Source organism: Delphinus delphis, chromosome 8 (assembly GCF_949987515.2).
Source record: "Delphinus delphis chromosome 8, mDelDel1.2, whole genome shotgun sequence".
Taxonomy (NCBI): Eukaryota; Metazoa; Chordata; class Mammalia; order Artiodactyla; family Delphinidae; genus Delphinus; species Delphinus delphis.
In genome coordinates this window covers 32022666-32094754 of record NC_082690.1, presented here as the reverse complement: position 1 = coordinate 32094754, position 72089 = coordinate 32022666, and the positions used below count along the sequence as shown (strand labels likewise).

At 38.9% G+C, this 72089-nt stretch overlaps 1 protein-coding gene and 2 pseudogenes across 1 annotated transcript; all 3 read right to left on the bottom strand.

The window, feature by feature from the left end:
- Nucleotides 1-8458: 8458 nt before the first annotated feature.
- On the bottom strand, nucleotides 8459-9478 carry LOC132428998 (palmitoyltransferase ZDHHC4 pseudogene; annotated as a pseudogene).
- A 10903-nt stretch (nucleotides 9479-20381) lies between these two features.
- MMP20 (matrix metallopeptidase 20) lies at nucleotides 20382-70909 on the bottom strand. Its single transcript, XM_060018040.1, has 10 exons — nucleotides 70784-70909; nucleotides 64224-64471; nucleotides 60440-60588; nucleotides 58159-58284; nucleotides 57206-57367; nucleotides 54768-54909; nucleotides 35639-35775; nucleotides 34502-34658; nucleotides 21491-21594; nucleotides 20382-20482 (listed from the first exon to the last, which is right to left on the bottom strand). Exons 1-10 carry the CDS (start codon nucleotides 70907-70909, stop codon nucleotides 20382-20384), a joined length of 1452 nt encoding a protein of 483 aa, XP_059874023.1.
- Nucleotides 38153-39600, bottom strand: LOC132429574 (heterogeneous nuclear ribonucleoprotein K pseudogene; annotated as a pseudogene).
- Nucleotides 70910-72089: the final 1180 nt, after the last annotated feature.

The following is a 72089-nucleotide window of genomic DNA, read 5'->3' as shown; positions in this document are numbered from 1 at the left end:
ATGAACAGACCAATCACAAGCACTGAAATTGAAACTGTGATTAAAAGTCTTCCAACAAACAAAAGCCCAGGACCAGATGGCTCCACAGGCGAATTCTATCAAACATTTAGAGAAGAGCTAACACCTATCCTTCTCAAACTCTTACGGAATATAGCAGAGGGAGGAACACTCACAAACTCATTCTATGAGGCCACAATAACCTTGATAGCAAAACCAGACAAGGATGTCACAAAGAAAGAAAACTACAGGCCAATATCACTGATGAACATAGATGCAAAAATCCTCAACAAAATACTAGCAAACAGAATCCAACAGCACATTAAAAGGATCATCCATCATGATCAAGTGGGGTTTATTCCAGGAATGCAAGGATTCTTCAATATATGCAAATCAATCAAAGTGATACACCATATTAAAAAATTGATGGAAAAAAACCATATGATGATCTCAATAGATGCAGAGAAAGCTTTTGACAAAATTCAACACCGATTTATGATAAAAACCCTGCAGAAAGTAGGCATAGAGGGAACTTTCCTCAACATAATAAAGGCCATATATGACAAACCCACAGCCAACACCTTCCTGAATGGTGAAAAACTGAAAGCATTTCCACTAAGATCAGGAACAAGACAAGGTTGCCCACTCTCACCACTCTTATTCAACATTGTTTTGGAAGTTATAGCCACAGCAATCAGAGAAGAAAAGGAAATAAAAGGAATCCAAATCAGAAAAGAAGAAGTAAAGCTGTCACTGTTTGCAGATGATATGATACTATACATAGAGAATCCTAAAGATGCTACCAGTAAACTACTAGAGCTAATCAATGAATTTGGTAAAGTAGCAGGATACAAAATTAATGCATAGAAATCTCTGGCATTTCTATGCACTAATGATGAAAAATCTGAAAGTGAAATCAAGAAAACACTCCCATTTACCAGTACAACAAAAAGAATAAAATATCTAGGAATAAACCTACCTAAGGAGACAAAAGACCTGTATGCAGAAAATTATAAGACACTGATGAAAGAAATTAAAGATGATACAAATAGATGGAGATATATACCATATTCTTGGATTGGAAGAATCAACATTGTGAAAATGACTATATTACCCAAAGCAATCTACAGATTCAATGCAATCCCTATCAAATTGCCACTGGCATTTTTCACAAAACTAGAACAAAATATTTCACAATTTTTATGGAAACACAGAAGACCCCGAATAGCCAAAGCATTCTTGAGAATGAAAAACGGAGCTGGAGGAATCAGGCTTCCTGACTTCAGACTATACTACAAAGCTACAGTAATCAAGACAGTATGGTACTGACACAAAAACAGAAAGATAGATCAATGGAATAGGATAGAAAGCCCAGAGATAAACCCACACACATATGATCACCTTATCTTTGATAAAGGAGGCAGGAATATGCAGTGGAGAAATGACAGCCTCTTCAGTAAATGGTGCTGGGAAAACTGGACAGGTACATATAAAATTATGAGATTAAATCACTCCGTAACACCATACACAAAAATAAGCTGAAAATGGATTAAAGACCTAAACGTAAGGCCAGAAACTATCAAACTCCTAGAGGAAAACATAGGCAGAACACTCTATGACATAAATCACAGCAAGATCCTTTTTGACCCACCTCCTAGAGAAATGGAAATAAAAACAAAAATAAACAAATGGGACCTAATGAAGCTTCAAAGCTTTTGCACAGCAAAGGAAACCATAAACAAGACCAAAAGACAACCCTCAGAATAGGAGCAAATATTTGCAAATGAAGCAACTGACAAAGGATTAATCTCCAAAATTTATAAGCAGCTCATGCAGCTCAATAACAAAAAAACAAACAACCCAATCCAAAAATGGACAGAAAACTAAATAGACATTTCTCCAAAGTAGATATACAGACTGCCAACCAACACATTAAAGAATACTCAACATCATTCACCATTAGAGAAATGCAAATCAAAACTACAATGAGATATCATCTCACACCAGTCAGAATGGCCATCATCAAAAAATCTAGAAACAATAAATGCTGGAGAGGATGTGGAGAAAAGGGAACACTCTTGCACTGCTGGTGGGAATGTGAATTGGTTCAGCCACTATGGAGAACAGTATGGAGGTTCCTTAAAAAACTACAAATAGAACTACCATATGACCCAGCAATCCCACTACTGGGCATATACCCTGAGAAAACCATAATTCAGAAAGAGTCATGTACCAAAATGTTCATTGCAGCTCTATTTACAATAGCCCAGACATGGAAAGAACTTAAGTGTCCATTATTGGCTGAATGGATAAAGAAGATGTGGCACATATATACAATGGAATATTACTCAGCCATAAAAGGAAACAAAATTGAGCTATTTGTAATGAGGTGGATGGACCTAAAGTCTGTCATACAGAGTGAAGTAAGTCAGAAAGAGAAAGACAAATACCGTATGCTAACACATATATATGGAATTTAAGAAAAAAATGTCATGAAGAACTTAGGGGTAAGACAGGAATAAAAACGCAGATCTACTAGTGAATGGACTTGAGGATATGGGGAGGGGGAAGTGTAAGCTGTGACAAAGTGAGAGAGTGGCATGTGTATATATACACTCCCAAATGTAAAATAGATGGCTTCTGGGAAGCAGCCACATAGCACAGGGAGATCAGGTTGGTGCTTTGTGACCACCTAGACGGGTGGGATAGGGAGGGTGGGAGGGAGGGAGATGCAAGAGGGAAGAGATATGGGAACATATGTATATGTATAGCTTATTCACTTTGTTATAAGCAGAAACCAACACACCAGTGTAAAGCAATTATACTCCAATAAAGATGTAAAAAAGTCACCTTAGGGGATAAAAAAAAAAAAAAAAAGACAAGAAAGGACACTACATAATGTTAAGGGAACATTCCTAGAAAGAGATATAACAATTATAAACATTTGTGTACCCAACATAGGAGCACCTCAGTACATAAGGCAACTGCTAACAGCTATAAAAGAGGAAATCGACAGTAACACAATAATAGTGGGGGATTTTAACACCTCACTTACACGAATGGACAGATCATCCAAACAGAAAATTATTAAGGAAACACAAGCTTTAAATGTCATAATCGACCAGATAGATTTAATTGATATTTATAGGATGTTACATCCAAAAACAGCAGATTACACTTTCTTCTCAAGGGCATATGTAACATTCTCCAGGATAGATCACATATGGGGTCACAAAGCAGGCCTCAGTAAAATGAATAAAATTGAAATCATATCAAGCATCTTTTCTGACCACATCGCTATGAGACTAGAAATCAATTACAGGGGAAAGAAACGTAAAACACACAAACACATGGAGGCTAAACAATACGTTACTAAATAACCAAGAGATCACTGAAGAAATCAAAGAGGAAATCAAAAAATGCCTAGAGACAAATTACAACAAAAACAAAATGATGCAAGACCTATGGGATGCAGCAAAAACAATTCTAAGAGGGAAGCTTATAGCAATACAAGCCTACCTCAAGAAACAAGAAAAATCTCAAATAAACAATCTAACCTTACACATAAAGGAACTAGAGAAAGAAGAACAAACAAAACGCAAAGTTAGTAGAAGGAAAGAAATCATAAAGATCAGAGCAGAAATAAGTGAAATAGAAATAAAGAAAACAATAGCAAAATCAGTAAAACTAAAAGCTGGTTCTTTGAGAAGATGATAAATAAAATTGATAAACCATTAAACAGACTCATCAAGAAAAAGAGGGAGAGAACTCAAGTCAATAAAATTAGACATGGGGCTTCCCTGGTGGCACAGTGGTTGAGAGTCCGCCTGCCGATGCAGGGGACACAGGTTCGTGCCCCGGTCCGGGAAGATCCCACATGCCATGGAGCGGCTGGGCCCGTGAGCCATGGCTGCTGAGCCTGCGCGTCTGGAGCCTGTGCTCTGCAACGGTAAAGGCCACAAGAGTGAGAGGCCCGCGTACCGCAAAACATAAAAAATAAAAAAATTTAATAAAATTAAATAAAAATAAAATTAGACATGAGAAAGGAGAAGTTACAACAGACACCACAGAAATACAAAGCATCCTAAGAGACTACTACAAGCAATTCTATGCCAATAGAATGGACAACCTGGAAGAAATGGACTAATTCTTAGGTATATCCTTCCAAGACTAAACCAGGAAGAAATAGAATATAAGAACAGACCAATCACAAGTAGTGAAATTGAAACTGTGATTAAAAATCTTGCAACAAACAAAAGTCCAGGACCAGATGGATTCACAGGTGAATTCTATCAAACATTTAGAGAAGAGCTAACACCCATCCTTCTCAAATCCTTCCAAAAAATTGCAGAGGAAGGCAAACTCCCAAATTCATTCTATGAGGTCACCATCACCCTGATACTAAAAAAAAAAAAAAAATTACAGGCCAATATCACTGATGAATATAGATGCGAAAATCCTCAACAAAATACTAGCAATCAGAATCCAACAACACATTAAAAGGATCATACACCATGATCAAGTGGGATTTATCCCAGGGATGCAAGGATTCTTCAATACATGCATGTCAATCAATGTGGTACACCATATTAAGAAATTAAAAATAAAAACCATATGATCATCTTAATTGATACAGAAAAAGGTTTGACAAAATTCAACACCCATTTATGATAAAAACTCTCCAGAATGTGGGCATTGAGGGAACCTACCTCAACATAATAAAGGCCATATATGACCAATCCACAGCAAATACCACTCTCAATGGTGGAAAACTGAAACCATTTCCTCTAAGATTAGGAACAAGGCAAGGATGTCCACTTTAGCCACTATTATTCAGAACAGTTTTGGAAGTCCTAGCCATAGCAATCAGAGAAGAAAAAAAATAAAGGGAATTCAAATTGGAAAAGAAGAAGTAAAACTGTCACTGTTTGTAGATGACATGATACTATACATAAAGAATCCTAAAGATGCCACCAGGAATCTGGTGCCACCAGGAATTCATAGAGCTAATTAATGAATTTGGTAAAGTTGCAGGATACAAAATTAATGCACAGAAACCTCTTGCATTCCTATATTTTAAGGATGAAAAATCTGAAAAGAAATTAAGGAAACACTCCCATTTACCATTGCTATACAAAGAATAAAATACATAGGAAGAAAGCTACCTAGGGAGACAAAGAACCTTTATACAGAAAACTATAAGACACTGATGAAAGAAATTAAAGATGATACCCATAGATTGAGAGATATACCATGTTCTTGGATTGGAAGAATCAATATTGTGAAAATGACTATCCTACCCAAAGCAATCTACAGATTCAATTCAATCCCTATCAAATTACCAATGGCATTTTTTACAGAACTAGAACAAAAATTTTCACAGTTTGTATGGAAACACAAAAGACCCCAATGGCCAAAGTAATCTTGAGAAAGAAAAACGGAGCTGGAGGAATCAGGTTCCCGGACTTCAGACTATACTACAAAGCTACAGTAATCCGGACTATATGGTACTGACACAAAAACAGAAATATAGATTAGTGGAACAGGGTAGATAACCCAGAGATAAACCCAAGCACATATGTTCACCTTATCTTTTATAAAAGAGGCAAGAATATACAATGGAGAAAAAACAGTCTCTTCAATAAGTGATGCTGCAAAAACTGGACAGCTACATGTAAAAGAATGAAATTAGAACACTCCCTAACAGCATACACAAAAATAAACTCAAAATGGATTAAAGATCTAAATGCAAGTCCAGACACTATAAAACTCTTAGAGGAAAACATAGGCAGGACATTGTGACATAAATCACAGCAAGATTCTTTTGATCCACCTCCTAGAGAAATGGAAATAAAACCAAAAATATACAAATGGGACCTAATGAAGCTTAAAAGCTTTTGCACAACAAAGGAAACTATAAACAAGATGAAAGACAACCCTCAGAATAGGAGAAAATATTTGCAAATGAATCAATGGACAAAGGATTAATCTCCAAAATATTTAAACAGGTCATGCAGCTCAATATCAAAAAAACAAACAACCCAATCCAAAAATGGGCAGAAGACGTAAATGTACATTTCTCCAAAGAAGACTTAGAGGTGGCCAAGAAGCACATGAAAAGCTGCTCAACATCACTAATTATTAGAGAAATACAAATCAAAACTACAGTGAGGTATCACCTCACACCAGTTAGAATGGGCATCATCAGAAATCTACAAACAACAAATGCTGGTGAGGGTGTGGAGAAAAGGGAACCCTCTTGCACTGTTGGTGGGAATGTAAATTGATACAGCCACTATGGAGAACAGTATGGAGGTTCTTTAAAAAACTTAAAATAGAATTACCATATGACCCAGCAATCCCACTACTGGACATATACCTAGAGAAAACTGTAATTCAGAAAGACACATGCACCCCAATGTTCATTGCAGCACTATTTACAATAGCCAGGAAGCAACCTAAATGCCCAATGACAGACGAATGAATAAAGAAGGTGTGGTACACATATACAGTGGAATATTACTCAGCCATAAAAAGGAATGAAATTGGGTTATTTGTAGAGACGTGGATGGATCTAGAGATTGTCATACGGAGTGAAATAAGTCAGAAAGAGAAAAACAAGTATCATATATTAACGCATATATGTGGATCCTAGAAAAATGGTACAGATTAACCGGTTTGCTGTTCAGAAATAGAGACACAGATGTAGAGAACAAACTTATGGACCCCAAGGGGGGGAAGTGGCAGGGGGTGGGGGGTTGTGGTGTGAAAAAAAAAGAATTAATTATATAGGCCTTAATAAATTGATATTGGAAACTTTTTTTCATTATTTATTTTAAATTTCAAGAACAATTATGAGACTTGAAAAATCGAGAAAAAAGAGAGCACTAACTGTTCTTTCAGTGGAGTAGTCCTTAGTGTTATCTAGCTGATCCTCCAGAGATTATTTGGTTGTATTTGATTATTTCACTGTCTGGTTGACTAATCTATTTCATAGCTGTTTAGGGATAGAAACTAAGTTGTAGAAAACCAATAACAATCTAAGTTTTTCCAGTCCACAGTAATGCAAACAGTCTTGTCCATAGAAATGCAAAGACTCTAAAAAACAAAACAAATGAAGAGGGAGGGACTTCCCTGGTGGCACAGTGGTTGAGAGTCCGCCTGCCGATGCAGGGGACATGGGTTCGTGCCCCGGTCCGGGAAGATCCCACATGCCACGGAGCGGCTAAGCCCGTGAGCCATGGCCGCTGAGCCTGCGCGTCCGGAGCCTGTGCTCTGCAACAGGAGAGGCCACAACAGTGAGAGGCCCGCGTACCGCAAAAAAAAAAAAAAAAAAAAAAAAATGAAGAAAGAGTCTCATAGAAACAGTGAATAAACTGGTGGTTGCCAGAGAGGAGGGGGAGGGGCTTTGGACCAAATAGGTGCAGGGGATTAAGAGGTACAAAACTTCCAGATAGAAAATAAATGTCAAGGGGATACAATGTACAGCATATGAATTATAGCCAATAATATTTTAATAACTTTGTATGGTGACAGATGGTTACTAGACTTATCATGGTGATCAATTCATAGTGTATATAAATGTCAAATCATTATGTTATACACCTGAAACTAATATAATATTATATGTCAACCATACTTCAATTAAAAAAATTTAAAAAAGGAATGCAATGGCATATTGTCTCATAGAGATAAAACTTTTAAATGTAAAATTTATATTTAATTGACCTATAAAATTTTAACCAGTTTTGCGTTTATTAGCAAAATCACTTCAATGTTCCTATTTGCACATATATATTCTCCAAAATCTCTTACTAGTACACTCATTAATTAATTGAATAAACAAATTCTTTGACATATGTTTATTTTATGTTTGTTTGAGAGTCATAATTTTACCTTTTAGAAAATTATAGTTTGGCAGTTTGGGAGGTTACACTGAGAAGCCCAAGTGGGCTGTCTTGGCAAAGTATCAAGTAAACCGCATTTCTGGAGAAGTTCACTAATGTTTATATAACCTGGACACATCCTTTCTTGGCCTCCAGAGTGAATTCCAAGTAACGATAGAATTTTAGCTTTGCTTACTCTGTTTCTCTAGTTTTTCTTCTCTGTCTACTGATTTTTTTTTTCTGACTTTCCCATAGTCAACAATATATTCCCAAGTGGTTGCATCAGTGACTGGAAATTTGGTTTTATAGCATAACCATTTGATGATGTTTCTAGATGATGCAGATGAATTCTCTGTTGTGTGAGAACCAACAGAGAAACTGATTGGTTAGTCTTTTTTGTTTGTTTTTCTGTTCATCTATATTTTCATGAGCTCACATCAATTCAGAATTTTGTGCCCCCTGGGAAAGAGGATAACTCTTTAAGATCGAGACCAGTTTGTCTTTGTATTTCTGTGTTTATCCTCGACTGGGCTGAGGTGTGAGACTGAAGCCATAAGTTCACATTCTTCCCATCCTTATTTCTTCTTTCTTTCATAATGTGCAGCAGCAGGTAGAGAGATCTCTTGAAGGTTACTCCAAAGCCCATGGAAGTGAATGTTGTGGTAAACCTCGGGCTCTGCTGATGGGGGCCAGGCCATCTAGGAGCAATGTTGGCACCAGGCTCGGTCACCTCTCTACCACTTGTGGCGGCTAAGTACAGACAGAACATGGGTAGCTCCCCAGAGGAAGCTCAGCACCACAACAAACCCCAACAAGAAGACAATCCTTGGGAAGGTCAGGAACAGGTGCTGAATAAGAAAGACAGTGTCAACAACCTGCAAGTGTCCAAGGTCATCGACGTAAGTCTCCAGGTACAAGTCAGACACCACCAACTGGTCCAGAAACAGTGCTCTCCACAGCCGTGGTGGCAGCTTAGGCTGTCACCATCAAGAGGAAGAAGAGGAAGTACCTGGTGTTCCAGGCCCCAATGCAGTTGTTCACCCACACACAGTGATGGTCAAACTGATGTACACACCAGTTATACATGCTGCAGTGCTTGGATCATGCTGGTTTCCTTAAATCACATGTGGAGCGCTTCACGTTCTTTGGGAACATCACTTCATCGAATTCATAAACTTGAAGAAACAGTAATTCGCTTGCTTTTGTTATGGTACCGGGGTTGGTTACACAACTTAAGGCAAAAACAAACGAAAAAAACAGGTTTACAACCAGCAGCAGATAAGGCAGAAAAAGGTAATACAAGGAGAACTCCAGCTCTTGACAAAGGCAAAATATTTCCCAGGTGTATTTGGCATAAACTATCCCTTGCAAGATGAGATGCAGGATAACGAAGGTGTGGTTCCATGTATGAAAGTGGTAATGAAGCAATCTTACTATGGCTGTCCAAAAGCATTCTGGAATCATACAGGAAAAAGAATCTGTGCTCCTCCTCTGACCAGGCCTTTCAAGCAATGGGTTTTTGAGCAGATGCAGATTGTAACAACACCAATCAGCATCAAAGCCAGGTAGAACAAGAAGAGAACCAGAAAGTCCATCCTGCGGGAGGTGATTCAGGGTCCCCAGCCTACATATATCTTTTGTTTGGATAGTTTTCAGCTGGTAGCTCTGGCATTCTTCCTCCAAACATTCACAGAGAATTCAAATGGCGTCTCCTCTTGTGCAGTGGCATCCGCCTGGCACAACAGGTGGCACCCAAAGCTGCAGGACATGGTTCCTCTAAGACAGCGGTCCCTAACTCTTTGGCACCAGGGGTCAGTTTCGTGGAAGACAATTTTTCCACCAAAGGTGGGGGAGTGGTTCAGGAGGTAATGCGAGTGATGGTTCAGGTGGTGATGTGAGCAATGGGGAGCGGCAGATGAAGCTCCACTCACTCGCCCACTGCTCACCTCCTGCTGTCTGGCCTGGTTCCTAACAGGCCACGGCCCGGTACTGGTCTGCGGCCCAAGGGTTGGGGAACTCTGCTCTCGGATGCTGGATCTGGCACCAGGATCCTTACATAATCTTAATATGTCCCAAATTCACAGAAAATGAGAAAAGTAGTTTTAATATAGAAAATGTATTATTTTTTTAAATTCTTTTTTACAGATACTATTAACTCAGAAACATCTTAAGAATTTAAGTTCACATAATAACGGTAAGTCTCCGGCAAATCAGAATGGTTTAATAATCTTGGTTTTATGAAGAAAGCTAAGTCTTCTCTGATTTATTAGTGTTAAGTATAATACAAGAATACACTTTATTTTAAAATAAGAAGTGAGTTTGTTTTCTCATGAACATACTAGTTAATTTGTACTTTCTCAGTGAGTCCTTCCCTGACTTAGAACACTTCAAGTTAAGAACTACACCTTAACCCCTGATTCCCAATTGCCTGACACTGCCTTACAAGTATTTTTCCTATAGAACTTATCATCTTCTAACATACTATATAATTTAATCACTTATTATGTCTACTGTTTATTGCCTGTCTTTCTCAGGCACACGGGAAGCTCCATGAGGGCAAAGGCTTTTGTTTCATTTGCTGACATAATCCAAGAGCCAAGTAGATGCTCAATAAATATTTTTGAATAAATTAATATGGAATTGAGGCTGAATGCCAGCAAAGATGGGAAGTCAGTAACAGGATATATAGTCAGCCTGACCAGTTCCTGAAAAATAACTTCTCTCACTCCTCCCCAGACTAGACACTAGAAAATTACAGAAATAGCAGCAGCCCTCAGAAATTCTCAGAACCTGATGTTGAATTTCTGAGGTGTCCCTGAGGGGAGGATCCACTGATCAGGTTGAGATATGAGAGTGGCTGAGTCCAGACTTCCAACACCAAGCTTCCTGTCCTGAGGTGCTTCAATTTCTTCCTGGCCCCTAAACTAGGCAAGAAGGCACAAACTAAGATGAAGGCCCTCATCCCTCCCCCAGCTAGGGACACTGATAATCCATGAAAATATGAACTCACAGAGCAAATAAGTGAGGCATCTGAGGAGAGAAAAGATGTCCAAAAGAAAGTTCACATGCTGAAAACCTATGTCTGTGAGATAGGCTGGGACCTGGGAACTGGGACCTTTACTGGAGTGCTTGCACCTGGGAAAATGTCTCCTCCAGCAACAGAATACAAAGAAACCTATAAGGGACTAAAAATAATTGCTTGCATGTGCAGTTGGGGCAAATTATGAACAATAAGATACAAAAAGGCCAAAACCCAACTGCCACTTCTGAGGTGTCGGGAGCAAAAGCAGGGTACTGTGCATGATCCCTGCACACAGCACCACCAAGACCACATAGAGAAATATTGAAAGACCCCAGAATCAGATTGCTAGAGTTTTTCATGTGATATACTTTCCGGAACAGCCTTTACTTTCTGTAGTAGTTTGAAGCCTGCTTCAAATACAGTGAAATTTCCGTTCATATGCATGTAACCTATTTAGGTTTCAGGCTTTCAAACTAAATTTGATCTGGCTGAAACTTATTCACATATTTTTGTGACTAGCCTGTAATTAGCAAAGAGCGAGAGTAGGGGGAGAGAGGAAAGGAGAGAGAGATACAGAGAAGGAGATTGATTATGTAGTTGTGTTTATGGGACGTGAAAGTCCTGGCAGTTAAACCTAACCACTTTCGAGTATTAATATTATGAAAATAACAGAATTGAACTTCAGGTTCACTTGTAGGAAGGAAAATCTGAGACTCCTTTCCTCCTTTTTTTTTTTTTTTTCCGGTACACGGGTCTCTCACCACTGTGGCCCCTCCCGTTGCGGAGCACAGGCTCCGGACGCGCAGGCTCAGCGGCCGTGGCCCACGGGCCCAGCCGCTCCGCGGCATGTGGGATCCTCCCGGACTGGGGCACGAACCCCGTGTCCCCTGCATCGGCAGGTGGACTCTCAACCGCTGTGCCACCTGGGAAGCCCCTCCTCTTTCCTTCTTTCTTGCCACCTTTTCCTTATTTGGGTTTCTGTAGCATGTGTGGTTCGTGCTACTTGCTTGGCAATTAGTTAGCATTGATCTTACTCTCTGTACACATTCATGTACATTTCTAGTCTTACCCTTGTGACCGTGGAAGTAATAATACCTCTCAGGGTTACTGTAAGTCTCAAAGCAGATTAGGTATGTAATGATGCTTGAAAAACTATGGTAATAAATATAATTCTAGGACACCAGCCAAGGGATCTGGGGGTTCAGCCAAAGTAGGGTTATGAATCTGTGTACTGGGAACAAACACTGAGGCAAGGGCCTGTTTGCACACACTGGGTTAGGCAGAAGAAGGTGTACATCTCTGGGATTCATCCTAACCCTTGGTATACTGGCCCACTGGAGAGCAAGACTGGCCCTTCTGATATGAGCGCCACTGATGGCTGGACTGAGGTTCCAGGCATAATGGTTGTTTTGAAGATTGACTTGGGTACTGGGGAAGGCCTTGACTGAGGTAAAGACAAATTGACTCTGGCTTTCAGGGAAAGACAGAAGAATGTTGTAGAGAACTTGCTAGTCACTTTCTCTGTAAGGCTTGGTAAGATTAAAAATAGAAGTGTTTTCACTATAAGAACAAAATGGAGTTTTTAAAAAAAATCTTGAAACTTCTTTTTTAACCTTTTAAAGAAAGTCCTAGGCTACCAACAACTTTCTTCCAGAAGAGCAATCCTTAAGATTTTGTATTTTCTTTTGTGATTTATTCTTTGATTTTTGTACCAAGAAATGTAAATATCAAGGGAGAAAACCCCTCAAAACCTTGAAAATTCTTGTTGAAAATTAAACCACGTTCTTGAAGAGGAGAAGAAGAATGGATTAGTAGACTGAGCACTGGATGGTGATTAAAAAACTTGATTTTATCAGCTTCCATATTCTTTTATAATCCTTTTTCCCCGAGTTTCCTGGGGGAAGGGGGCTCAAAACATTGTAGATAACAATATAAGGGCTATCTATGACTCCCAAATTTCTAGCTCCAAATTCTTCCTTGAACTCCGGCTTTTATATCTACTACCTAATTGGACATCTTCTCTTGGATGTGTAATAGGCAACTCAAACCCAGCAAAGTCAAAATTTCCCTCTTGATTTCCAGCCCTCATAAACCCATTCTTCCTCTAATCTTCCTCATTTCACCACCTTTCTCCCACTTGCTTAGGCCGAAAACTTTGGAGTTTTTCTTGACTCCCCCCACCACCTTTTTTCCCTAAAATCCCACAGGCACTTCAGGAACAAATCCTGTTGGCTTTGCCTGGAAGAATTTCCTCGATCTGACCATTCTTAGCATCTTCATTGCTCCTTCCTTGGTCAGCACTGTCATCATCTCTCCCTTGGCAAATGCCACAGTCTGGTGTCCCTGCACCCGCTCATAAGCTTTTACAATCTCTTTGCCACCCGGCTGCCAGACTGACCCTTTGAAACCTAGCTGAGATCATGTTATGTACCTGCTCAAACCCTTCTCATGTCATCAACATGAGGTCGATCTCCACTGGTGGCCTGCAGGCTCTGGGTAGTTTGGCTGGCTTTCTCTCGGACCTCACCTCCTTCTACTTTTCTTCTCCCTTGCTGCCTCCAGCCATACTGGCCTTTCCGCTGTGCCTCAAATGTGCCCGACCCCTTCCTAGCTCAAGGCCTTGCACTTACTGCTTCCTCTACCTGAAACCCAGAGACACCATGTCTCCTTCCTTCCCTCACTCACATCTTTGCATAAATTTCCCTGACTCAGCATATCCTTTCCCTACACATGCTTTTATAAAATGGCACTCCAACACCCTTTATCCCCTTCCCTGCTTTATTTATTTTTCACATCATTTTTAATGTCTTTCATTGCATCTAGATTTATTCATTCATTTGAATATTGAATGTCTCTCCCATTAGAATGTAAGCTCCTTGAGGGCAGTTTACACTTGAAAGCAGCTGAGCCTAGACTGGTGTCCACATAAAGTAAACACTTAATAAATATTTTTTCATGCATTAAGAATGAGTACTGAGGGTGATGGTGGGATAGCTAGGGCCTTCAAAAAAGGCTGAATTATTTGTGGAGATAAAACTGTTTTAGTGAAGGGGTGAAGTCTTTCAAAATAAATGGTCAAAAATTTATTAACTTCCAGAAATTGTCAGTTCATACATGCAAATATGCCTAAAGTTTAGTAAAGTGACACACTACAGTTGTTGGGCAGCCTGCGATTCATGTGGAATGTGCTCTAATAGGACTTTTGACATCCCATCCTCTACCGAGGCAGCTGTGAACAACCAACCTCAAAAGCTCACATTATTTACATTGCATTACAGGCCTGGGCTTTTCCAAGAATAAACAAGTTACTAACTATTTACACAGACTTGCTTTTTTTCCCCCCACTGCAGATGAGCTAAAATGGATTTGAATGTTACATTTCTCAACTGGTCTTTTGCAACAGTTTTTTTTCATCCTCCTATCCTTATCTTTTCTGATCTCTCCCTCTACTCTTGTAGGAACAACATGCTGCATTGTGCAACAAAGGTTTAATATTATCCCCAACCATTTAAAATGATATATTGAATGAAAGGAAAGTGTGTTGGATTAAGAATAGTGGAGAAGAGATTAACATGAGGATATGTGCATTAGAAGCATCCTCTTTTGGACTCCAAAGTCACTCACTAATTTCCTACTCTAACTTATTTACCAGCAGGCTTCCCAATTCTGCTGTATTTCAATTCCAAGAGTCTAAGTGGTGGAACCAAGGCAGAGATTATGGCATTTTGAGTATAATAGATGCCTTTTAGTCTTGCCATGTTGACAAGCCACTTGGGGATGGGAATGAGACCAAAGACAGGGTCAGCAGATGGAAGATAATCAGAAGATGCTGTTTAGGCCTACTCAGGCCTGTAGGAGAGAGATGCAGTGAATCTTTTGACCTAGACTTTTCTATGATCCATTATGGGAGTCTAAAACTCCAACCTGTTGACAAACATTATGCATTTCCTCTCAAATGGTACTTTGCTGGGTAATTTGGCTATAAATATTCACAAAAAACCTTCAATATCATTGTACATATAAATGAAAGCACTTGAAGACCCTGTGATATGTTTTAAACATATCACGCAGAATTCCAAATAAAAAACGGTAGTTCATTTGTGATCTACCATGTGAAATGGAAGTCCAAGGTGTTTCCAAAGAAACATTTGAAAAAGAACAGAGGACCTAGAAAGGTGGGTCTGCCATTTCACACCAGGCTAACTAGAAGAGAGCTTGGTCCAGCCACAGAAAATTTAAGGCTGAGCTGTTAGGGAAGCTCCTCACCTAGGTGAATCCATTTGTCCTTCAGTAGCCTTTCTGGTACTTTCCAAATAGTTATCACTGAGGTTAATAGGACAATACACAGAGGTCATCAGAAAGCAAACTCTGTTCTGCTTCCTCTTGATTTCAAAAGAAGCAGTCAAACCACACTTCGTTCAAAACTGTTATTTAACTGAATATTTTTGCACTGTTATTCTGAAAACAAGTGAGGAGCATATGTTATAAATTATTTCTGCACAAAATTCCTCTTTCAGATGAGCATATAAATGCTCTGACTGAGTTCTGACACAAACAAAATCACTATTTCTTGTGCTTTAGAGAGACTATATCTTTCCAAAACACATACAACTATATCTGGAAGCCAGTTCTCTTACTCAACAAAGGAATAAGGATTTGTAAGAATTACTTTCAGGGAATGGAGGTTAACCACAGTCAGTATATTATTTGATTGTTGATATAATTTGGAATTTGGAAAAGAAAAATTTCAGGTCACTGGTTATCAATCCTTGTGGTACTATAGCTCAGCTATCTCAAGGGATATACACAAATTCTCCAAAGCATCTCAAAACAAAATTAATTCTAATTGTTTCAAAAACAACAATTATAGAGCTCTTATAAGGTACCAGGGACTATCTAGAGTTCTACATATTTTGACTCATATATTTAAGCCTCTAAATATCCCTAGGAGGTAAGAACTATTCTTACTGTAATTTTACAAAGGAGGAAACTAAGACAGAAATTAGGGAACTTGACCAACCTCACAAGGCTAAAAATAGCAGATCTGGGGTTTGAATTCAGTCAGGCCTCAGAGCACATGCTTTTTGCATCCAGTAACATTCATTTATTTAGTGAAATGTTTACAGTGGACATGCCCCTTGGCTAGCCCTGGACATAAGGAGGACATCTGGCTGGTTGTGCTCGGCACCAGATGCCTTCAGGCTGATGTTTCATTGCTATGGGGTCCCTATCACAGCTGACCAGATTGCACGGCCTGCACAGATAATTGCACCACCTTGATCTCCTTGCTTATTATTTAAAACAAATAATAGGTTTATTGAAATATAATTCACATACCATACAATTCCTCCATTTAAGGTGTACAATTTAATGGCTTTCAGTTATTCACAGATCACCTTTAGCATGTCATCCATCACCTTTAGCCACCATCACCTTTAGCGTGTCATGCCTATTAGTAGTCACAGCTGCCCCCTCCCTCCAGCTGCTGACAAGCAGTAATCAGCTTTCTGCGTCTATGGCTTTTCCTATTCTGAACATCTCATATAAATACAATCATACAATATGTGGCCTTTTGCGTTTGACTTCTTTCACTTAGTGTAATGTGTTCACATTTCATTCATGTTGTAGCATGTATTAGTCCTTTTCTAAATTGCCAAATAATGTTCCAATATGTGAATTTACCAGGTTTAAAAAAATCCATTCCTCATTTAATGGCCATGTTTCTATTTGTTGGCTATTATGAATAATGCTGCTGTGAACCTTTGTGTGGACGTATGTTTTGATTTATCACAGGTATACACCTAGGAGTGCAATTGCTGGGTTATGTGGTAACTCTATGTTTAGTGTTTTGAGGAGATGCCAGACTGTTTTCCCTCCTTGCTTATTGATACTAAGAAGTTTTCCTCAGCTGACTGTTTTTGCAAAAGTGACTTTTCTTACTCTGTAGAATCAGTTGACATTGGAAAGCAGGAATGCCAGATTTTGTCTTCAACAGTCAAAGATTCAACATCTGGTTGGCTGTAAATAGCCACTTTCAGTAACAGAAACAAAATGGAAAGTTTAGAGTAAACTTGAGTAACTGCTCCATCCTTTTTTTTCCAACATTTTAGTTTTTAAAAAATAATTTTCTACTTCTTATACTTTATTTATTTTATTATTATTATTATTTTTGGCTGCGTTGGGTCTTCATTGCAGTACGCGGGTTTTCTCTAGTTGCTGTGAGCTGGGGCTGCTCTTTGTTGTGGTGTGTGGCTTCTCATGGTGGTGGCTTCTCTTGTTGTGGAGCACAGGCTCTAGGCACGTGGGCTTCAGTAGTTGTGGCACGTGAGTGCAGTAGTTGTGGCTTGCTGGCTCTGGAGCGCAGGCTCAGTAGCTTTGGGGCACGGGCTTAGTTGCTCTGCGGCATGTGGGATCTTCCCGGACCAGGACTCAAACCCGTGTCCCCTGTATTGGCAGGCGGACACTTAACCACTGCACCACTGGGGAAGTCCCCAGTCCCTTCCTAATATTGTCTTTTTAGTGAGTGTATGAAACAAATTTAATAAATGATGGCAATAATTATAGCTAATATCTGTTGAACACTGTAGATGTTCCAGTCTATGAAATATGTTAAATGTATTTTATCATCTAATTGTAGAAGTACTGAAAATTTATTTTAATTGAAATGTAGTTGATTCCCAATGTTGTGTTAGTTTCTGGTGAACAGCAAAGTGGTTCAGTTATATGTATACATATATATATGTTCTTTTTCATATTCTTTTCTGTCATGGTTTATTACAAGATATTGAATTTAGTTCCCTGTGCTATATAGTAGGTTCTTGTTGTTTTCTATTTTATATATAGTTGTTTGTATATGCTAATCCCAAACTCCTAACTTATCTCTCCCCTCCCTTTCCCCTTTGGTAACTATAAGTTTGTTTTCTATGTCTGTGAGTCTGTTTCTGTTTTGTAAATAAGTTCATTAGTATCATTATTTTAGATTCCACATGTGACATCATATGGTATTTGTCTTTCTCTTTCTGACTTGCTTCACTTGGTATGATAATCTCTAGGTCATTCCATATTGCTGCAAATGATATGATTTCATTCTTTTTTATGGTTGAGTAGTATTCCATTGTATATATGTACCACATCTTCTTTATCCATTTTTATGTTGATGGACATTTACGTTGCTTCCATGTCTAGGCTATTGCGAATACTGCTGCTATGAACATTGGGGTGCATGTATCTTTTCAAATTAGAGTTTTCTCCGAATATATACCCAGGAGTGGGATTGCTGGATCATATGGCAACTCTGTTTAGTTTTTTGAGGAACCTCCATACTGTTTTCCATAGTGGATGCACCAATTTACATTCCCACCAACAATATAGGAGGGCTCCCTTTTATCCACACCCTCTTCAGCATTTATTATTTGTAGACATTTTAATGATGGCTATTCTGACCGGTGTGAGTGATACCTCATTGTGATTTTGATTTGCATTTCTCTAATAATTAACGAAGTTGAGCATTTTTCATGTTCCTTTTGGCCATCTGTATGTCTTCTTTGGAGAAATGTCTATTTATGTCTTCTGCCCATTTTTTTGATTGGGTTGTTTGTTTTTTGTTATTGAGATGTATGAGCTGTTTGTATATTTTGGAAATTAAGCCCTTGTCAGTCTCATCCTTTGCAAATATTTTCTCCCAGTCTGTATGTTGTCTTTTTGTTTTGTTTATGGTTTCCTTTGGTGTGTAAAAGGTTATAAGTTTGATTAAATCCGATTTGTTTATTTTTGCTTTTACTTCTATTGCTTTGGGAGACTGACTTAAGAAAATGTTGCTATGATTTATGTCAGAGAATATTTTGCCTATGTTCTCTTCCACGAGTTTTACAGTGTCATGTCTTATATTTAAATCTTGAAGCCATTTTGAGTTTATTTTTGTGTAGGGTGTGAGGGAGTGTTCTAACTTCATTGATTTACATGTGGCTGTCCAGCTTTCCCAACACCATTTGCTGAAGAGACTGTCTTTTCTCCATTGTATATTTTTGCCTCCTTTGTCAAAGATTAATTGACTGTAGGCGTGTGGGTTTATTTCTGGGCTCTCTTTTCTGTTCCATTGAACCATACATCTATTTTATGCCAATACCATGATTCCTGTAGCTTTGTAGTATTTTCTGAAGTTTGGGAGGGTTATGTCTCCAGCTTTGTTCTTTTTCCTCAGGATTGCTTTGGCAATTCTGTGTCTTATGGTTTCATATAAATTTTAGGATTATTTGTTCTAGTTCTGTGAAAAATGTCATGGACAATTTGATAGGGATAGTGTTATATCTGTAGATTGCTTTGGGTAGTATGGCCATTTTAACAATATTAATTTTTCCAATCTAAGAACATGAGATATCTTTCTATTTCTTTGAATCATCTTCAATTTCCTTTATCGATGTTTTATAGTAGAACTACTAAAATGTAAGATTAAAAAAAATAAGAATGACAGACAGCTGTATTTTATCTGTACTAATGAGTAGGTAGGAAAAAAATGGTTTAGCTTGAAGTGAGAAAAACTAAAACAAAAGATAAACAAAAAGATAAATGGAAAGCTGTTCAGAAGAGACCCACTTAGATGGGTTAAAGATAGTTTCATTGAGGGCATTTTATTTTCGGGAAGAAGGAAAAAGAGTGAATTATGAGTATTTTTTCTGGGTCTGCATACTCATGATACTATACCAAGGTTTGAGTTTTCTATAGGTACACAGAATTTGTTGCCAAAGTGTGATAGAAGCTAGTAAACATTAACGAAAGAGAAATGAGGAACTATTCTTATACAAAATTTTTATTGGCTTTTGTTAAAAGCCTTCCTGTTGCAAAGTGCCCACCTCTTACCTAGTATGAAAATCCATTTGAGTAGGTTTGCCCACTGTAACCTACTTCAAAGACCAGTGAGCACACATAGAGTCAAACAAACAAACAAACACAAAAACAATGAGAAACAAAACTTTTACAGTATGTTGTCTGTGATATGTTTAAAGTAAAGGCGGATACATTTATATTCATCATAACAAATGTTAAGGTCAAAAAAGCCACTGCTTGTAAAGAATTATTATAATTTGTATAGTAATGCTATTTCCTATTAAAAGAATTATAATACATGTCAGGGAGTCCACAAGTAGGCTTCTTCCTGGAAATAAAAACCAAACTTATCAATTTGCCTCAGTGTATTAGGTAAGAAAAAAATGACCGGTGTCTAACTGAAGCGTGCATTGTGTTGATTCTGATTTTGTGTAAAACTGACCATATAGGAATTTTCCATTTGGATTAAAATTCTGAATCCAAAACTAAGAAACAGTTTAGAAGCATAATTATTTTCAACAAATTCTAAATTTCCCTTAGAATTGAAGGCCATGGGAAGAATACATAACCTGAGTTCTGATTTAGTCCTTAAGATCCGGTTACCAGCTGCTCTCGGTCATCTTCATTCCTTAGGAAAGACTAGACTTTTCTATTTAGCAACCAATCCAGGAACTAGATTTCAGCACACTAACCACATCTTCCTTCTCTGTATCATACTTGTACGCTTTGGGTCCTGAAAAGAAGTAAATGTAGCCTAAAAGAGACAAAGTTGAAATTATGATTACTGAAAATGACTTGCAAATTTATAAATGGGATTGTCTTGTAGTTGTAACTTTCTTGAGGTAGCACCAAATGGGGACTGAGAACATGTCAGGTGGCAGTTAGCTAATCCTCTTCACAGCTCTCTCTGAGCCCTAGAACTTGACACCCCTAACATGTTGATCATCTCTCATCTCTCTTCTCATGCCAGAGGTGGTTTTTGCTTCTACTCAGGCTGTTCCCCTCCAGGAAATCCAGCCCCCACTGTTTTCTTTCCCTAATCAAACCTCTAGTCATTCTTTAAAACCCAGCTGAAGTCCCATCATGAAATCTACAGCACCTGATGCCTGTTTTGATCTTTTCTTCCTCAGATCACCTCTTGCAATTATTGTGAAGACTACCACACAATTCAATACTAAATTATAGATTATCTTGTTTTCTAGTAATTTCATCTGTGTTGGATAGAGGGTCATTTCCCAAAGAGAATAACCATTCCACAAGTGCAGAGACCATATCAAACTGTATTTGCATTTCTGAACAGTGTCCAGCTCTGTGCTATGTACTCAAGAAGAATGTTTTGACCAATTCAAAAGATCCAATTAAACTTATTCAACCCACTTCAATTCAATTCAACTTTCCCAGCTATGTGTTAAATTTCAGGAGTTGGGTGATGGTGTGGGGAAAGCCCCTGGGAAGGCTGAGAGTATGTGCATTTTAAAGATGAAAAAGGTAATTTTGACTGGATGGCCTTTATGATGTAGCTGACTAATGCACTGAAGGTATACTTTTAAAACTTTCCATTTGTAAAGAAAGAACCATAATGACAGACTTTTTATACTCTTTCTGGTGGTTAATCTTTTTAGCTAAATTTATAAGGGACTCAGGGACAAAAAAATAAGAACCAAGGACTCCCATTTGGAAATCCATCTTCTTCTATGTTACAGCAGAGACCAGATTTCTTGTTACAATTTCTACAAAGAAACTTTACAGTGGAAACACTCACCATTTAACTCCATAGCAGCATCTATTTGGCCATTAACTCCTGAAAATTCTTCTTCAGTATTCTTTGGATAGTCTTTTTCCATTTTCCTTTTTCGTTCATCATAGCTGGAAGAAATATTATTTCATAAATAATATAAACAAGAAGTATTTATCGATTGTAGAAGACACTGCGCTATCAGGCATATTTAGCCAGGGCTGATTTATGATTTACTTTAGATCTCTCTCTTTCTCTCTGTCTCTCTGTCTTTCACACACACACACACACACACACACACACACACACACACACACACACACACACATTCTGCCATTTCTCTCCCAGTTTCCAGAGATTCTGGGAACACTAGTTTGGGAGTCATTTGCTGTAAACATTCTATTGTTAAAAAATTTGCCAGATATATTGTTTAGAAATAGTTATATTGTTTAGAATTATAGGATCATATTTCTATAATTAAAAAAGTACTACCTTTCAATGGGAACTCTGCATATATTTTTAGTGCTTTATTTACTGTTGCAATTTCTGTCTCTCTTTTGTTCTCTATGTATGAATTTCTTGGCTTACCAAACAGTTAAAAACCCTTCACAGAGGCTTTCATTAATGAGCTTCTTACTGTGTACCCATAGAGGAGGGGTTGAACAAATAATGCACAGTGAATGAATAAATACATGTGTGAATGCTCAATAGATAAAGACAAGAAATGAGAAAATCTGGAATAATGGAGACTGCCTTTTAAATTGTTTTAATTGAATTAAATTTTTTTGTTTCCTAGAAAGATTATACAACTGACCAAAGAGTAGATTAGGTTTTTTTTTTCTGAATCCACAACTACCGTGCAATGATAACTCTGAAGATTGGTTAATACCTCTCTTTGTGATCTAAATTACCCCTTGTAGAAAAGACTGTGACTTGTATGAATCAGTATGACTTGTATGAGTTCAGCATGTAGGCAGGGCAGACTCTTTTCCCTTCAAGAAGTTTTCATTTAAAGTGTGAGAAAGTCCCTTCTTCATTAGCGTAGAGCTCCCAACGCGGACATTCCCAAGGTGGACACGCCACTGCTTTCCCACCCAAAGGTCAATTTCTCCTGTGTCTGGGCCACTGAGAGTTTCCTGCAGCAGCAGATCAAATCCACCTTCTCCTGAAATGTGCCTTTCTTGTAACTATGACTGCACAGGCCAGGGGACAGATCTCTCATGATACTGAGCAGATCAAACGTTGGGAAAGAAGTATTCAGGCTGAAACTGACTAGTGGACTGAGGTGCTTTATGGGGTGTTGCGGATAGGAGTGGAAGCTAAATCCTAGAAGTATCAATAGGAGTCCAAACTCCCTTTCCAGGAGAGCTATTAGAATCTTCCAAGTAGGCCAAGGGGAAAACCAAGTTATATGAGTTACTGTAAGCACAAATAAACATGGAAGCCATTTACCATATTTTGTTGTCATCAGAAGTGCCAATAAAGAGTGGGGACAGGACACCTGTATGGTATTAGAAGCAGTGGTTGCAAGGTATCAGGACTGTAATGAGGGAAAGACTGGAGAGAAAGAACAGCCAGGCATATTGCCTCTCCCGTGGCTTAGACTTCTTTTGTTCTGAAATCTAGAGTCAGACACTGAAAGTACAGGTTGTTTACATATTAATCTCTGTTCACTAGGTTTTCTTCTCTCAATTCCCTGAGGCAGTTGTACTGGGAAAATGGATGCTTTGAGTGAAGGGAGTGAGGAAGATAATTCCAAAGCTTAAAATATTTGGGGAGAGGGATGCAAAAGGAAGAACAAAGAAGTGACCAAGAGACATTTGGCGTCTGTGGATATAGAGGGAAATGTGGTGGGGGGATGCCAGAGAACATGACATTTTGAATTCTTTGCTTAATGTTGACCCCTAAGCTCAGGGAAAACGGTGAAAAGCCTTTCATGTCTTTATCCTCTTTTGTCTGCTCTGAATAGAGGATTAGAAGCTGAGCTATTATAATTAGAGCTATGCCTTACCTTTGTGTTCATTAAACATTTATGAGTGATTTTGAGAACTTAATCACCATTTATATTGTTTTATGGCAAAAGGTGTTCTCAGTTCCAAACAAGTGACTGATTAAAGAATATCTATAGGGAAACCTATTACAAGTTGGGATCTGCTTGTATATTTAAATTGGATTGGGAAATCTGGAAAGTATGAAAGGAGAGAGTAAAGATCTTTTCTGAGACTAGAAATACTGTTTAAATAATATAGGAATAAGTTTTAAAGAGAAAATGATGACTATTAATCCAATAGAAAAATCTGAAAAAGAAATCTTTCTCTTTTTATCTGTCTGTTTAGTTTGCTAAGGTGGGTGATGGTGACATCTAAAATCTTATATTATATATATATATATATATGTTCAGAGGATAATGGAGGTAATAATATTATATGTAAATAAAATTTCAAAAGAAATTTTAGAGATGCAATGTCTGGCTGAGAATTTTAATTTTCAATTGCATTTATAAAAACGTAGGCAAAAATTTTGGCAAAACTATGAAATCATTTTTTTTCCTCCATCCCTTCTACCACTTATGTATTTAATAGTCCCTCTCCCTTTCTGCCAACCCCCTCTCTGCCCTCTTGCCTCTTATCCTATAACTGCTTTCCAAAGAGTATTACTCTCAATAAAATCTATCTCAAAGTATCAGTCTGACACATAAGTCACCATTTTAAGATTAGCTGATAACATGTATATTTCATTTGGACCTTTTACGTAGTCACTGTGTAGATGGGCCTACATAATTAACATAGGGTTACCTACTTTTCATTTTACCAAGTAAGAACATTACCATCAACCCTCAAAATAAAAATTACCACCTATTTCCATTATCATTTCAGAAAGAAAAGAAACTTTAATACTAAAAAAGGCAGAAAGGACATAATCTCAGAATAAAAGATGGTTCTTGCCAATAATACTGACCCAGATCACACCCCCCTGTGTTTATTATATTGTGCTATTTTTATTTTTCTGTGGACTGCTGAAAACTTTGTGATGATCTAGCCCTTGGTTTTTGGACAGATATTTGAGGATTTCTGTTATAGAGCAAAGAGTGTATAGTCAGATGGTTCTGGGTTTGAGTTCTGACTCTGTTACCTGCTGGCTCTGATCAGGGGAAAGTGTTCTGAGCTCTGAACCCTGGTTTCCTTATCTGCAATACAGTAGTCATGAGGATGAGAGAAATCACACACACACAAACACACACACACACACACACACGTGCCTGGTACATGTTAACGTCAAGGTCTGGCCCAAGCTATAAGACTTTGTAGTTTATTTTGGCCCCAAGAACCAATAACTGACTGGCTAGTATGACATTTAGTGGATGTTGCGATTTGGTCTGGGATCCTAAGTCACCAAAGAGTTTAGTCTTTACCTAATTTTTTAAACACACTTCATTAAGATAACATGCAATAGTAGACAAGGTTGAGAAGAGGAGAAAGGAGGGCTAGAGAATGTTGGAGGTAGTCCAGAGACCTCAGCAGAAAGGGGTTAGGAGGTCTACTAGTATGTTGAGGATTTGGCTGAGGGTAAAAGAAAATAAAATTATATGATAGGATGAGAATTATGGGCATGGGTATTTTAATTGACAGTAAATAAATAAATCAATGGTGAAGAGAATAAAAGGTGACTACGTATGGTAGATGGGACGGATCTCTGTATTTGGATTCAGAGGGCATAAAATATATCCTCAGATGGACTATTTTTAGCTGTGTGACCTTGATCTAATCACTTAATCTCTTAGATGCAATATTTTCAACTATGAAATCGAGATAGCAATACCTACTTCTCAAGACTGTTGAGAAGGCAGATGGGAAAATGAGAGAATATGAGAAAATACGCAGTGTGATTCCTAACACATAATAAACCATCAATATTTGAATACTAAGAAAATATTTATTGTAAATATACTAGAAACCTGCTAAAATCGTTGCATACGTTTTCTCATTACTGAGGTCTTTTTTGTGAAATCTAAATATCAACTAAAAATGATTCACCTGTAACTATGTTTATGTCCTTTAAGGGTATTTGTTTAATCATTTAATATTGATCAATGGGTATAGATATTAACTAAATCATTACTGACAGTGACACTTTACTAGTGATATTGCCATAGATATCTGATGTGGTTTTTCATATATATTATCTTGCTCTCTACCTTTGTAATCTAAGAATTTGGGGACTATATTGGTAAAGTACTTGCATATTGTTTAACTGTATGCTCAGACCTTAGATTTGTTAGGAATTTGTGGTGTTTTCATTGTAATGATTTCTAACTTATGTCAGTGGCAAAACTTAACTCCATTCTGCCTTCTTTGAAGTACTGAATAGGGAGTTCAGTCTGCTAAAAGATGCTTAAAGAAAATGTGAGAAAGGATGGCAAAAAGAGGAATTTATTGATAAGTATTTATGGTATATGTTTCAGGAAGTTTCTTCAAGGAGACCTTTCTAGTGAAATCTAGTGGAATTTCTGGTGGAATCCCCTTTGAAGTTAATAATCCACTCCTAGCCAGGAATCACATGGCTTTCACGGAGGAAGGGACCTTTGTGATCTCACTAGAGAGGGCAGCCGGGAGAGTGGTCAGGAATGAAGAGAAGGGAGAAGAGTAAGAAGCTGCCATGTACCATCCTAGATAAGGGTCAGGAACCAGGTCCCCATGAGGAAAGTGACTGTGAGAAAATTCTGAAACAAAGAATTAATAACAATGTTGAAATGTATTGATGGTCTCAATTACTATCTTACTGTATGATGAAATGCAAATTTATATCTCCAGCCTGAATTCTCTGAATTCAAGACCTGTATTTCCAACTGCCTTCCAGACATATCCATTCATCGGTCTCACTAGCATTTCAAACTACATATGTACAAACTGGAATTCCTGTTTACTCTTTAATTTTGCTTTACTTCTTAATTTTATTCTTTCCCTATTGAATGGCCTTAGCTTCCTTGTAAAAAATCAACTGAGCATAAATATATGGGTTTATTTCTGGACTGTCAATTTTATTCCATTTACCTATATGTCTATTCTCATGTTAGTTTCACATTGTCATGATTACTTTTGCTTTCTAGTAAATTTTGAGATTGAGAAGTCTGAGCTCTCCAACTTTGTTCTTCTTTTTCAAAATATTTTGGCTATTCTGGGTCTTATGAGTTTCCATACAGATTTTAAGATCACTTTGTCAGTTTCCCTGAAGAAACCAGTGATATTCTGATAGCGATTGTATTGAGTCTGCAGATCAATTTTGGGAGAAACTGCCATCTTAAAAACATGAAGCCTGACCCATGAACATAAGATATCTTTCCACTTAGGTCTCATTTAATTTCTTCCAACAATGTTTTGTAGTTTTCATATTACAAGTTTTCTACTTGTTCTGTTAAAATTTATTTCTTAGTATGTTTTTCTTCTTGATGCTATTGTAAGTGGAATTGTTTTCTTAATTTTATTTTTGCATTGTTCATTGAAGTGTACAGAAATACAATAGATTTTTTCATTTTGAACACATACTCTGCAAACTTGATGAACTCATTTATTAGTTATAACAGTTTTTTTTCTTTTGAGGATTCTTTAGGCTTTTCTATGTAAAAGATTATACGACATACAGATAAAGATAATTTTACTTTCTTTCCAATCTTTTCTATCATTAATTTTTTATAGCATTCATTCTTGCTTAATTGCCCCACTAGAACCTCCAGTAAAATGTTGAATAGAAGTGGTGAGAATGGAAATTTTTGTCTTGTTCCTGATATTAGGGGGAAAGCATCCAATCATTCACCACTGAGTATGATATCAGCTGTGGGTTTTCATAGATGCCTTGTATTAGACTGAAAAATTTCCTTATATTCCTAGTTTGTTGAATGTTTTTATCATGCAGTGGTGTTTGATTTTGTCAAATGCTTTTTCTACATCTATTGAGATGATCATATGGTTTTTAATTTTTTTATTCTATTGGTATGGTGTATTATATTAATTGATTTTCAGATGTTAAACCAACCTTGCATTCCTGGGAAAAAAAGTTTCCCCTTGGTAATTCTTTTTATATGTTTCTGGATTTGGTTTGCTAGTACTTTTGGAGGGCTTTTGCATCCACATTCACAATATATTGGTCTGAAGTTTTATTTTCTTGTGATGCCTTTGTTTGGTTTCCATAGAAGGGCAATGCTGGCCTCATACAATAAGTTGGGAAGTATTCCTTCCTCTTCTATTTTTTGGAGGAGTTTGTGAAAAATTGGCAATAGTTCTTTAAATGTTTTGGTAGAATTCACCAGTGAAACATGTAGGCCTAGGTTTTTCTTTGTGGATAATTTTTTAAATTATGAATTAAATCTCTTCACTGGTTATAGGTGTATTCAAGCTGTCTATTTCTTCCTGACTCAGTTTCATCACTTTGTATATTTCTAGGAATTTGTCTGTTTCATCCAAATTTTCTAATTGATTGGCACATAATTGTTCATTCCTTTATAACCCATTTATTTCTGTAAGGTTTGTAGTAATGTTCCCTCTTTCATTTCTGATTTTAGTAATTTTGGTCTTTTTTTTACTAGGTCAATTTAGTGAGCAGTTTGTCAATTTTCTTGACCTTTTCAAAGAACCAAATTTAGTTTTGCTGATTTTCTCAAATTGTTTATATATTCTCTAGTTCATTCATTTTCACTGTAATCTTTATTATTTCCTTTTTTCCTCCTTATTTTAGGATTAATTTGCTGTTTTTTCCAGTGTCTTAAGTGGGAAGTTAGGTCATTGATTTGAGTTTTTTCTTCTTTTTAAACATGGGTATTTACAGCTAGAAATTTCCCTTTGAGCACTGCTTTAACTCATCAATAAGTTCTCATATGTTGTATTTTAATTTTCATTCACCTTTACGTATTTTCTAATTTCTCTTGTGATTTCTTCTTGTCCCATTTGTTGTTGAAGAGCATGAAGTATAATTTCCACTTATTTGTAAATTTTCCAGTTTTCCTTCTGGTATTGATTTCTAGCTTTATTCCAATGTGATCATAGAAGGTATTTTGTATGATTTTAATGGTTTTAAATTTACTGAGGCTTGTGTTTTGGTCTAACATGTCATCTGTACTGGACAATGTTCTACATGCACCTGAGCAGTATGTGTAGTCTTCTTTTGTTGAGTGAAGTGTTCCATAGATATCTGTTAGGTCTAGTTGGCTTATAATGCTGTACATGTCTTCCTTTCCTAATTGCTCTTGTTGTCCAGTCGTTCTGTCCATTACTGAAAGTGAAGTATTGAAGTCTCCAACTATGATTATTTCAGTTGTGGTTTTCTCCCTGCATTTTTGTCAGTATTTTTGCTTCATCCATTTTGGGGCCCTGCTGTTAGGTTGTCTTATATTCCTGGTAGAGTAACCCTTCTATCACTATAAATTATCTCTCTCTATTCCTAGTAATACTTTTAATTTTAAAAGTATTATTTTAATATGTTTTGTTACCTGGTATTAGCATAGTCACCCTGGCTATCTTATGGTCATTGTTTGCATGATGTATATTTTTTCCATCCTTTTACTTTCAGTCTATTTGTATCTTTGAGTACACAGTGACATCTTGTTTTTTTATCCAGTCTGACAACCTTTACAATTTGATTAGATTGTTTAATCTATTCACATTTAATATTATTGATATAATTAGATTTATATCTGCCATTTTGCTTTTATTTTCTACAGGTCTCATATCTTTTTTAGTTCCTTTTTTCCTCCTTAATGCTTTCTTTTGCTTTACTGAAGAATTTCCAGTGTACCATTTAAATTTCTTTTATGAGGTTTTTACTTCATTTAATAAAGTTATTTCCTTAGTGGTTGCTATAGAGCATACCATATATATTTTTTAACTTAACATAATCTGCTTCAAAGTTTATATATAAATGTATATTTTATTTCTATATGTTATAAGCCCAGCCATACAATTATATATATATATATATATATATATATATATATATATATATATATATATATATATATATACACACACACAACTTTATACAGTTAATTTTAATTAATTTAAAAATCAGTTAAGAGAACAAATACACATTTATACTATCTTTTATAATTACATAATTACACTTACTGGTACTCTTTTTTTATGTGCATTCAAAATTTCAAATAACTGTCTGGGGTTACTTGCTGAAGCCTGAAGAATTTTCTTTAGTACTTCTTGTAAGGAAGACGCTAACGACAAATTCTCTGTTTTTGTTTATCTGGGAATGTCTTTATTTTGCCTTCATTTTTGAAAGATAGCTTTGTGCAATATAGGATTCTTGGTTGAGAGTTTTTTCTTTAAGCACTCTGAAGATGCTTCCCACTACTTTCTGGCCTAACTGGTTTGACTGACTTCCAGTCTTGTCCCCCTCTAATCCAGTCACACTGCTGCCAGAGTGATATTTTAATAACACAAATCTTAATGGGTTACTTCCTTGTTTAAGACATTTAGAGATATCCCTCTTTTCTATAAATTAACACTGATCTCCCTAGAAAGGCATAGGCCCTCCATGATCTCCATCCTTGGACCAAATCTCTCATTCTAGCCCACGTTCTAATCATACTGAACTGCTTGAGGTTTTCCTCCTATACACAGGCTTTTTTATGCATCAGTGCTTTTGCTTCAGCTGCTCTCTCTGCCTGGAAGCGCCCTTCCCCTCCTGTTTGGGAAACTCCTACTCAACTCTCAAGATGAAGCTCAGTCACTGCTTCCTCTAAGAACTCTTTCTTGACAATTTTGCTAGAATTGTCCATTTCCTCTTTGTTTTGCCCCACTAATCCTTGTGCAGTCTTTTACGAGGCCACCTGGATTGCTCTTAATTACTTATCTATACATTTACCCTCAACTGTAAGACTTGTTGAGGGCATTAATAACACCCAATATGAACTGAGTACTTACTATAGGACAGGCATTTCACATTTTCTCATTCATTTCCACAACTCAATGAGGTAGTTACTATTTCTGCCTCCATCTGCCTCCATAAACTAAAACAGAAAGGTAATCCAGGTTGCCAGATGACTGCTGTTAGAGTTGACATTAGCACTCTCTTACTCTTGTCTACACTCTTATAAACAGCAAACTTTGTGCCTTCTCATGTGTCAAGGTCCTAGTACAGATCCTGACATGTAATCATGCCCAGTATATGTATGTTGAATGTGGTAGTTTGGCAATACATTAAAAAAAAAAAAGATTAAAAAACCAAGATTTTGAACTCCACCCATCTTGTAAATTTTTATTACTTATTATTTATTTCTCTATGGTGACTAACTATAAAATCCTTAAATAAACAGATCCAGTTCCAGTATTCTTAGGGTATCTAGGAAGGAAAGAATTTAGGAGACTGTATCCTATTTTGCATCAATCATGCCTCCATATATGTAGAAAGAGTGATTTGGGAGTGGAAAAGGGCTGGAACCTGTAGATTTGTAAATCACTTTACACAAAATTTAGAAAACACTGACCATGTCAAAGAATGATGGAGTTGATAGCGCCTCCCCGTCCCCCCGACCCCCCCCACCCCCACCCCACCCAGTTCTCAGGAACTACTTGGTGTAATCACTGCTCTGGTATTAGTAGGCAAGGGAGAACATCTATTGGGAGAAATTAACCATAGGTAGTGGAAGTAATGTAAAGAAAAAAAACTGGCTGGATCATTTAGGCCTTCTAGGAAAAGAAAAGGAAGGAATGAAAGCAAACAAATGTATGGGGAAGTAGCCCTTGTTAGTAAAGTTTAACCAGTATGTCATTTGGTAATGTAGCATGTGATGGCATCAGCATGGCAGAACCCCCTTTTGGATTTCACTTTGTAGTTCTGTGAGCTGCTCCTCTGTAAGTTACTATCAATATTACACTGAATGTGGGTTCTTACTCTTACAGCCTGAATCAACCTAGCCCCAAGCCAACACTCAAACCTCAGTGGAGGAATTCTTCAGTAGTTTTCTCATGCCATTTCATTCACTAAAACGGGTCCCCACCCCTAGGAGTTCATGGAGAATTTCCCTGACAACCTGCACATCCAGAGACTTTTCTTCCCTTGGCACATTACTTGTGTCACAGACTGAACTAGCATGAGGACCAAAGAAGAACCTGAGGAATGACTAAGGAAAATAAATCCTAACACAATGTCAATGGGTGTCAATAGTAAAATTATTCGTCTGTAACTTGAGGCTTCTGTATTTTTTGAGTGTGTCCATGTGCTTTACCTATAGAACTTCATTGCCTCCTTTGCTTTTTCCTTCCAGCCCTCTTTCTTCCTATTTAGAATAGGATGTAATGGCTGAGGCGCCATTGACCACCTTGAATCCTGTGGCCACTATGAGAGTGGAAGCTACCTGTTAATACTAGAGCAAAATGCCAGAAGGAACTTGGGTCCCTAATGGCCATGGACCCACCTTACCAGCTCTAAATCTGATAAACTTCAGACATTTTACATATATGAGAAAGAAAGACCCTTATGTGTTTAAGTCACAGTTATTACTAGGTCTCTCTTACTAGCAGCTGAACATAATTTCTAACCAATATAGGCTTTACAAGACAATAAGATGTCATACTCATGCGTGAAATGTGTGGAATTCAGGGGGATTTATTAATAAAGATGATATGTTAGCTTTTCCTGAACTTTTTTTTTTTTTTTGCGGTACACGGGCCTCTCACTGTTGTGGCCTCTCCCGTTGTGGAGCACAGGCTCCGGACGCACAGGCTCAGCGGCCATGGCTCACGGGCCCAGCCGCTCCACAGCATGTGGGATCTTCCCGGACTGGGGCACGAACCCGTGTCCCCTGCATCGGCAGGCGGACTGTCAACCACTGCGCCACCAGGGAAGCCCTTTCCTGAACTTTTGAGGTTATTTGAAAATAACCTTTTCAAGGTTATTTGTCTTATTCCTTAGTATGTAAACCGGTGTCTGTGTTGGAGAGTATGAAGTAGGAGACTCCGATTGCTGAAATGACTGTCTCTGCCTTGCCAAAAGCAGAGATTTCAGTGCAATTTCAGGGCCCTTCAGTATTGAAAAAGGAAATCCCCTTGACCAGCTCTTTGACTGGATTGCTATTTATAGGAATACTGAAGTTTAAGCAATCATTTGTTAATTATCACAACTTTTAAAGCAATTATTTGCTAATTACCATATAAATTCCTACTGTTACTGAACAGTCACTCTTTTTGAGCACCTATTATATGTCAGGCACTGTGCTAGGTATGTACATGTATTATATCACTTAATACTCTCAATAACCTGGGGAGATTAATATCAAAAGTGCCTACTGCAGTTTCTTTTCCTTTCCAGCAAAAGGAGCTCTTTAATATTTGTATTAGTGCCCTAGGCCAACTTTTTAATGAATTTGTTTTATCTAGATTACTAAAGACTTTTCCTTAATAGACATTCACAGAGGTTCAGTTGGAAAGGTTCAAAATTATTTCCTCAGGGGGATAAGGCATCGTTAAAATCAGGGACCCTCCCCTCCCCATCCCTAAATTTATGGAGTATTATAAACCTCTCACCAGGCCCCTTGTGTTAGCCGTTAAGCCTCAGTCCTGCCTGGTTGGAGGTCCATGCTTTACTGCGGGTGCTGGTGGGTGGAAGATTAGTCCAAAGACCAGGTGATGAATGGAGAATGGAAATAGTAAGAGAGTGGATAATCCCCCCAAGGAGAATCGGGCTATGAACAGGCTTTGACAAAGAACCAAATAATCATAACTCATACTCTCACACACTTGCTCATACACGCATCTCTGGATGCCATTCTCTGAAAACCTAAAATGGGAGTTGGATTTCTCAATATCTATCTTCCTGTATGTCAACACGGTGATTACAACCACCTTACCTTAAAGAAAGACTTTGGAGAGTATGCCCAGCAGATATTAGGGACTTAATAAAGGAATAACTATTGCTATTTCATAAAGGAAGTTCTGAAAGAAAATTAGTTGGCTTAGTCGTTTAAACATTGGACTGGAAGTGACAACTCATGACAGCAAGTAATACTTTGAGCAATGCTACCAGGGCTTTCAGTGGCCCAAAAAAGTCAGCAGGGTCCACATTTTGACATTCATTTTTATGAAATAAATTTTTCTTTTCATGAAGTATATCTGTGCTTCAGTTATATTACTTTCTCAGCTCTAAATTGAAGAAGATGACAGATATATTTATAAATTTATTTTATGCCACAGAAATGGTTATTAAAATAGATAATAGAAAATAGAATGAAAACCCTTGGACCAAAGCTGGGTCCTCTGCCAACCAGACCCTAACAGGGACCTAAAGTGTTTAGCACAGTCACCTGTTTAGAGTCTGTTTTGGTTTCTTTCTTATAGTTCAGAAAAACAAGCAATGCTAAAGTGAGAACTGTGAATAAAGAAGGAGCAGAGGCAGCGCTTGACAAAGAGCTGCACTCAGTTCTCTAACATGAGTCAATTAAAGTGGTAAGATGAGGCAGGAGAGATGAGGTGTGACCCTGTGTGCAGTGATTGGATCTGCTTACAATAACCTCCTGCAAGACGGGCATGGAAATGATATGTAATCCTCCTTGGATAAGAAGAATCTTCATGTTCTGGGTTAAAGGACTTAGCAATAAGGCCTTTGCCTTTCAGTAAAAATTTCCTTCAAGGAGCCCCATAGTCATGACCACATTCATTTTGCACAAAATCACAGACTATGCTGGAATGCATAGATACTCAAGAGGAAATCAGTTCTACTTTCAGGCATTCCCAGTGGGTAATTATATACTGGGAGTGCTACATCCACTCTTTTAGGCCACTGGGGGTCCAATTAATGAACGATTTGAAAGCTTTGGATGATTCATGTGCTAAAGACCAAACAATGGGATTATTGAATGAATGTTTCACTTATTTGGACGGTTCAGTACCTTGAAGACAGTATCAACCATCAGTAAATGACACCCCAGTGGCTGAGAAGAGTCAATGGGCCTATAGCAAACTTGCCTTGCATTCTTTTCTGCAAAAGCATTTTTCCTTCTCACTGAATACATCTGGACAATCAAAAGGAGAAAAGCCATACCTGTAGTATTCATCTCCCACAAAGAAAAGGGTCTTCTGTGCATCCTTGAGATAGACGGCAGCATCTATTCGCTGCACGTATCTTGGGAACCCAAAGTCATAAATAGTCCGAGGAGTACCTTGCATTTGGAATCCTCTTGTTATCCAGTAGTGGGGTCCTGGAAACAGAAATTAAAATTTACAAAAACTCTGTACTATTTAGTGATGCTCTTTACTCATGAGGATTTCTATGCAGGATCACAAATAGGGCTAGTTTATCGGATATTTACCATGGCTATAACCTGGTAGGAGAAAAAAGCCTCTATTCAATTCGGTAAAAGACTTAAAACTTGCTCTGGAGGCAAAATCCCTAGTGATGCCTTAAGAAAGCAAGAATATTGATACAATTATGTTTTAAATTTAACACGTTCAATTTTTTCAAGATAACTTTCATCTGTATAATCTCATTTCAGTCTCATATGTGTATGAGAGACAAGGGGCAAGCAACTCACAAAAGCTGATTCTTGCTTAAATTGGCACTAACCTTCTACCCTTAGCCCTCAGCATCAAGAAAATACAAACTAAAACTGATAGTTATCACTTATTGGACAACTTCCATTGGCTAGCCATTGTCATATCTTCAAGGTTGTTATTATTATAATTATTTTGCACAGAAAGAAATGAAGACTGAGAGCAGTTAGATAACTTCCCAAAGTCACTCAAATAGTAAAGGTCTGGAGCCAGAGACATATGTATGCGTCCACCTCCTGAAGTTGCAGGCGTCTGTCCTCTCTCAGCTGCGTGTATTTTTCTCCTGAGGGTTCCATGCTGATTTTTGTGAATTAGAAGCTCTCAGAAGAGTATACCATGTCACTCAGAGCAGAGGTCCAGGGGACAGGGACTAGGTTTCTACCTCCCTGGACACTGTCACTTATAACAGTGCCTCACTAGACGACATCTTTGGCTCTGAGAAGAGTTTGATAGTCACTGTCACTCCTGTCATGGTCACAGTACAGAAGAGGGGTTTATCATCCCCAATCTGAGGAGGAGTGACTGGAACATGCTCTGTGATAGCTAACAAATGCTGACAGTACTAGGTGTCCCAAACACACCAGGCACTGTACCCTGCCACTCTTTCTTTGAGGGTTCTTTAGGGTACCTTTAAAGAAGTAAGCTGTGCCCCTCTCAGCCACTTCATAAGCTGCATCCACATTGGATATAAGCTGGGGAAAGGAGCTGGTGATGGTGTTGGGCCGGATCCCTGACATCAAGTGAACCTGCCGACGCCAGAAAATCCTATTGGGCAATGGAAAAGAAATCAAGATCAAGGGTTGACTTAGATCTTCAACTGAACCTGGGCTGAAATATACTGCAAACCACACTTCAGAGGCCATTTCTAAATGCCTCTTGCTCTTACCTTGTTTTTAAGGAGAACATAATTTTTTTTTAACATATCTGGGACAGTCATAGTCTAACCAAGTTTGTTTTATTTATTTATTTTTGATTTTTTTAAACATCTTTATTGGAGTATAATTGCTTTACAATGGTGTGTTAGTTTCTGCTTTATAACAAAGTGAATCAGTTATACATATATATATGTTCCCATATCTCTTCCCTCTTGTGTCTCCCTCCCTCCCACCCTCCCTATCCCACCCCTCTAGGTGGTCACAAAGCACCAAGCTGATCTCCCTGTGCTATGCGGCTGATTCCCACTAGCTATCTATTTTACGTTTGGTAGTGTATATATGTCCATGCCACTCTCTCACTTTGTCACAGCTTACCCTTCCCCCTCCCCATATCCTTTTTTGACTTTAGTAAACAATTTCTTCTCCCTTTTCATTCTTTTAGCATCTCTGTAATCCTCTTTCCTTCATTTATTTAAGGATGTTCAAAACATGAAAGGATAGCAAGGGTTGACATCAATAATTTATACACTTAAGCTGTGCACCTTCCTATTCCAAGTATCATTTGCTACAAATTTCCCTTTCCACTTCTGATCTTTTAAAAATTAAAATCTCATAAAGATAAATACCATCCAGGTGCACTTTATAGATATTATATAAATGAGCCAAACTTTTGTGGTTGGAAGAGGCTAATTATTTCCTGTAAAAACTGCAAAAACATTAACAATTATAAATGATGTTGTCTATGTATTTATCTACTGAAAATGTTTATATCTTTGTACCTAATGGCTACTTCAGAGAAACTCTGGTACACATACATTAACTTAAGATTTATCAACTCAACCACCCATCTATCCAGTATTATTTACATAAAATTGTGGGAGTATACAAGAGGGTACTGGGCTGAAACCTTCAATGCAAATGAAGTCCACTTTGAATTTTGGAGATGAAAATCATTCTTATAAAATACAAATAGTTTACTTGACTCCACAGAAGTTAGAATCAACACATAAAATTATTTGCAGACAGGGAAATTGTAATAAAGTTCTGACATTTAATTTTCCATATAGTAAGTTTAGGCACTCCTCAAATCTTATGTTGAGTTTTAGTTAATTTAACAAATATTTATGGAGCACCTATCAGCAGGCACTGAGGTAGACGTCAAGGATGAAACACTGAACAAGACTCGGGCTCTGCCCTCAAGAAGCTATAATCTAGTAGTAGAGGCAGATAAGTGATTAGACAATTATAATTCAGAGCAATTTGTGCAATGAAGAGTCAAGCTCATGTTGCTCTGAGAACATAGAGTGTATTCCACAGGAGGGATGTGTCATTCCATCTGGGGGGAGCTGGCGAAGCCATCCAGGTGAGGCACTTTAAGCTGATGACAAAATCTAAAGGAGAGCTGTACTGAGAGAGAGAAATACTTCATGTTCCTAAGCAACATCAAGAGGCAAAAGGAAAAGCACATGTTTTAGAAGGCTGTAAGCTGGAGCTGCAATTCCAATGCTGACGAGTATCTCCAAGTCTGTTTCATAATCTCTTTCTTTTTAGGTTCACTAAATTTATTTTAAAAATCATAAAACGTTTCTTACAAAAGAGTATTACATTCTGCACACTGCTCTGAATAGATGCCAGGGACATATGGACTATTGTTACTTTTCCTCCCTGTCCCCCACCCCCCCCAATGTTACAGTGACCACAAAGCAAAGTGTTCACAATAATTACGTGGGGGATTTTTTTTTTTTTTCGGTACACGTGCCTCTCACTGTTGTGGCCTCTCCCATTGCGGAGCACAGGCTCCGGACGCGCAGGCTCAGCGGCCATGGCTCACGGGCCCAGCCGCTCCGCGGCATGTGGGATCTTCCCAGGCCGGGGCACGAACCTGTGTCCCCTGCATCAGCAGGCGGACTCTCAACCACTGCGCCACCAGGGAAGCCCAATGGGGGGATTTTTTTTAAAACCACCAACAATGAACAAAAATTAAAATTCACTCACTCTGCTGCTGTTTCAAAATTTCAATGTTAGTTTCTGCACACCCTCCCCTACCCCCACCCCTGTTTGTAAGGAACTAAAACATTACATCTGGTGAACAGCAAAGATTTCACTGCATCTCAAATGCAGGACACCTATGAAGCAGAGGAATGTTGGCTTTTTAAACAGAAGCAGATAAAAAAAAATGATGCAGGACTCCTTCAGTTCTTCACTAGTCTTAGATAAACTTTCCAGAATACTGCTTCACACTATAAAAAAGAAAAAAATATCTTGCATTAGAATCCTTCAGCATCTGCATACTGCTTCACACTGTCCTGCAGCAAATATTGTGCATTCTGTATCTGGTCCTGTGTTCCTATAATGGTAATGATCTGATTTTTGGACCCTTCTAAAGGCTCATCAATTTTGATCGAAGCTCCTGACTCATGACGTATTTGTTTAATCTGCTTACCAATTTTGCCAATAATAGATCCAGCCATAGATCCAACTATATCTTTGGGAATAATTACTTGTGTAGTAATAATAGGTCCACCAAGAGCACCATATGAGTCACGACCCCCTGCATAGGAATAATCATATCCAGAGCCACCCTGTGGTTCATAAGTCATCTGCCACTCTGATGGGCTCCATGTATCTATTGCAGAGCCCCAGGTTTCATCAGCACTGAAACCAACCATGCCATCATAACAGTCTCCAGGTCTTTCTCTTCTGTCATAGGCCATTAGATCTCTTCCTCTAGGTGGCGGTGGAGGAAGAGGAAGATTCCGAGCTCTGCCACCACCCCGGCCCCCTCGTCCAGGAGGAGGTCCTCGACGAGGGCTCCTATCATCATAATCTCTTCTGGATGGAGGCATGGGACGCCCACCCCGACCAGGAGGCATTCTGTCAAAACCACCTCTTCCCCACATGGGAAATCCCACGGGACATCCGGCGGTCATTGAACATCATTGAACCATCATAATCATAGGTTTCATCGTAAAAATTGGGATCATAAGGCTGAGCATGTCCTTTGATGGGAGACTCTGATATAAGATCAAGGATGATCTTTATGCACTCTACAACCCTATCAGGTTTTCCTCCAATAAGAACAACTCTGTCAGTGGATTGAGGACAACATTCCTGGAAAAGCTTGATTGATGTCTGAGTGTTCTCTCGAAGTTCTTTGATTTTAGCACCTTTGACCCCAATAATTCCTCCAGCCAGACTCTGATGGATCAACAGTCTCAACTCACAGTCAAAGTCGCTTCCTTTATAGTGTTGGTAATTTAAGCATTCCACAGCATCAGATTCGAGCGGGAACTGGCTGGTTGCAGTGGGTGATGGCAACTGCAGGCCCTCTTCCAAGGTACGAATGATTTTCTTCAGAATTTCTCCAATTGTTTCAATATCAGCACTGATACTCAATATGTGCTCGGGGCCACTGCTGTCTGGGACTCAAACACTGGCATTGTAGTCTGTACAGAGAGCCTTAATATTCTTGCCTCCTTTTCCAATCACTGCCCCAGCATTCTTGCTCTGAAGCAGAATGCGTAATTCAACCATCTCGTCAGTGCTTCTAGATCTTTTAAAAGCTTATTCCTCTTCCATATCTTCAGGAGGGCGTTTACCAAATTTGCCATTGGTTTCGGTGTTGGGAAAGGTTTCCTCTGGCTGTTCAGTTTCCATTTTCTTGTATTAAATAGACACACCAATCTATTATTAAATATATCCTTGCAGGGCAGAACTGAAGTGTTCTGCTGCAGTTGCCAGGCAAGGTTACCATCCCTATGCTGCCGTGCTGCCTCAGCCCTGTTTCATAATCTTGTAAATGCAAATAATAATAACTTGCCTATCTCCTGAGATCCTTATGCGGATCAATTGAGATAAAGCATATGAAAGTGCATTATAAACTGTAAAGTGCCACTTGGCTGAATATTGTCCATTTTTAAAATTATTATTTGGGCATCTACCATAGACAATACTCAGTGTGGCAGGAGGCCATTGAGGGTACACTTCCTCTCCCCAAGCTTTACACATCACAGCCTTATCTAGACCATATGTATTAACAGATGGAAAACTGAGACCCAGAAAAGCTGATGGGCCCAAATGTCAGCAGTGGTTAGGGGCAAACAGAGCCGATTAGACTCCAGCTATGTTGATTTTCATCACATGTCCTAACTAATCTACTTGCTCCTTCCCAGACTGTGACCTCCAGTTTTTCTCTGTTTATAACTTGACCCCTTACCCAATGAGACCTAGCCTTTGCTGAAGGCCAGAGGGACTGCTTTCCCCCTCTCCCTTCTCTTCACCATCACAGAAAGAGCACAGGTTTGGGTATCCAGAAGAATCAGGTAATGAAAATAGAAAAAGAGATCATGTCAACAGTCCATAATCTCATCTTTGATAAGGAGGACAAAACAATGGATTAACTGGGAACCTGATGAAGAATCCAAAAAGCAAGTGTTTTACAATTAATTCAATTTAATACATACTTCTGAAATGCTGACTCTGCTCCAGTCATTGTGCTAGATTCTCATTAAGGCACAAAGCGTGGCTTTCAGGCAATTATAATAGTGGGGATGAAGAAATGAGAAAAGTGGGCAGGGGGAGCAATGCTACTGGAGTCTAGTGAAGACAAGGGGTGACATTTTAGTTTACATCCTACAATGCACAGGACAGCCCAACATGACAAAGACCAGTCTGGCCCAAAATATCAGTAAGTGCCAAAGTTAAGAAACCTTAGTTAAAACACTTAGACATATTATAATGTATACACTGTATGTATAAGGTAGTAATAAACACTACCTATATGTGATATATGTGTGTAAAGTATCACAAATTCCAAAAGAATCTGTACTCATGAAAAATTTCAGTACATTAATGAAGAAAAATTATGTCTACTGGGTAATAAAGCAATAGAACACATATTCAGAGGATTTACAAACTTAGAGCTATAGATTACAATAATTAATAAATTAAAATTGACAAAAAATGTATAGCAAGTAACCTCCTAATACAGCTGTAAATGGATTTAAAATATAAGCAAAATGAAAATCTATAAAACTGTTGTAAAGGAACAGCTAAGGGGGATGTAAAAATGTATTCTATGCAAATGGAAATCAAAAGAAAGCTGGAGTAGCAATACTCATAAGAGAAAAAATAGACTTTAAAATAAAGACTGTTACAAGAGACAAAGAAGACACTATGTAATGAGCAAGGGATCAACCCAAAAAGAAGATATAACAATTGTAAATATATATGAACCCAACATGGGAGCACCTCAATATATAAGGCAAATGTTAACAGACATAAAAGGAGAAATTGACAGTAACACAATAATAGTGGGGGACTTTATTGCCTCATTTATGTCAATGGACAGATCATCCAGACAGAAACCCATAATGAAACACAGGCTTTAATGACACATTAATGACAGATTAACTTAATTGATATTTATAGAGCATTCTATCCAAAAGCATCAGAACACACATTCTTTTCCAGTGCACATGGAACATTCTCCAGAACACATCACATGCTGGGCCACAAAGCAAGCCTCAGTAAATTTAAGAAAATTGAAATCATATCAAGCATCTTTTCCTACCACAATGCTATGAGATTAGAAATCAACTAAAAAAAACACAAACACGTGGAGGCTAAACAATATGCTACTAAACAACAATGGATCACTGAAGAAATCAAAGAGGAAACCAAAAAATACCTAGAGACAAATGAAAATGAAAACATGATGACCCAAACCCTGTGAGACTCAGCAAAAGCAATTCTAAGAGGGAGGTTTATAGTGATACAAGCTTACCTCAGGAAATGAGAAAAATCTCAAATAAACAACCTAACCTTACACCTAAAGCAACTATAGAAAGAAGAACAAACAAAGCCCAAAGTTAGTAGAAGGAAAGAAATTATTAAGATCAGAGCAGAAATAAATGAAATAGAAAGGAAGAAAACAATAGCAAAGATCAATGAAACGAAAAGCTTCTTTGAAAAGATAAACAAAATTGATAACCCTTTAGCCAGACTCATCAAGACAAAAAAGGGAGAGGGCCCGAATCAATAAAATTAGAAATGAAAAAAGAGACGTTACAACTGACACCACAGAAATACAAAGGATCATGAGAGACAAGCAACTATATGCTGATAAAATGGACAACCTAGGGGCTTCCCTGGTGGCGCAGTGGTTGAGAGTCCGCCTGCCGATGCAGGGGACGCGGGTTTGTGCTCCGGTCCGGGAGGATCCCTACATGCCGCGGAACGGCTGGGCCCGTGAGCCATGGCAGCTGAGCCTGCACGCCCAGAGCCTGTGCTCTGCAACGGGAGAGGCCACAACAGTGAGAGGCCCGAGTACCGAAAAAAAAAAAAAGGACAACCTAGAAGAAATGGACAAATTCTTAGAAAGGTACAATCTCCCAAGGCTGAACCGGGAAGAAATAGAGAATATGAACAGATCAATCACAAGTACTGAAATTTAATCTGTGATTTAAAAACTCTCAACAAATAGAAGTCCAGGATCACAGGTGAATTCTACCAAACATTTAGAGAAGAGTTAACACCTATCCTCAAACTACTCCAAATAATTGCAGAGGAAGGAACACTTCTTTTTTTAATTTTTCTATAAATATATAACTATATTTATTTTGAATAGTAAATAGTTTTTAAATTAAAAGCAGTTTATTGAATCACACTATGCATCAATATACAGTAAAAATCTTACAATTTAAAAATGTACACAATTTAAACTGAAAGTTCATTAACTATTATATTGCCGTGAACCTCTTACAACTGTGTTAAAGCACAACAGGGAAACCTCGGAGGTGGGATGGCCCCACGTGTCCTCATTTGCGGCTGGAATGAAGCAGTGGGTACTCACAGCGGGTCGCTGTTACCGTCTATCTACGCCTGTGCCAACTTGAACTTAACCATGTTCCAGCCATTCAAATAACAGGTTGTTGGCGATTCAATACTGTCCACACATCTTTTAAGAATTAATTTACATACTAAAGAGTGTTTTACTTTTTGATAGCCAAAGCTTGGGCCAGCCCCATTACTAAGGAACGTTGTTTTTGAGACTTACACCTGAAGTAACTGTGTACATCCATTCTTATTTTAAGGCTACTTCTCCTAAGGCTAATATTTTGAAGACCCTCGTAACTGAAGCCCGGCATCTCCAGCCTCACACTTGGTTCGCTTCTGGAATTTTCAGATGACGGGCTGAGTAGAGTAAAACCAGGAGCTGCCTCCCTTGCACCTGGGCCCTCAGGACAAACGTACAGAAAGTCATTAACCCCACGAACACCCTGTGGAAAGTGTTAATAAAAGAAGTAGGCTTTGAAAGGGGATTCAGGGCAGCAAGACATAACAAGACCTTTCTTAGATAAACCCATTTTCATAGAAACAATCACCTGTACACTCAAAAATAGAACAGATACTCTGTTCTCCATTCAGCTGAACTCATTCTATGAGGCCACAATCACCCTGATACCAAAATGAGTAAAAGATACCACACAGAAAAGAAAATTATAGACCAATATCATTGATTAACATAGATGCAAAAATCCTCAACAAAATACTAGCAAACCGAATCCAACAATACATTCAAAGGATCATACACCATGATAAAGTGGGATTTATCCCAGGGGTGCAAGGAATTTTTGATATCTGCAAATCAGTGTGATATACCACATTAACAAATTGAAGAATAAAAATCATATGATCGGGCTTCCCTGGTGGCGCAGTGGTTGAGAGTCCGCCTGCCGATGCAGGGGACACGGGTTCGTGCCCCGGTCAGGGAAGATCCCACATGCCGTGGAGCGGCTGGTCCCGTGAGCCGTGGCCGCTGAGCCTGCGTGTCCGGAGCCTGTGCTCCGCAACAGGAGAGGCCACAGCAGTGAGAGGCCCGCGTACCCCCCCCCAAAAAAAAATCATATGATCAACAGACACAGAAAAAGCTTTTGATAAAATTCCACATCGATTTATGATAAAAATGCTCCAGAAAGTGGGCATAGAGGGAACCTCAACATAATAAAGGCCTTATATGACAAACCCACAGCTAATAACATCATACTCAACAGTGAAAAGCTGAAAGCATTTCCTCTAAGATCAGGAACAACACAAGGATGCCCACTCTTGCCACTTTTATTTAACATAGTTTTGGAAGTCCTAGCCATGGCAAGCAGAGAAGAAAAAGAAATAAAAGGAATCCAAATTGGAAAGGAAGTAAAACAGTCACTGTTTGCAGATGATATGATACTATACATAGAAAATCCTAAAGACACTACCAGAAAACTATTAGAGCTCATCAATGAATTTGGTAAAGTTGCAGGATACAAAATTAACACACAGAAATCTCTTGCATTCCTATACACTAACAACAAAACCTCAGGAAGAGCAATTAAGGAAACACTCCCATTTACCATCACATCAAAAAGAATAAAATACCTAGGAATAAACCTACCTAAGGAGGCAAAGACTTGTACTCCAAAAACTGTAAGACACTGATAAAAAAATCAAAGATGATACAAACAGATAGAAAGATATACCATGTTCTTGGATTGGAAGAATCAATATTGTCAAAATGACTATAATACCCAAGGCAATCTACAGATTCAATGCAATCCCTATCAAATTACCATGGCATTTTTTTGTAGAACTAGAACAAAATAATTTTTTTAAAAATAAATTTATCTATTTATTTTTGGCTGTGTTGTGTCTTTGTTGCGGTGTGCGGGCTTCTCACTGCGGTGGCCTCTCCTGCCGCACAGCATGGGCCCTAGGTGCGCGGACCTCAGCAGTTGTGGCGCACAGGCTTAGCTGCTCCACGGCATGTGGGATCCCCCTGGACCAGGGCTCGAACCCACGTCCCCTGCACTGGCAGGCGGACCCTCAACCACCGCGCCACCAGGGAAGCCCAGAACAAAAGAATTTTAAAATTTGTATGGAAACACAAAAGACCCAAATAGATAAAGCAATCTTGAGAAAGAAAAACAGAACTGGAGGAATCAGGCTCCCTGACTTCAGACTATACTACAAAGCTACCGTAATGGTACTGTTACCAAAACAGAAATAGAGATCAATGGAACAGGATAGAAAGCCCAGAAATAAACCCATGCACCTATGGTCACCTTATCTTTGATAAAGGAGGCAAGAATATACCATGGAGAAAAGACAGTCTCTTCAATAAGTGATGCTGGGAAAACTGGACAGCTACATGTAAAACAATGAAATTAGAACATTCTCTAACATCACACACAAAAATAAAGTCAAAATGGATTAAAGACCTAAATGTAAGACTATAAAACTATAAAACTCTTAGAGAAAAACATAGGCATAAATTGCAGCAATATCTTTTTGGATACATCTCCTAGAGTAACAGAAATAAAGACAAAAATAAACATGTGGGACCTAATTAAACTTAAAAGCTTTTGCACAGCAAAGAAAACCATAAACAAAATGAAAAGACAACCTACAGAATGGGAGAAAATATTTGCAATTGATGTGACCGACAAGAGATTAACCTCCAAAATATACAAGTATTTCAATATTAAAAAAACAACCCAATCAAAAAATGGGCAGAAGATCTAAATTGACATTTCTCCAAAGAAGACATATAGATGGCCAAAAGACACATGAAAAGATGCTCAACTTTGCTAATAATTAGAGAAATGTAAATCAAAACTACAATGTGGTATCACCTCACACTGGTCAGAATGGCCATCATCAACAAGTCTACAAATAATAAATGCTGGAGAAGGTTTTGAGAAAAGGAACTCTCCTACTCTGCTGGTAGGAATATAAACTGGTACAGCCACTATGGAGAATAGTATGGAGGTTCCTTAAAATACTAAAAATAGAGCTACGTGTGATCCTGCAATCCCAATCCTGGGTATATATCTGGAGAAATCCATGATTTGAAATGATACATGCACCCAGTGTTCATTGCAGCACTATTTTCAATAGGCAAGACACTGAAGCAGTGTAAATGTCCATGGACAGATGAAAGGATAAAGAAGATGTTGTATATATATACAATGGAATATTACCCAGCCATAAAAAAGAATGAAATAATGCCATTTGCAGCTACATGGATGAACCCAGAGATTATCACACTAAGTGAAGTAAGCCAGATGGACAAAGACAAATATCATATGATATCATTTATATGTGGAATCTAAAAAATGATACAAATGAACTTATATACAAAATAGAAATAAACCCACAGACACAGAAAACGAACTTATGGTTATCAAAGGGGAAAGTGAGGAGGGATAAATTAAGAGTTTTAGATTAACATATACACACTACTATATATAAAACAGATAACCAACATGGACCTACTGTATAGCACAGGGAGCTATACTCAAATTTTTGTAATAACCTATAACAGAAAAGAATCTGAAAAAGAATAGATATACATGTGTGTATAACTGAATCACTTTGCTGTACACCTGAAACTAACACACGTTGTAAATCAACTATACATCAATTATGAAAAAAACAGCTGCAGGATGTATTGGAACTGGTAATGAAAATAAACAGATCATATCAACAGTCTGTAACCTGCTCTTTGATAAGGAGGGCAAAACAATGGAGTTTATTGATATTATAGACCTGCTGATAAATATTTAACTGCACTGTTTATCTTTGTGTAGCCAGGAGCCACTGCTGTGCCTGGCAGATAGTCAGGGCTCAATAAATATCTGTTGGCTAGATAAATGGGTGTCAGAGGGTTGTGTGGAACTCATCTAATGATCAGTTTTCATATTCTCTGAAATTTTCATTCTCTTTTACTAAAGAACAGCAATTAAATCATCAAGTTTGAGATGAAGTCACTGGTAACATTCTTGAACCTCTTTGCCAGTCCTGTGAGCTCCTTGGAGCAAGGTCATGTATGATTCATCTATGTATTCTCAGGCTTAGCAAGTGCCTGGCACATCTGGGACTTGATTCATATTTGTTGAACTTTTCTTTTTTTGTTTTACCCCACTGTTTTCACTCCCCATTTGCCTAAACCGATCCCCTCAGTCTTTCATTTTCAGGAGAGACATTCACCTCTTCTTTGCTGACTGTCAAGGTAATCCAGCAGGAGCTGATGGGTGCTTTCATTTTCTACTGTCTTCACCCCTTACTCTCCTTGACTCTCTTCTTCTCTGTCACTCTGTTCCCTAGTTTCAGGGGAATAGGTGTCTTTCTTCTTTTTATCATTTTGATGCTCTCAGTTGAACTGATGCTTCTCTCCCCTGAGACTGGACACTGTAGTTCAGTGAAAGAAGAAAGGGGTGCTGGAGACCTTGTTTTATTATTGGATGTGTGACCTTGTATGGGTTACTTAATTTTTCTGGGAGTCAGTTTCTTTCTGTCAAATAAGAATGATAATAATAATAAACCTGTGCTAATATTTCAAAGGATCAATTGAGACAATGCATATTAAAGCATTTTATAAACTCTGGACTACTCTTACAATTATTTGTAAATACTTTAAAGAGACATGTTTTTACTCTACAAATTTTTTAATTATGTAAAACTTAGAGTTTATCAGTAGAGATAAGTTTCCTTCTAAATTTGTCTCGCTGATATAAAATTTTGTCACTGGAAAATTTGAAGTACAGACAGTCACATCATTGGCCAAGAAGCCATTCATTTGAGGGGAGCTCACTAACCAGGGCTGTTTATATGAGGATGTTTCAGAGGCCAAAAATCAGACATGAATCATCCATGTCACTGAACCCACGAGAAACAGAGCTTATAAAATTAAAAACCCACATGTAGACAGTGGTTAAAATAGCCAAAGCTGTGCACAGTGTCCTTAAATTAAGTGTTTATACCCATCTGAGGAGCCTACAGAGATCCATATTTATAAGCCGTAACCTGTGAAGATGTAAAGAACCTCGTCCTTAGTCAGAAGGAGGGTGTTCAGAAGAAATGGCAGTGAATCAGCAATCTTAGTACACCTTCTGCCTCTTTGTCTGAATTTGTAGTACATAACAGAGAATCAGTCTAAGTAAATACAATGCCTGTGTTGACTTTCAGTGATGCAACCTTATAGCCAGAAAAGAAAGATCCCCAGGGAGACTGAAGGAGGAAGACTTCCTCTTTAGCTGTGCAAGCTTTCCTCAAGCCCACGGAACCCTGGGAAATGCTAGGTTCCAATGGTGCCATCTAATAGCAGAGGTTACTGATTTTATTGTCCCTCCTTCCCAAAGTGCTTTGCATTTCTTTTTCTTCATTGGCTCCTTTTCATGTCTTCAAATGCGCCCAGGTATTTCTCATCTTGAAAAAAATCCTCATTTGACCCTGCTGCCTCTTCCAGCTATTATCTTAACTCTTTGTTATTAACAAGATTCTCAAATGAATGACCTACATCTACCATTACCCTTTGCTCCACACCATTTGCCTTTTCACTCCTCGGGATCTGGGTTCATTCCTTACTATGCCACTAAAACTACATCCCTTCATCATCCTGGCCAGTCAGTCCTGTTCTTCAGTCCTCAGTCTGGTGACCTCAGCAGCATTGTCCACTATTGATCACTTATAGAAAGGATAATTCTCTTTTCCCTGGTTTATCTGGGGCTCCATTATAGGGATTCTGCCTCTGAAGTCAAGTAGACCTAGGTTAAAAATTCTAGCTGGGAAAAAGAACAGTGTGGATTAAATGAGCAGATGTCTATTAAATGCTTAGCAGAACACACAGCACATTGTAAATGATCATAAAATGTCAGCTATTGTTATTATAATTATTAGAGTTTATTTTCAAATCTTTCAGTGCCTCCTCCATGTGGGAGATTCTATAACCTATGAAGCCTCCGACTGTGATCTCTCCCCGAGCACTGGCTTATTTCTATAAAACCCCACTAGAATTGTCATCACCTTAAATTCGACACATCTAAAATTGAGTTTTTCTTCATTTGTCCCATAAGTCTTTTGGATTTTCCTATCTATGTGGGCCATGCTGCTTCCTTTTCCATTGTTCTCACCAAATCAGTGTCCAAGTCCTGCTGGTGACTCCTTCAGGATGCCTCTTACATTCGCCCTTCTCTTCAATCCCTACTTGCATGACTCTTAACCATATGTTTCTTTCCATTCGAATCTAGTATACATAACGTCTTTCAAATGTGACAATTAGTGATTGACAGATGTTTTTAAATAAAGAATCCTATTTTGAGAATAAAACAGAATGTGGAGAAACCTAGCAAACATTTTTGGGAAACCTGGATAGTCTAGAACCTCCTCCTTCTTTACCCTGAAGGTTGGGTAAAGATTGTGGCTCTTTACCCAATCCACAGGCCAAGGGCCCAGGAGAACAGGAGACGCCCCAAAGTGCTTTTCCTACTCACTCCAAATGCATTCCAGTCAAAGAGCATTCATTCATTCAAGTCAAAATTCAGCGTTCTCTTCGTAGTTCCATTGCACAGTCAGAGGTTATCTATGTGAGTGATAAGATAGACTCAGCATCATGAGTCAGCAGACCCGGGTTGCAGTGGAGGGTCCGCTGGGCTGAGAGACCTGGGCCTAGCTTTCTTATCTCCAAAATGAAGGATTAGGACATGATCAACCTTTATGCTTATTCCATATGTAAAATGCTATTATTCTTCTAAGGTCTATAGCTGATTGTGATATTCTTGATTTTATCGTTAAATTATATCATGTAAAACCGAGAATAATCAGAGAGATGCAAATATCATTTGGGTATGACTGGAGTTCCAGTCACCTCGAGGAAATCTGGGATAACTTTAATATTTTGTCATCTATTATAAAGAGAAATCTATATGAATTAAATATATACATATATTTATATATATATGAAAGTAATATATACTTATGACTTTCAACTTAATATAGCTGAAGTTTATTTCTCTTCAAACAGAACATTTGAATGTACCAATGTACATTTATACACTGCAACAATCTCACGGTGACTTTAAAAGACACTGCATTCCATCTTGCTTTGGAAACAAACTGTGTGGTTATTACATCCACAGCCTGAAATGTCTCATCAACAGGTTATTGTTGGTGATGGGGAATTCCAGGCTGGCAGGTGGGAGAGAACAGACTGGGAACTCTTTCATCATGGCCCCCAGGTTGCCATGATGGCTGTGGCTTGAAAGAATTCTTTGTTCTTTGTCCAGGCTTAGCAAGCACTTGGGGACTTTTGGTGACAGCTGGTAGGAGATCAGAGCCATGGGATTCTAGCTCTGGACAGCACCTTAGGAGGTGGTTAGGCAGGGAGGTTAGGAGCATGGGCTCTAGCAGAGGACAGTGTGGGTGTGGGTGTGAGCTTGAACCAGTTATCTTTTCTATGTCTAATAAAATAGGAATAATAATCCATACCTTACAGGGGTGTTGTAAGGAGTTGATAACAAAGAGCTTAGCATAGTAAGTACTGGACACACTGAAGTCGCTATGAATATCAGACAACACCTCATTTTAAAGAGGAGAAATAGAGGTTCAAAGTCCCAAGTTGGGTCAGTGGCAATTCCATTGTTGAAAGGGTACCACTGCTGGCTCCTTCTAGCTCCTCCTAGACCTTTGGTATTACCTGCCCTACCGCAATAGCTCATCAGATCAGAAATGGGAGAAGATGGCTGAGCAGATACAAGTTCGCTTTCTTTAATCCCTTCCCTAACCACTCCTTTCTAAATGTCCCTTATATCTATGCCTCCCTTTCTATTCTGTTACCACCCTCAGTATTTACAGTCAAGATTTAGTCAAAGGATGTATTATCTTCACTTAGTCATGGCAATTTTTGAATGCTCACAGTTTGATAAACAGAAGGTTAAAAAAATTTTCTTTTGCTTTTTTAAGAAAACAATTATAGTTGCATGAAAGGGCATAATACCTTTGACTGCACTGTCTCCTTGGCCTCTATCACAAACATTGATATTACCAAAAGAGTAAGCTGTGTGCTGCACTGGGGCACAAGTGCTACATGCACTTGTATGGGCAGCAGAGTCTGACAAGGTTATCCCTCAGATGAAGCTGATGTCATCTTGCACGGTGTCCAGGATTCCTGCTCTGTGCCTTGCCTATCACTCCTGGGTCAACGTTTACTGATTCCCCTTTGGTTTACTTTTTGGTTATAAACAATAAAAATAAAGTAAATAATCAATAAGTCTTAATAAAAAAGATAATAATTAAAAATACCTCAGGTTGTTTCTAATCCCTAATCTGTTGTACATGTTTTTTGATTTCCACTCCTAAATATAGTAACTGCCTTTTATTGAGTGCTTACTGCGTGTCTGGCACATTAGTTGCCCAGTGTCACCTGATCAGTAAGAAGCATGGCCAGATTTAAACCAACTTAGCCTAAGTCTAAAGCCTGAGTTCCTGGGCTTTCCTCTCATTTGCCTTTGAAAATCCGATGCCCATTCATTATTGAAGCTGTTCCTAATTTTTAAAAATCAGAAACAATCCAGATGTTCATTAATTTGGGATTGGTTAAATAAGTTAGGACAGATCTGTATATTAGGATAATATATACATACATAAAATAAAGATGAAAATTAAAATTCATTGACATGGAAACATGAGAGATAATTGAGTGAAAAAATGTACAAATCAGCACATCCAGCACATTACAAAATCCCACTTTTGTGGACATCCCTGTCTCCCTCCCACATTTACAATAAATCTCTACCCAGAGAAAAAGTCTGGATGGACATCCAATAACATATTTAACAATGTGATTACTCTGTGTTATGAGCTGAATGTTTGTGTCTTCCCGTAATTCATCCCAACCCCCAATGTGATGGTGTGATGGTATTTGGATGGGACCAGTGGGAGGTAATTAGGGTTTGATGAGGTCATGAGGGTGGGGCTGATGGGATAAGTGCTCTTATAAAAAGAGACACCAGGACGTTTTCTCTCTGTCTAAATGTGCACATGAGCACACAGATGGCAGTGCTTTCCCTCTCCCTCTCCCTCATGTCCCTCTCCCTCATCTAACCCTGAAGTGTACAAAAGCAAGGGGACTATTGATCCATCTTTATAGCTCCAGTCACTACAACAGTTTTTAACACTCTGTATGAGCTCAACGACCACTTTTCCAATGAAGAAAAAAGAAGAAAAAATAATGTCACACATGCATATGCCTGAGCCACCTCTGCCTATTCTGATGTGGTTGAATTCAGTCCCCAGTAAGGGGAGGAGTGGAGGTGAGAGTTGGGATGTTTCTCTTGCTGTCCAAGGAGAGAAGTAATTATGCTCCCTGAGAAGCCACAGAACGAGGAAACAAGGAACAATTTAATTTAAACTCATGAGATTTCCAACACATCTTCATGTTTAACCTTGGTCATTATCTGCTTCTAGTAAGGGGGCTTCCAGCTTGGCCTCACCCACGACTTCCCTCAGCTACAGGAAGCCCAGCAACAGCCTCAGCATCATTCAAACACAAGAGTTGAAACAGGTGTCTTTTTACTAATTTGTTTTACCATTGATAGAAAATAATAAAACTATTCAAAACACTGACACTCTGTCTAGGTGCTATCACCACACTAACTATTCACAGCAAAATGACATCAAGCAGACTGTTGTCTTCTCTACTTCAAGCCAGTTAGGCCTAATAGTTACCATTGGTATTACCCAACCATACTTAGCACCCTTCACATCTGCACACGTGTATTTTTAAATTCCATGTTATTTATATGCTCTGGGTCTATTATTTGTAACTTAATGAAAGAGACACCTGAAAAATAGGCAGCTTATTTAGAGCTTTACCCTTTACTTCAACCTCACTTATTATCAGAAGCCTAGAGCTCACAGGTAGGCCTTCCCTTACAGGCTTTTACTCCAAAGCCTTAATTATCAAACTGCTAACACACTGTACACCAATGCCTGAGCCCTATTATTTACTCTTGTTGCTACTTCCCTAGCAGCTGCCTATAGTGTTCAAATTATTTTCTTCACCTGTCTAGCACAACCTCATTTTTCAACACTAATTCTAATGAATGAAAATAATCCTCTCCTAATCGATTCTATTAAACACCTTTCAATCAGAAGCATTTTCACTAGATTTTTTACTTCCAACAAGATTACCCCAACAACTATGCCCTATGACCTAAAATGAGCAGCTCTCCCTGTAGCTGTTTCAGGTTTTATCCTAGCACTTGAACTTAACTTTGTAACACAAAACCTAAAATTTAATTCCCCTTTGCACCTGTATAAATTTTCCAACCTCTTCAGGGTTTTTCCGATTATTACTCACTGTCTGTCACCATTCATCAACATTTCAGCAAGCCAAAAAGTTAGCATCATTAATATTACGTTTAATTTTGATAGAAAACTTTATTCCAGAAACTACTTCTTATCTTCAGATAAAAACTTCCACATTGGGACTTCCCTGGTGGTGCAGTGGTTAAGACTCCGTGCTCCCAATGCAGGGGTCTGGATTCGATTCCTGGTCAGGGAATTAGATCCTGTATGCAGGCCGCAGCTAAGAGCTTGCATGCCACAACAAGGAGCTGGCAAGCTTCAACTAAGGAGCCCACCTGCCGTAACTGAGACCCGGCACAACCAAATAAATAAATATTAAAAAAAAAATTTCTACATCAATTTCAAACCAAAAATGTTTAATTTTCCTCTTTTTCCTTATTACACTAATGTTAAACTTACTTATTTAACTTTTTAAAAAAAATTATTTATTTATTTATTTATTTATGGCTGTGTTGGGTCTTCGTTTCTGTGCTAGGGCTTTCTCTAGTTGTGGCAAGTGGGGGCCACTCTTAATTGCGGTGCATGGGCCTCTCACTATCGCGGTCTCTCTTGTTGTGGAGTACAGGCTCCAGACACACAGACTCAGTAATTGTGGCTCACGGGCCCAGTTGCTCCGTGGCATGTGGGATCTTCCCAGACCAGGGCTCGAACCCGTGTCCCCTGCATTGGCAGGCAGATTCTCAACCACTGCGCCACCAGGGAAGCCCCATACTTATTTTCTTTTGATGAATAATCTCCATAACAATAAAAATACTAAAAAATAAAGATCAACCACCTACCACCACTAATCATAGCTGTATCTGATACTATAGCTACTCCTATAGCTCCTATAGTATCTTCGCTAAAAACCCAGGATCTCTAGTGTTGTAAATTACTCAATCTCCTATGCTATTAAAGTTAAATACCAATGCTATCTCATCATTCTTTACAACTCACAGAACTACTGAAACTTCTATTAGTAAGCCCAAAAGAAACATTCCTAAAACAACAGTAATAGAAACTCAAACCTCAGGGTATTCTTGAGTAACTAAAGCTGTAACTAAACACCCACCAATATTGCCTCCTTCTCTGTGCTTTCTGACAGCTGATAGTTGAAAAGTCAGGAGGCCTTGAGAAAGAAGCGTTTAGGAAGAATACTAACTTTAGAACCATCCACCCATCTATCTATCCACCTGACTATCCATCCATCCATCCATGAATCCATCCATTCTTGCAACAACCTCTCTGTCCATCTTTCCATCTATCCAACCCCCATTAACAAATATTTATTGAGAATATACTATGTGCTCTCGCTAGGGATACAGTGGTGAGCAAAACAGACATCAGATAAATCTGGGCTGGTGTCATAACTCAGCCACTTAATACAACTGTGTTACTTTGTGAAGTTACATGTTCTCCTGAGCTTCTGTCTTCATCTGTAAATTTGGGATTCTAACTCTGCTTCACAGTGAAAAAGGTTAGAAGAAACACTGTACTCATACCAAAAACAGTACAGTGGCAAGAGCACAGTAGGTGCTCTTTGGGTTTTGGCAGTTCCATATCTCCCCAAAGACTCCTGCCTCCCATCCAGATGCCACACAAGACAGCACTTCTGCATGATTGCCACCATGGCAGCAACAAGGTCCTCTAGAGTGACGTGTGTCTGGATACGGAGCTGAGTTCTGATAAGAGTTGGTGGCATGTCTTAATGCTTACCGGTCCCTGAAGAACAGGAGCTCCTTTCCCAGCATTGTCACAGCATCAAAGGCTGAGCTGGAGTCACAGAGGTCGGGGATAGAAGGATTATGAGGGGGGCTGTGGGGCACAGCGGGCTTCCCTGGGAATGTCTTCCGAGGTCCTAGGATTCAAAGCAACTTGGTCAAAATGGTACCAGGAATGTAGAGTCTGTGCACTTCTGCTCCAGGGACCTGCTTTCACTGTATATGACAAGGTAATAAAGAGCATGGCTGTCGATGACAGGCAGACCTGGGTTTGAATCTCGGCTTCATTAGTTGCTGACTTGTGTGATACAGGTGAACCTCTCTAAGCCTCCGTTTCCTCATAGTAAAATGGGGCAATAATGGTACCTACCTCAGAAGGTTTTTGTGAGAATTAAATAATGCCTAAAAAGCACTTAGTGGAGTGCTGGGCATATAATAAAAGTTCCAAAAATGGTAACTATTAATTTCATTACTATGCATAATTTCTTTGATAGCTATGGGTGTTTCAAATTAGGAATCTATTTTGAAAATTGCCTCTGATTTTTTTTCTTTTTGATAATTAAGTACTCTTGTTCTCAATAAGATTATAACTTTCTTGTGTGTTTTCTTATTGTTTTCAAACAACTTCTGGGTGTCCTTCCCTGTGCACAAGCCTTTTCTTAGGCACCCAGAAGAGACTGAGCAAATTCTTGGGGCACTGAAGTACCTTGGAAGTGTTTGCCATTTAAAGTTATCTTCTGGTGGACCCTCTTGGAATGTAGGACCCGCCCTTTGGGAGAGGTGCTGGTGAGTTTTCATCCCCCATTCTGTTCCTGAGGACTGTCTGCCAGCTACAGAAGAGTGAGCTGGGGCTGCCTGAGCCACTGCCCCTCGCAGATCTCTGTGCTTGATGGAGTCTTGTTGTGACCAGAGCTGAGGATCAGGGAAGGAGTGAGGCACAGGGAAGGGTCCACTAAGAGTGAGAGATGGGTGAGATCAGGGTGGAGAAGGGTCAGCAATGGGGCGAAGATCTGAGCTGGGGTGCAGCTTTGGGAAAAGATCAGAAACTGGAAATTGGTCAGATCAGAAGTGTGCTGCCAGGCACTCTACCAAAGATCAGGGTGCTCAGGTGGTCAGGGGTGGCTGATGTGTGTGCTTCTTGGCAATATAAAACCATGTTTCTGCATTTTGTTCACCTGTGTAAAAATGGCCATGTCAAAATATATGCTGCAGCTCCTGGCCGAGTAAGAGTGGCCATCAGATGGTGGTGACTCTCTAGTGCACAAGGACCCATAAAGGGCAGGAATGGATTTGGAGTGGGTTCTTCTTGGTGGCCACAGGAAGTGTTTCACATTGGAGTCCTAGGGCCAAATGTGTTATATGGAGAGATTCACAGTATTTTTTCTTCCTGTCAGTCAAGGCCGGAGCAGGACTGCCATATACCCCTCTCTGAAGGGATATAGCTGGCCGAACACGTTTGGGGATGAAATTTGTCTTTTATGCCTCAGGTAAAATCTGACTGCCCATTTCTGTGTGCCCATTTCTGACTGCCCAAATCTGTGTGCCCATTTCTAAGCAGCAGATGGGTTGGCTGGCATGCAGGAAACATGGGCGAGCTGGACTCTACAGACCCTTTTCTAGGCTGAGAGGAAAAGGAGGAACTCCTATAACTAAAGCCTGAATAACCAGGCTCTGAGGCTTAAGGAAAAGTCAGTTTCCTAGATTCTTCAGCTTTTATCCATCAAACACAAAAAAATGTCAAGGTCTAATGACGTTTCAAGATTTCATCTCATGGATTAACAGATTTTTCTTTCTGTTAAGCAAAATTGGATATAGAGTTCCTAATAATCCTTTATTACCTTTGAAAGAATGTTAACGCTTGAGATCATTTTGAATATTTTGGGATAGTTACTGTCTTTGAGCCTCAGCTTTCTCAACTATCGAATAAGGAAAACATTTCACACCCCACAGGCTGATCCTGAGGATGGTAGGGAGATGACTCACATGAGCATGATTTACAAACTGAAGATTGCCTATATGACTGAATGGTACAGTTATTACCATTATCATTGCTATTTTTAGGAAGATAAGGTCACTTATCTGCAAATGGATAAGCGTGATATATATGAACTATAAAAAATATCCATCCTCTCCCAATGTCTAACTCCTGATCGACACTCAAAATACACACAAATGATTGTATTTTCTATGGCCATCAAGGGACCAATATGTTCCGGAGGAAAGATGTAAAATTTAATTGTACATCTTACAAAAGAAAGCAATACTCATATCTGGTAAATAAGCTCTTCATAAGAGGGCATAGCTGGGGCTGTAGTTTCTAGCTTAATCTTTACTTATGTAGGTAACTTCTGACAAAGTATACTTTCTTTAAGTTGGAGACCAAATGCCTGTCACTTTCAAGGTTTGTGGTCAAAAAAAGCGTAGTGATTGTACCGTACAGTGCCTGGATCCCTTTCACATCATCCTTGGGAAGATGGAATCCATAGGGATGCTGATACTTATAAGTTGGGTACATCAGTGCTGATGGGTCTGTGGAATGGGCCAGGCCCAGTGCGTGGCCAAATTCATGAGCAGCAACGGTGAATAAATTGAAACCTAGACAATATGAGAGAGAAAAAGACAGCATCAGCACAAGGTTTTATTTTCAACATTTCCTGTCTTCACAGGAGAATTTATGCCCAAATCACAGTTTATTCATTTTCTTTTCATAACTGGGTTATTCAAAGGTTGGTAGGTTGTCCTGGCACTTAACTTTGCTGACTTTAGTCCAGTTCTCCCCACCCTGGCTAGGAAGGGCTTGGGGGTGGGAGAAGATGGAAATGTAAATCAGTTCATTTTGTTCATTGTCAATGGTGCTCAGTAGATTGATAAAGAAGGGCCTTAGATCTAACAGTGGCAATAATACCTAGATTTAGGCCACAGATGCCTTACTAGTTCCCTGCCTACTCCCTTTTATCCACACAAGTTTCACACTGAAGATTTCCACATGACATGCATGATGTTCTAGAACTTTTATACCCATCCCCATCGTACTTCTCAGGAAAGTACTGACTCCCCTCAGGTCATTTCTGAATATAGCCTATTTCCAAGTACAAGTAAGAATCAAAAAATATTATGTAGTTGAAGAAAAATTGAGCTGTGTGTGGAGTAGGGGATTGCTGCTTCTTGAGATTATACACTATGAACCAGAGATCAGAAAAGTCTACAGCACATTTGAGGGTGGATCTTTTTCCCTTACGGTGTTCCCTTTTGGATTTTTGGCTTACTTGTTTTTCCTAGCCAGCCCCCCTAGTTAAAGGGTGGGACGTTGAACCTCAAGGTTTCATGATGGAGGCCCAGAAGAAGGTACAATATTTTCCAGGTTATGGTGAATTGTGCATATATACCATTCATTCCCATAGTCCACTTCTCAGCATTGTCGAAATGTGTATCTCCTCCCAGGCCTCCTCCAGGTGCAAATGCATGGGCTAGGGTCCCCCGAGGCCCATCGAATGGATAGGAATCCCCGTGATCTAAACAAGTGGGGAGAAACACCAACAGGATTTAGTCTTTCTAGCAATTTTTGAAAGGTACCTAATATCACAGTGAACAGAAAACTTTTTCAATAGCATTGACACTTCTCATACAAATACGTTTACTTTTCAATATTCATTTTTTTATAAGAAGAAGCTCACATGCCAATGAGTAACCTATCCATTAAAAAAATAAAAGGGTTATTTTGTATTTTAAAGATAGTAAGCATTAAAAATAAAAAATGTTCTTTTGATATTGTATTTGTTGCAATGTCTATTAATTGGCACAAGGCTTACTGTAGACTATGACCATGCCACAGATTACAAAAGGAGAAAGAGCGGATGGTCATTCAATCGCAACCTCGTCCACTGACTGGAATGTGAACACGTTGGCAGAGTGCTTTCAATGTATGATTCGGGGTTAGGTGGGGAGGGATAAATTAAGAGTTTGGGATTAAATATACACACTACTATATATAAAATATAACCAACAAGGACCTACTGTATAGCACAGGGAACTATACTCAATATTTTGTAATAACCTATAAGGGAAAAGAATCTGAAAAAGAATGTGTATATATATATATATATATATATATATATATATATACACACACACACACACATATATATAACTGAATCACTTTGTTGTACACCTAAAACTAACACAACATTGTAAATCAACTATACTTCAATAAAAAATAAAATTAATAAGAAAAACAAAAAACCAAACAAAAATATGATTTGACTAAGACAATTATAGAAAATTGAACAAGTGTGTGCTTTCTGTTTCTAGAGCACAATATAATTTAAGGAAGCATCAAAAAAAGAAGAAAATTCTCTGTAATTTTGATATACTTTCATGCATAAAACTCATGAAAGCAATAAAGGTGTTTATAAAATTATAACTTTCAAAGCTTAATATGCTTTTGTATTATTATCTACATTTAATTAAAAGTTCATTACAAATATAATAGAAAAGGAGGAAGAATAAAACGAGAGATATTATAGAAACTACATTTCACAGTTTTTCAGGATTTTCGTGAGGATACCTTGTTTTATTAAAAACCAACAAAACAAATTCTGGTGTGCCATTTCCCAGGTTTCAGTGCAATGTTGTTTAATCAGATTACATGCCCTGAAGGCCTGGTTAAATGGCAGCACAGTCCCTAGTTAACTCTGTTTTAGGGAACAGAGCACAAGCTTGGAAGATCAAGAGACAGCCAGATGTTAACTCCATCACCTCCAGAGCTGCCCTGAGCCCACTGCCCTGCTAGTTCACTGGGGGGTGGCCTTGGTCCTCTGGGAGAACAGGATCTGCCATGGACCAGGCCACACCCAGGGCCACCTCTCAAGGGGTCACACTCAGGACTTACTTGATCTTCTCTCTCCCAGCTTCTAAGCATGTATTTCCCCAGTGACATCAGATTAAAATTAAGATAAGGACTTGAAATAGGACACTTAGAAATGTTATCTGTGAAGGGGAAGAGGCAGTGATACTCACCTTGACTCTGAGGAAACTGAGAGGGGAAAGGAATTACATGGCCTTTCCATCATCTACTACTAGACATGCTTCTCTGAAAAGGGCTCCACTCCTCGCTGCGGGGAGTTGGGGGATGGAGAAGTGGGCAGGTTGGAGGCAGGCCTGGCATCTCCAAAAGATGGTATGCAAGTGTGGACAAGACGGCAATGCCAGTCACTCTCCTAAACATTGCTGCACGGGAAAGCTGTCAGGGCTCCTGTGAAATTAATCCTCAGTGAGGATTCAAGGTGGGACATCCTTGGCTAATATGGGAGGGGGTATATGGCGATGGGTATCATCATGGGAATAGAATGAGGTCAGATGACCTTCTAGCCAATGGGAAAGTTAAATCTGACAGCATTTGTCCCTGATGGGGCAATACCACTATGAAAGCTGATTATGCTCAGTCCATTCTACAGCTCAGTCTAATGATGACAAGAAATGCTGAGAACTCCTCTGGTTTTATATTCTGGCCAGACGAAGATTGTGACTCTGCCATGACCTTGTCCTCTGCCCTTCACAACTGTGTGAAGGAGGATTGTGCTGATCACATGGATTAAATACTGTAGAAGGAAAAGTGTTGAGACATTTCTCCTCTGATTAGTAGACATAATCTAAGAAGCACCACAGTACCTCCAGTTTCAAAAGATATCATAATATCTGCTTCTCCTGAGTTTATTCTGACAAAGCTCAGAGGGACGGCGCTACTCCAGGCCTGCAGGGCCATCTCCACTGCTTTGTCCACTTCTGCAGAAGTCATGGAAGGTGTGTATTTGGATATTCTGTGAAAACAGAAGGAACATGTTTTGCTTTCAGTAAGTGCTCCTAAGTGAAGAAAGCAAGAATTACATCAAGATTGTATTAAAAATAAAAATATTGAACATAAATCTACAACTTAGATTTTTTTCTCCAAAATAATAATTCTTATTTTGCTTTCATATTTGTTAAATTACTGAAACATGTTAAACAGTAAGAAAAATGAAGGGGAGAAATGAAAGAGTTGAGATAATCTGGTGCTGAAACAGTTTGGCTTTCATTGTTATTATATATCACTAACTTTAAAGAATAATACCTTGTGTAACTTTAAGAGTAGCCGGAAGTCCATTTTCCCTAAAGTGGTTTTAACTGAGAAGGGACCTCTTTCCCCAAAAGGTACTGAAAATTTTCAATTGTAAAAAATAAAAACACAGAGTTTTGAGGGTTTTCAAATTCTTGTTCAGAGACCATCAGGATTTCCCCAGGGCCATGGGGGAATGTTTTTTCTTAAAATAATATGTATCTTAAAGGGGAAGTGCTAGCTCCTCACAATGATGCTCGCTTGAACTGAAAAAGGCTTGAGTCTTTCATCAAATCCTGGCCTGGCAATGACATCAGAAGGCAGAAAAGTACAGAGCATTTTGGACAAACAGTGGGCAGAGACAGTTGGTGTTTTTCTAGGACATGCCATGCTGCAGGCCAGGGGCTGGGGGCTCTTGGCAGCATGTAAAAGAAGGGCGGGAGAAAGGAACTGCCATCCAGAACCTTGGGCTCAGACGGAATCATGGGTGCAGAGTTAGAAGTGAATTCTGTGAGAGTCAATCTTGAGAGCAGATACCTAGCCAACTTTCTCTTTCTGCAGCTCCTAGTCCAGGCCCTTGCACATAGTAGGCACTTAGCAAACACTTGCTAAGTGGATGAACTAATGAATAAACGCTAGTGTTTTTTAGGGCCTACTCAGTAGTTCTCAAAGTTTAGGACTTGTGATAACTACTTAGGAAACTTGTTAAACACACATGTATGATCCAGAAATCTGCATTTAACAAGTATTCTAGGTTATTCTGATGCAGGTGGTGCATTCTCAGCCAGAAACCAACAGTGGTTATCCTGGGGGTCCAAAAGGAAGGGACCATGTCCCACAGAGAGGATGGGAAATAGCTAAACCTCAGTAATGGGAAATAGCTAAACCTCAGTAATGGAGAGAGAAGGATCAAGGAGATCTCTAACTCCAGGGACTGGGGGAGGGAGGTAGAGTGTCTGGGGGGAAACCAGAAGAACCCTTGAAGAGACCATTTAGTGTTTTCAGAATATGCCACGCCCACTGCATAATATGAAACTGTGATTTATCATGGCTCTGTGTAGTTGGTATCTCGAAATTCGCTCACATTATAGACAAGCTATCCATTCCCACAGAGCTGCCTGTGTGTTGGGCTGGAGAAGACAGAGATGGAGAAGGGACGACACCAGAAAGGAAGAGCACATGGACAGAGGTCCTGACCCAGGGTCTGGAGACCGACACAGCAGCAGTGATGACAGCTAATGTTCTGTGAATACACACTACGTGCTGGACGTTGTTCTAGGCACTTTTAAATGTGGTACGCACTCTAACGCTCACAGTAACCTTCACAGATTATAGTAACACTCTACGTTTTATGACTAGTCAGGACTTGAGCCCAGTTCTTTACGACTCCAAAGCCTACGCACACAAGCACTATGCTATATTTTGTCTTTTGCAGTCCTTTGGGCTATGTTAAAAGGAGTTATTCTGAGATCCAGTAGCTATACAGACAGAGTACTAAGATAGTCTCTAGTTCCTTTTTGGGTGGGGCGGGGGAGAAGGAGAGTTGTTTGGGAGCAACTGTATGGGCAGTGTGGAGGGTGCTTTTGGGACTGCCCCAAATATTATCACAAGAATATTATACTTCTTTAAGTCCCAAATTAGCTTGATCTCTCCCCTTGTCTTTGCTGTGCATAATCACTGACTAAAATTCTATGATACAGTTTATTTTAAGAAATGACAGAAAAAACTTCATGAGTTTATATAAAATATTTCTGTCTTGCCCTTAATCATCTCATAATCTTTTGGGTGTTTAATTCTTTATAGGGTGTTTCTTCCCCAAATGCTTTGATTTTTGTGGAATTCTTATGCTGGAGCAGAGGCTAATAATTGTGTTCAGCACCAGCTTAATGGACTCTTAGGCTCATAGCAACTGACAAGTGGCCTAGAGGAATCATCTGATCTCTCTTTGGGTTTGAGCCCCCATTTGATCACAGGGAATCACTGGTGTGCTGCTACAGTTTAACAACCAGTTCTATGACCAAAACTCCTCATCTGTAGGGTTTGCTGATTTCCATACTCTAAGTACCCTCACTATGGCTAATTTCAACAACCAACTTGCCATGAGTGAATGTAAAGTTGGGAGGAGATGAGTAGCAGCACATCATTTCCATCATACAGATAAGAGATGTAAATGAACTCGTGAATATAGATAATAGTAAAATGTAGTATAATAATTAGGAAGCACCATGGACGGTCCAATGGAGGAGGGTGGACCAACCTGGGAAGGAGGCCTGTACTGGCCCCACAAATGGATGCAGGCTGAGGGGCTGGAATTCTGGCCTGAAAACCCAGAGTACAGTGAGGGTGTAGATTCTGGTTGGGTGAATGAGTCCTCTTGGATCATGTGGAATCCTTGTTCCACCTGGGACAGGAGGAATCCAGAGGATGGCCAGGTGGGGGCCAGGCTCAACTGTGGAGGTGGAGGGGGGTAAGGTGGGAGATGCGAGAGCCTGGGGCTAGGGGCTGACTGGCTCCCGCTTTGCCTACAAGTCAGGCTCAGATGTCACTGGCCAGTCCCTGGGTGACTTGGTGGCTCCCTCCATGTGCTGCCACAGTTCTCTGCTTAGACCTGTAGTTTCACACTTCTCACCCGGAGCTGCGACTGTTTGTATGCGTGTCTCCCCCAAAGAAGAGGAAAGGTGATCTACTCACCTTTACAACTCCAAAATTGAATACCTATGGTAGACATTTAATAAATTGTCAATAAATTATTATTGGAATTAATAAAAAATTAATTTATCAGTAGGTGAGTTTATTTACTTCTGATTTAAAAGATTGTTTTAAGAAAACTGGTTGGTACCATCAGGTTATTAATCCTAGACTAGTTTATTTTTCTTTAAAGAAAAATGTGTTGTCTCTGATAAAATTGTAATGCCTAAAACGGCCAGCCATTATGATACTCTTGAGATCATATTTTCTAGTGAATTCTCCACTGTCATTTTCTCAAGATTAGACCTAAAAATTGCTTATGCTCTCTTATGATTGTGATGAGTCATGATTTTTTTTTTTTTTTTTTTTTTTTTGTGGTACGCGGGCCTCTCACTGTTGTGGCCCCTCCTGTTGCAGAGCACAGGCTCCGGACGCGCAGGCTCAGCGGCCACGGCCCACGGGCGCAGCCGCTCCGCGGCATGCGGGATCCTCCCGGACCGGGGCACGAACCCGCGTCCCCTGCATCGGCAGGCGGACTCTCAACCACTGCGCCACCAGGGAAGCCCGAGTCATGATTTTTATACAGATCAGAAGGAAGATATTTTTAAATGAAAAGAAAGAAGGAGAGAAAGGCTCTTTCTCTCCGAATTTGGAAAGACTCGATCTCATTACCTGTATGTCAAAGTATTTTTTTTCCATTTGGGTTCACCTGGGAAGAGGCGATAGTTTGCCACATCAGGAACTCCACAGCGAGGCCTCTTGATCACATCCATGGTGGCCCGGTCTAACTTCCCGGTGACTCGGAGGCCGAAGAAAGCCTGCAGCTCCTTAATGTTTTTAACCATGGAATTGCCTCCTCTTGCAATCATCTCACCAATCTGGTGCCCTCCTTTCTTTGTGTAATATTTGTCAAGGTATGCCTGAAATGGAGATGCAGGCTGACATCCACAGCACAATCTCTGGACAACACTTATGCTCAGGTAAGACAGGGACGGTATTCTTGATATGCTAAAGATAGTGTGCAGAGCATATTCCCACTTTTGAAAAAATTAGATATATTTGCATAGATGAAGCTTAGACAGATATATGCCAAGTTATGAACAACAATTGTCTTTGGGCGGTGGGATTTTAGATTTTTTTATGTGCGTGCCTTTTATACTTTTTCTACAATGAATAGTTGTTTGAAGAGAAAAAAATAATGGAAGGAGAATAATGTGAACATTTTCCCCACGGACCATTTATTTGTCATTGAGGTCTTTACCAATTTGTAAAACAAAGACTCTCCTATTTTTCTAGTAAGCAGTTATTTGTGTCGTATTTTCATTATACATTATGCAAGATCAGTATGTTCTTAACTCTCTGCGGCTTTATATTGCATCCTCTCATCTTATACAAAGGCAGCAGGTCAATCTGTTTCCCAGCTGAGACTTTTAATTAATTCAGGTGTGTTCAATACATGGGGTGCAAATTGTTTCCAAGGGGCATGTTTCCTAGGACTGGCTCTTTGCCCCTTGAAGCAAATGAAATTAGCCATAAATTATAAGGCTTTTACTTGCGCTTAAAGGCTTAAAACCCTAATGTACCACTCAAAACACTCTGTATGACTTCTTGGGTGAAGTGAGTGAGACAGGGTCGTGAAAATGCAGGGTCAGAGCCTGCTGTTGGCCCAGGAATTTCACCCACCCAACTTATTTCAGGAAAACAAAAAGCAGCTAAATCTTTATATCTATATTTTATTAAATATAAAATTTTATATTTGTATATTATTATAAGGTACTTATTTGTTGTATATAAATAATATTATTTATATATTTTTGAAAAATATTTAATGGCATGGAGTAATGAAGTCAATATAATGGCAATATACTGAGAAAGTTAGAAGTAAAATATTTATACATAATTTCATAAATAAAATTGTATAATGTAAATATATTATATTCATGTTTATTATATCTGTATATTAATATAATAATGTTAACATCTATATTAACACTTAAAATTAAGACATTAATCAAGACATTGATAATTAACATATATATAATTTATAATGAACATAAGTAACATAAATAATGGAAGGAAATAAGTCTGAATATTAATCTTGTTTATCTCTGGGTATTAAAATTATGGGTGACAATTTATTCTTTATCCTTTCCTATATCCCAAAGTTTTCTGCTATGAACATGAACTGTAATTGTTAAGGAAAGAAAGAAAAGGAGTAAGACTCGCTCACTTGTTTGGACAAGGTGTTCTGTGTCCTTACTGTGGGGTCAACCAATCCTTACTCCTTGCCCTGCTTATGAGAGGAGCTCACTTCCCTGGTGGTCGTTCTTTGTAAAAATCTTACTGAGATGAGAACCCAAGAGGAGGAAAAGGGCGATGGAACCCTGAAACAAAGCCCTGCTCTTTGCTTCAGGGCAGGTGCCCTGAAACAAAGGTGTAACTATTTGCTTTCATTTCCATGTCTGGTTAGGCCATTTTAAATCAACATTTTATGTTCCTGATCTTTTTGGCAGGATGACGTTGATTCTCTGAGCCATTCTGTTTGCTCAAGCTGATGCTGAGATAACACGATGCTCATGGTAAGTCTGAATTACTCTCTTTAGAGGTGAGCTCTGTGCGGAAAGCCAGATGCTCCATATTTTCTGAGGCCGTTTTGATTTCAAATATTTTATTCCCTTGTTAGGTTATGTGTTACACTTACACTCTAAATTCTAATTTTGGTTTTATGAAATATGGTCATATAAGAAGATGCTTCTGATATATTAAGTGAAAAGAGGTTTACAACTATTATTATAGTACAAGCCACCTTTGTAAACAGAAGTCTGTGCATATTAATACACACAGATATATAGTCCTAAACTAGGACTAGGATGAGGAAGTGGGTGGGGGTTTGCCAAATACTCAATGATCAAGAAAAATAATGTTTAATGAAATATTTTTGGAAAAAACAAAAATTAATGCATAAAATCTGTGATGGACAAAATATCAACATTTTAAATAAAGACAGGGTCCAAGCTTGTGTCACTCCTTCATGTTAGTCCCAGCACTGAGTCATAGAAAGGGTTTTGAAATATGTAGACTAAGGGATTAACAGTGGTTATATTTTAGTGATGGAATTGAGAATAATTCATTTTTAGTTATATATGTTTTATATATATATTTTTCAAAATATGCTTAAGATGCTAGACCTGCAACTCAAAAGGTTTAAGGCAAGTCATAGTAAATAGGATTAAAACTATCTTTAATGAAGTAAAGATAAAATCAAAAACTATTTCTACTTAAAGAGACCACAAGGATTGGTTACTGCAGTGACACAGGTGAGTTGCTCCCTACTGGGTGCTCCCACGGAATGTGGTTCTTAGACTAGTGAACACCTGCCACCTTTTACCATAGTCTACCAGCTTCTCAACACTCTCACCTTTGGTTTCTCAGGCTGGGGATCGTGATGCCTTCACAGATATGGCCCCGGCCTGACCCAGTTCTAGGTGCAGAGTAGATGTTCAGTTACCATTTGAGCTATTTTTCTTTAGGTAAAATATAGAAAATATGCTTCTTTGAAGAATTATCAAGCTCTCTGAAGTACAGAGAGCCCAAATTATTCTGTACACTTTCTTGCCAAAGTTATTGATGAGGTTTTAGCATACTTTTCAGAGTCAAAATGTTCAGTTAGGCACAAAGATGCCCACTTAGAACTGTGTTTGTGTTCTATTCTAACACTTGTGTGCTGTTGGCTCAACACCTAATTGTGGGCCTGGGTCAAAGATTTCAGGACTCACCAGAATTGTCCTACGTGCCTCACCACCCTCCGTACTCCCCCACTGTTGAAACCACAGGAGTCTAGGGTTGGCAATATGGTGGTCCCCTCTCCGTGTCTCCAACAATATTTGACAGATAAGAATAGCAGAGGCCTCGAGGGCAGTCCCAGAAGCTAGTGGCCCAGGTCCCCCTCCCAACTCTTCTTTCAGTGCCCTTTCCTAGTGTCCTTCCTGAGAGTGAAGAGCTTAAAGTTCAGATTTAAGTGTGCTTCAGGACAAGGTGAAGTTCAAGATATGGTTCTTCAATATTTCTTTCTGTTTTGGCTAAGCCACAGGAATGGAACTGTGGGAACTTTTTGTTGTGTGACAAATCCTAGGTTCTAAAAATCTTGGGCAATTCCTTTTGGTGTCAGGTTTCTCGTCTATAACATGGGACTGGTGTCTATCCTACCCATACCAGTATGAGGATCCAGTGAGATCCTTAGTGTGAAAATACTTTGAAATGTATCAAAAGACTTTAAAATGTATATACCTTTTTACTCATTAATTACACTTCTGGAAATCTATCCTGAAAAAAATAATCCTTTAGGTTAGGCTGATGTACAAAAATGTTCATAGAAACATTATTCATATGGAAATATTCCATGTATCCAACAAAGGAAATGGCTAAATAAATTATAACTCACTTATATTCTGAAATATTTGTAACTTTATAACATGATCTTTATGAACATAGTATAAAATCAAAATTTTATTGTGTTATAATAATAAGAAAGGTAGGAACCAAATTTTGAGTATAATGACAATTAAAAAATATCTTTATGCACAGAAAGTAAAATGGTAGTAAAAGTACCTGAATTTAACAGTTTGTATTTGGAAGGTTTTTTGTTTATTTTCTTTAATTATAAGCTCATAATAATGTGATTATAAAAGCTTATATTATTTTAAGAACAATTTAACAGTCTGTATTAAATGTTGTATTGATATTATTATTTTAAAAAAAAACAAACAAAAAGTAGAATAAAACTCTGGATTATGAGACTAAGTATGTCATCATTTTCCAAGCCTTTATGATAATTAGCCAATCAGAATTTAAAAGATACAAGTGGGCATTAAATCAACTAAAAACCTGTTTATCTTTTCAAGCGTAGATTATCGTGTCCATGGGTTTAGGAAGAAGCGAATAGTATTTGGAAACGTTTCCTGCCTCGAGTTTCCAGGCACAGGAAACCATTTGTTATCTCTTAGTGAGCGATCTAGAAAGAAGAGAACAGTGTAGAAGGGGCTTAACTTGACCTGGACCCCCAGGCCCCAGGTGTATGCTGGTCTGGCCTGACTCTGGGACTCAGCCAGTATCTTCTTGCCATGCTAGCCCGATGCTCCAATCCAAGCTCTTTCAGTCCCCGGCTGCTGCACTCGCTCTTTTCTCTGCCTGGACTGCTCTGTCTCCAGATCTTCACACGACTGTGAAGTTCAGGTTCACGTAGCTCTTTATCTCAAATATCACTTCCTCAGAGAATCCTTCCTGGACTACTCAAGTGAAAATGCCCCCCAGGGTCCCAGTAACTCACTATCATCCTAATTTATTTTTTAATATCACTTGGGGACTTATTGACTGACTTGTTTGTCTCCTCCCAGCATCTTCCCACTCCTCCATCATCCCCATGCCAGCGCCATAAGAACAGGGACTTGACTTGTTTTGTTCACTGATGTTTGTCCAGTGCTTAGAACAGGTCCTGGCACATAGCATACAGTAAACTTTCAATAAATAATTGCTGAATGAATGAACTTAAGCTATTTTAATGAAATAAGCCTATTTTCATGTCATTTCATTTGTTGTATTGTAAGGCTGCCTAAGTTGTTAAATATTTCTATAAACTATAAGATGGGACAGTAATTCTTTCTAGGCACTGGGATCCACTTGAGAGGTTTGCCCTGATCATTCCAGCTTGCTGCCATGGCCTCAGCATGACCCTCCTTCTGGAGGTCCCAAAGCCTCTAGTTTCTGAATCAGGGTGGCATGAGGCTGGGTGATGGAAGATTACATTTGGGGAGAAGGGATTCAAAGCTTGGTGCCACCAGCAAAATACAATTTGAAATAGACCCCCAGTATTGTGAGATATGTTATTTGGAATTTAGTTCGTCTGAAAGTGGGCTCAAGTCAAAGGAGGTTCAATTCAACAGGTCTGTGCTCGGCATCCACTGTGCTGTTTACATGCAGGGCTGATGTTCAAAATGTTTAACGACTGGTGTGGCAGGGGGATGGACCAATTAGAATGGAAGAGTGGTGTAAACAGTCAGTAGGGACACGCCGGTGTGTACAGGTGACAATCAGCTCTGCAATGTGTACCCAGTTGTAGCCTGGCAGGTAGGAAAGCAACCCTGAGGCAGGGTTGGCAATCACAGATGCGCTATCATTTTGACAGACACTTGAAACAAAGGCCCTGGTGCAAAAACATCTCACTTACACATCTTTCATGAATGTTGGAAATTCCTTCATTGAAGACTTTTTCTTAAGGTAAAGTTCGCCACTTCTCTTTAAATGTTAAAAACAAAACACTTGGAAGCAAATATACATTGAATCACTTTGAGTCACACTTAGTCTTTGAAGAAATTCTGATATGTATTATTTTATCAGATCCTCTCCGACAGTCAGGAGAGATTTTAAAGGAGGGGAAGGTACAGAAATTGTAAGTAAATAAGGTACTTGGTGAATATGCTTTAGAGAGGAGAGACCCTCACATGAGAAGCAGGTAGCCACCCAGCAAAAACTTGGTTCACTTCAATTTTTTTTTTTTTTTTTTTTTTTTGTGGTACATGGGCCTACTCACTGTTGTGGCTTCTCCTGTTGCGGACGCGCAGGCTCAGTGGCCATGGCTCACGGGCCTAGCCGCTCCGCGGCATGTGGGATCTTCCTGGACTGGGGCACGAACCCGTGTCCCCTGCATCGGCAGGCGGACTCCCAACCACTGCGCCACCAGGGAAGCCCGGTTTACTTCAAATTTTGATCAAGTTTGCCCTGAGTACAAGAGCCATTTTTCTAAAAAGTGAACACAGGAAATCTTTCTGTTGCGACTGTTAGGAATCTTAGCACTAAGTTTCCGACCCACCTCTACTGTGCAAATCTTACACTTTGATTTTTATTTTTCTGCCCTTATTTTTCCTCCTACGTTGCTCCTCAAATACTTCTTTTGTCTTTTTTTGTAATGCATGTATTTTTGCTAGCCGCCTCAAATTCTGTGTGCAGCAAGATACCCGAATAGACATTCATTCATTTATTTATGCAATCATGCAACACAGGCACTCAGTGTGTACCAGACACCAGCCTTAGCTGTACAGGGGATCATATCCATTAGACTTCAGTGGACTTAGAAGATGATTTCAAAGCCATAACAGATTTTCCTTATTTTCTCATTATCCCCTTTAGGTTTTCTGGGGCAGGAGGGGGAAGAGGGAATTGTGCAAAGATTCACAAACCTGTGCGAGGTGGTAGCTGTTCCTTGAGGTCCTGGGGGTGGCTGCAAATAGGGAGGGGGCTGCAGTGGAAAACTTCAGAGCCGTGACGAGGAGGACAGCAAGGCCAGATGCAGGGAGCACCTTCATCTCCTCCTGGTGGCTTGGTAATTATAGCAGCCTGGGGGATGGCAGACAGTGCACGTTTGCACTTCGACCTTGAGCTGCTTTTATAGAGTCAAACAGGTCTGGGCCCTCAGAGCAAGGATGATTCATGTCTCAAAAGGTAATTATACAGCTCCTTTCTCCGCTGATGACGGGGTAACACAGCAGTACACAGGAGTCAGGGAACCTTCACTCTTTGCAATTTACCAAGTGGCAAAACGAGAAAAACAGTCACTTTTAATGCAGTTTTCAGCTACTTACATGAATTGGAGTAAACGTGATTAATTTGAACCCACATCAACTGAAACATTTGATGAGTCTCAGTTTGGGGCTTTTCCATTCTGCTGGCAGAGAAGGTAAATGAGTAGAATATACTTTAACTTGACTTCTACCTCTGGGCTCCCCACACATCTACCCCATTCACCTTCTTCTGTATCCACTTGGACATTTCTCAGAAACAAATGCTGTTTATAATGATGGTTCTGGGACACGTAAGATCCTGAATCATCAAGGAAGCATTTACATTATACCATGCTGACTTAGGGTGGAAGGTGCACTGGTAATTGTTAGAAAGCTTTTGAATAAGTTAACATAAGAGAGATGTTCTTCATTAACCGAAACCGTCAATTCCCCATTCTCTGTGCACTCTGGTTAACTGGAGTCATACTCTTGTTCCTGGCTCTGATTTGGATGGATCCTGATTTAGAGATAGCATGGAGAAATGGTGTTGTATGGTGGAAAAAGTACTTTGGCATCAGACAAACTGAGATTAAATTTTGTTTAAGATACTTCCTAGCTGGGTGACTTTGGGCAAGTTATGTAACTTCTCTGAACATCATTTTTTTTTTTTTAATCTGCAAAAGACTGACAGTAATACTGTGTGTAAGCCCCTCATGTTACAGAGGTAGCATAGCATGTGACATGGTGTCTGTGGGTGTCACTTGCATCCAGTAGACCTGGGTTCAAGTCTTAGTTCTGACACTTGTCCATATGACTGAGCAGGTTACTTAATCTCTTTCAGCTGTGGTAATTTTGCCTGAAAAATAGGGGAAAAGGTACCTACTTTGAAGAATTGTCATAAAGGAGTAAATCAGGTCATAACAAAGCCCTCAGCAGAGTGCTCAGTAGACGTCAGCTCTTACAGAATAATGTTCAATTTATCTTT

Bases quoted from the DNA above. Each gene is read 5' to 3' on its own strand.
- MMP20 (XM_060018040.1), bottom strand. From the start codon at position 70,909: ATGAAGGTGCTCCCTGCATCTGGCCTTGCTGTCCTCCTCGTCACGGCT. The intron at 60,589-64,223 runs GTAATGAGATCG...CTGTTTTCACAG, and splicing joins AAAAATACTTTGACATACAG to AATATCCAAATACACACCTT. The intron at 20,483-21,490 runs GTGAGTGTTTCC...TGTCTCTTTTAG, and splicing joins TGCTGCTATGGAGTTAAATG to GCTACATTTACTTCTTTTCA.